Source organism: Crinia signifera, chromosome 11, assembly GCF_055691185.1.
Source record: "Crinia signifera chromosome 11, ASM5569118v1, whole genome shotgun sequence".
In the NCBI taxonomy this organism is placed as follows: Eukaryota; Metazoa; Chordata; class Amphibia; order Anura; family Myobatrachidae; genus Crinia; species Crinia signifera.
This window is the reverse complement of record NC_139227.1, coordinates 69340242-69412330: the sequence shown is the minus strand read 5'-3', so window position 1 is coordinate 69412330 and position 72089 is coordinate 69340242. Positions and strand designations below refer to the sequence as shown.

Genomic DNA, 72089 nt, shown 5'->3' with positions numbered 1-72089 from the left:
ATTTGGCACAACCTGGTTATCCCCACTTTTCCCCAGGCCGGGATATTTGCTGTTCTCTTGTTTCCCTAGTTCCTCGGGGTATGTCCAATGGATACTCCGTATCTAACGCCGTGAATTCCACAATCTTATTCGCTTCCCTCCAAATTTTCACTGCTTGAGTGAGTATCGGAGCTTCCTTTCTATTTACCTGCCCTTTTACCAGTTTTTGGATCATAGTTATCCCTCTTTCTTCCTGGCTCAGCAGATCGTAAATCCCCTCATCTTGCGGTGTGGTTGCTATCCAATCAACTAAAGATGTCAATTGGGTTGCCACATAGTATAATCGGAGGTCTGGGAGACCCATTCCCCCCCCATCCCTTCTCCTCATTAGTGCCGCCAGTTGTATTTTGGGGCGTGAATTACCCCATATAAAGGACGAGAGCAAACTGTTTGTTTTTCTGAAAAAGGATTCTGGTACATACTGAGGTGCGTGCTGCAGGGCGTATAAATATTTGGGAAGCACTACCATTGTGATTAAATTTACCCTGCCCATATTCGTCAAGGGTAGTCTCCGCCATACCTTGATTTTGTTAGTTAAGTATGTTATTAGTGGATCTAAATTTAGTTTCTGGTACTCCTTAGGGTCTCTAGAAATCCAAATCCCTAAATACTTGAAGGTTTGGGCCCATTTTAATGGTGTAACCAAGTTGGGTACCCCCTGATTCTCATATTTTATTGCAAATATGTTGGACTTGTTCCAATTTATTCTAAAGCCTGAATAATCTCCGTACCTTTTTATCTCCTCCATCACTATTGGCACAGCCTGTGTACCGTCGGACGCGAAAATTAGTAAATCATCAGCATATAATGCTGTTACGTCTGTGGTGGATCCTGCTTTTAATCCCCTTATTCCAGGATGTCCCCGCAGGATACAAGCCAGGGGCTCTATGGCCAAAGCAAATAAGGCAGGTGATAACGGGCACCCCTGCCTTGTACCCCTATGGAGACAAAATGGAGATGATGTTTGTCCATTTACCGCCATTCTTGCTGATGGGGACGCGTATAGCATTTTTACCCAATTGATGAACTTAGGGCCCACCCTCATTACTCGCATTACTTCCCATAGGTAATGCCACTCGACCGCGTCAAATGCCTTGACGGCGTCGAGTGACATCACCACTGGGAACAAATCGTCCACATTGGGACACTGTAAATGTCTGTGGAGTTTCCTCAAATTGATTGCGGTTGATTTCCCCGGCATAAAGCCGGTTTGATCTTTATTAACTATTTTGTCAATATGTTTATTTAATCTTGACGCAAGAATTTTTGCAATAATTTTTGCTTCCGTGTTTATCAAGGATATTGGACGATAGGAGTCCAATGAAAGTGGGTCCTTATCCGCCTTGAGCAATACTACTATTTTCGCCTCCAACATGGATTGGGGGAGTCTGTTCTCATTATAGCTAGAGTTAAATGTTTCTAATATGAAGGGAGCGAGTGTATCGACATATCTTTTATATATCTCCCCTGGGATTCCATCGAGTCCCGGGGATTTCCCATTTGGTAAAGATTCAATTGCCTCCTTTATTTCTTGAATACTTAATGGAATATCCAATTCCCTCGTGGCCTCTAACGGGAGTGATGGTATAGTTATTTTGTCCAGGTATTCTCCAATCTCAGCTTGACTATATTTAACCCTTGATTTATATATCCCCTCAAAATAATCCCTAAACACTTCTCCAATTCCTTCCTTATCGGAGACCACGTTCCCCATTTTATCTTTTATTTGCAATATAATATTAGATGGCTTGTCTGCCTGGGCTATATTGGCTAGGAATTTCCCCATTCTATCAGCGGATGCATATCTAACATGCGCTCCGTGTAGCATCATCTTGCAGTTTTCATCCTCAATACATTCAAGCCACTCCTTCTGAGCTTTTAACCAGGCATTTTTCCTTCCTTCATCCTTATTTGTAATATACAACCCTTCACATTCTACGCATTTATTCTCTAGCTGCAATATTTTATTCCTACTAGTTCTTTTCACTTCAGAGACTCCACTTTTCAATGTCCCTCTCATGTAGGCTTTAAAACTGTCCCACACCGCACCTCCGGAAGCCGTATCCCTATTTATCTCCCAATATTCTGTCCAGTATTCCCTAAATTTCTCCTTGTCTTTCAACTTCTCCAACCACCTAGCATCGAATTTCCAAAACCCTTGCTCTCTCCCTTTGTTTTCAGATAACTCAATCGCCACTGGGGAGTGGTCCGATATACCTCTATTTTTATAATCTACTTTTATCACCTCAGGCATCAGTTTCCTAGATACTAACATCAGATCTATTCTCGAAAAGGAGTGATGGGAGGATGAGAAACAGGAATACTGGACAGAGTCTGGATTTTTTTCCCTCCAAGCATCCACCCAATTTAAATCCCTAATAAACTCATCAAATCCTCTATTATTTCTTCCGCTCCCTACTGGTGACTTACTCCATCTATCCATCTTAGTATTTAATACGTTGTTAAAATCTCCTGTACAGATTATCGGTAGGTCCGGCGCTATGGAGATAAATTCCACCGCCATCTTTAAGACCTCATATGTAAATGGAGGTGGAATATAAGTCACCAGCAGGAGTACACGTCTTATACCCAAGGTACAGTCCAGAAATATATACCGTCCCAGTGGATCAATTTTCTTCCCATGAAGAACAAAAGGGAGAGATTTTTTAACTAGGATCGAGATACCCCGAGAGGTATTAGTAAAAGGGGCATGGTATGTCCATCCCACCCAGGGTTTCTTGAGAGATAGGAGCTTGCTCCCAGTAAGGTGGGTTTCCACCAGGCATGTTACATCCGCGTTATAGTGCCTTATTTGTTTTAATACTAATGATCTTTTTATTTTATTGTTTATACCCCTGATATTCCAGGACAGTATTACCACCATATTAACTTGTTAACCATATGGGAATCATACAAAATAATCAACATAAATACTCCTCCATCCCCCAGATTATCAACCACCTCTGGATATATTTGGGCACTAAGACCGCATGCAGCTAGAATTATCAAAAATACTTTTACACATATAGCTGGGCACATAAAAACATTAAACATACCCCCCCCCCTCCCCCCACCCCGTATACCAACCTCCCTCTGGCATACATTACATCCCCCCTTTACCCCCAATCTTTTCCCTGAGGCTATTCTCAAAATGGCACACCCTAGCACGGTGAGCCCCCCAGACATACAATTATATCGATATATTTTATCAGGTTGCACATCCAGTTGCTAATTGGTAGCTGCCCGGAGTCCATTTATCAACCCAAACAGCCGCTTCGTTTGCCGTCTGGAAAAAAAGGGTTTCCCCATTGGCCACCACCCTCAATTTGGATGGAAACATCATCGAATATTTAATTCCCTTTTCCCGAAGATTCTGCTTGACTTCATAGAATTTTGCTCTGTCCTTTTGGACCTGAATTGCAAAGTCGGGAAAAAGGGATATCTTTGAACCATTATGCTCCAGGGGGCCCTTCTCCCTGGCCAGACGGAGTACAGTGTCCCTGTCTTGAAAGTTCAGGAATTTAATAATTAAAGTACGTGGAGCTGAGCCAGGTGGTAATGGTCTGGTTGGAACTCTGTGCGCTCTTTCAATAATAAATGCTTTGGAGAATGGTTCGCTGCCGAATTTATCCAGTATCCATTTCTCAACATAGGCCGCTGTATTCGCCCCTTCCTCACGCTCCGGCAAACCAACCAACCTTACATTGTTCCTACGGATCCGTCCCTCCATATCGGACATTTTATGCTTAATCTCGCGAACCTGCTCTGACAGCAAATTCACTTTAGTGATCAGGACGTTGTTACTGTCCTCCAAATTCGAAACACGTGTCTCTGCTTCTTTTATTTGGCTTTTGACCTCTTTAATGTCCTGCTTCACAGTACTGACATCCATTTGGACGTCATTGATTTTTTCCATAAGGCGTTGCTCGCTACCTTTGATGGCTTCTAATACCTGCTGTAAAGATATCTCAGGGGGCAATGGAAGGTCTTGACCTTTCACAGGTGTACTGTGTGGAGTTGAGGCCGGGGTTTGTGGATTTCCACTGGGCTGGGACCTGGCGTATCTTTCCAGTCGCGCTGCTGCGGCTGTATTCCCTGTTTTCCCCATTTTCCCGTATTATATCGTCAGGGAAGGGATTAGTTTTAACTTTACACCACTGAGAGCCAATTTACCGGCCTACACCTCTTTTCAGTGACGACCCCTATGAGCACACACAATAAGCCAATGATATAGGTATGATCGAATACAATGACAGTATTCCCAACAGTCACTTTGTTTCAGATAGATCCTTAGGAGCAGACAAAAATAACAGTGTTCGTCAGAACGTTACCAGTAACCAGTAACACAGTCTTTCCATCAGTACAAACCCCTAGGACCAAAATTGCATTGAGTTTCTGGATGCCTCTATTACTGATCCACTTTGAGTACAGCAGTTACTGTGTTAAATAGGCTCTTTTGGGTCCAACAATGGTGACCTGACACGAGACCTAATTCCACGGTATCTCTGTTAAAACAGACTCCCACAGTCCAATAACTGTGCCTTCCACCCGTGCCTACCCGACAGGCTGTCAATAAGCACTGCAGTCACTTTATTCACACTGCCCCTGAAGTCAGCACACAATAGATTGTTACAGCGTTTGCAGGTGTTTTTCCCTACAGGCCTTACTTCAACCACAATCTTCAGCTCCTTGTATCTGGCCCTTACAGAGGAGCCTATAACAGGAGAATAGTCTCTGCACTATACTCACAGGCACCACTTACTTGACTTTATCCAGGTGTTGTCCGCACTGCCTACTCACAGTTTGCTGCCGTTGTGCTCACTGGGGGGGGGAGGGGGGGTTGCTATCCCCACTGCCCGGCTCTCACTCCAGGTCCACACAGCCCACCTTCAGTATGCCACCGGATAGACGGTATCAGAGTGTTTTTCACGGTCCTGGCGCGGGTTGACGCGGGTTGCTGCGGCTTTCTTTGTGCTGCTGTTGCATGCAGCTGGGAATATCTCGGGGGGAAGGAGGGGGGAGATGCTATCCCCGCAGCCCGTCTCTCACTTCGCCGCCGCCGCCTGCCTTGCGGAAGAGACGCCAGCCGGCTAACAGCTGACCGGCGCGTCACTGCACGGCGTCGCGCACCTTCCCTCTCCTCGTCAGACTCTCTGCTGCCGGTGCTGACGGAAGGAGTCAGCTTCTCGCACCCGCTCTCCGGCCACCAATGGACTCGTCGCTCAGCCACTCCACACACGGAGCTCGCTTCAGGGTATATTTTATTTCTTTTCTGCCGCTCAGATGCACATGACGGAGGTTTGTCTGGGGAGCTCGCTCACCAACTCCCTTACTCCCGCCCTGCCGTGGCCACGCCTCCCCTAGTTCACTCTTTCTGACAAAATCCTTCTTAGATGGACAAAACCATGTGCACTGCAGGGGGGCAGATGTAAAATGTGCAGAGAGAATTAGATTTGGGTGAGTTATTTTGTTTCTGTGCAGGGTAAATACTGGCTGCTTTATTTTTACACTGCAATATAGATCTCACTTTGAAGTAAAAACCCCACCCAAATCTAATTCTCTCTGCACAAGTAACATCTGCCTCACCTGCAGTGCACATGGTTTTGTCCATCTAAGAAGGATTTTGTCAGAAAGAGTGAACTAGAATAAGGCCCTATGTGTGTGTGTGCACTTGTGTACAATGAGCACAATGGAAACTTTATGGATAATCTCTCCTTCTTGTACTGATCTGCAGATGTCTTCACATAAAACACAGAAGTAGGACACAAACACTGCTGCCTTTTACTTGTATTAGTCATTGCAAATGACTAAGCTAATGCATTTACTTATAAAATCTTCAAACATTAACAGGTGGGGCAAGTCCTCATCCTGAATGCACATTGCCTGTGTGATTTGGTATCATAGTGATAAATGTATGTCCCAGAATAGGAGCCCCCTGGTGAGGATGCGTTTAGTATACTGGCGGTGTTCACAAAAAAGCACCCCGAGATGTATACTGGTGTAGTTTGGTTTATGGCCTTTTGTGTAAGTAAAAGTATGTTACATTGAATACAGCAAAGTACAGGAAGCCAATGGAGGGCCTGACCATTTTGCAGCTGGTGAACGGCAAAGAAGTGTAGCATCGCAGCTGCATTCATGATGGATTATAGTAATGAGAGTCTGTATTGGGGAAGACCATTAACAAGAGTATAGCAATAATCAATGTGGGAGATAATAAGAGCGGCGGTGACATCAGCACCGTTGCCTCTCAGGGCTGTGTCCTCTCAACCTTGCTGTTCTCCCTATACACTAACGATTTTACCTCAGAGGTGCAATCAGTACAAATCATAAAATTTGGCAACACCACTGTCATCAGCCTCATCAAGAGCGGGGATGAGTTGGAAGTGGACCAGCTGGCCCTTGGGTGCAGCTGCAACAACCTGGAGCTCATTCAACTCAAAACTGACAAGATTGTAGTGGATTTCAGGAAGAGGTCAGCTGGTGTATCTCCACTAACAATTGCTGACTGTGGGGTGTCACAAGTGGACTCCTTCAAGTTCCTTGGGACCACAGTTATCCAGGACCTTAAATGGGGGGCCCAACACCAAAGTCATCCTCAGGAAGGCACAGCACAGGTTGTTCTTCTTAAGGCAACTTAGGAAGTTCAATGTTCCACAGCAGCTTCTGCTCCTCTTCTACTCTGTGTACTGTGCTCCTCTTTACTAGTCTGGTATGGATCTGCCAGTGAGAACAATAAACACAGGTTTCAAAAGGTGGTGGGGTCAGCAGAAAAGATAATTGGTTCTGACCTTCTTCCTGTCCTGGACCTGTATTTGCCCAGGGCAAATAAGCAGGCAGTGAAGATAGTAAAGGACCAGCTACATCCTGGCCACAACTTGTTTAACCTGCTGCCATCAAGCAAGCGATATAGGGATATAACACGGCTGGGGTGTACTGCGCTCACCTTGAAAATGTTTTGGAGCGCTGCTCAGCCACAGGGGTATCCCTACCCCCTGTGTGGTGAGTAATACAAGGAACAATGGGTGGGCTTGAGCGCTGCCCCTGTGTATGTCTGTCTACTGCAATAAATGTGAATGTGACAGTTTTATGAATGAAATCTGTTTATTTATAATTGAAAATCACAGTATAAGCTATACGGTAACTCGGTTTGGGGTGTGGGGGCAAAGTCTTGGTGCACAATGAGACAACTGAGAGCCCCTCAGGGGATCGGGGAATCAACGGACCCCTTTCTACCATAAACCAATTAGCTTATGTCTCTCAGGGTCTTTTGATAATGTTTATGCAGCTGTGCTGCTGGTGAGCATCGGGCGTCCCCCGGGGGAAGAGGGGCTTCTCGCGGCCCAGAAACAGGCTACGGGAGAATCCCCCGTCTTCGCCGGATTCTCCACCCTCCCTATAGATCCGCAGAAAGGGTGCTCTGGCAGGTAGCGGCACGGATTAGACCCTGCGTCCTTCACCCCGGTTTTCTCGACTCTTCCCCCACCTCCTGGAACTGTGGGCCGGCCGCGGGCCACCCTGTCCGTTCTCATCGGGAGGAGTTCCATGCCGGGGACTCTCCCTCCCGACGCCCTTGAAAAAGGCATTACATGCCGAAACGCGTTGGTACACGCACACCCCACCACCAAGAAGCATTCTAACAGCTAAGCAACATCATTTACGAACACCATCACCCAGTCTCCTCCGCCAAGGAGTTGAGCTCAAACACCCCGCAGACGCGACTCCGGGCAGCAGAACTGTTCTCGTGAGAACAGAAACCCGGAAGTCGCGGCTCACGGAGTGTCAGTGGAGCCGCAAACAGCACGGCCAGAGGACGCTGCGGCTGCAGCCGTCCACACAGCCAGACACCCACTAACGGAAGGGGACAGCGTACATAGACACAGCCTTCGGGGCCTGAGTCATCCATCGCATTAAGGTCAGCACTGACCTGGGGCGAAAAGGACCCGTTCCAAGAGGCAGAAAAGAGGCACAGATCACGGTAAGAAGCAGTGCAGCGGGACGCCGCACACTGCCTACACCTGATATTGACTATCCTCACAGGTACCACCCAGAGACTTAAGCATTACAGTACCGATGCTCACCAGCAGCACAGCTGCATAAACATTATCAAAAGACCCTGAGAGACATAAGCTAATTGATATAGGGATATACCTGTCAAGTCTACCAGAAGCCATAGGCGAATCTAGGGGGTGGTCCAGGGGTGCACAGGACCACCCATTAGCCCATTTTGTAGCTGAGGGATGGGGCTTTCCAACGAGCCCAGCTCCGTGTCTCTAGCCCCCTGGGAACCGGAGATACGGCCAGGCAAAGCTGGAACGTTTTCCCTATAGGATAACATGGGACCTGCTAATTCCGACCCCCACCCAGTTCAACGGCTGCCAGTTCCCCCTTCGGCATCACTGAAGCTCGAGGTTGATCTCAGTCGAACCCAAATCGCTGGGCCTTCAATCTGATACCAGGCTGGATCCATATGGGATAATTGGTTCCAGGGATATTGAGGTTAAACCGTTTTTTTTCTTAAATGTAATTTCATGACTGTTTATGTTTCATGTGTAAGGGGCATTACGGTGTGCAGCATCATGTGTAAGCGGCATTATGTGTGCAGCATCATGTGTAAGGGACATTGTGTGTGCAGCATCATGTGTAATGGGTACTATGGTGCGCGGCATCATGTGTAATGGGTACTATGGTGCGCGGCATCATGTGTAATGGTACTATGGTGCGCGGCATCATGTGTAATGGGTACTATGGTGTGCGGCATCATGTGTAATGGGTACTATGGTGTGCGGCATCATGTGTAATGGGTACTATGGTGTGCGGCATCATGTGTAATGGGTACTATGGTGTGCGGCATCATGTGTAATGGGTACTATGGTGTGCGGCATCATGTGTAATGGGTACTATGGTGTGCGGCATCATGTGTAATGGGTACTATGGTGTGCAGCATTATGTGTTATGGGTACTATGGTGCGCGGCATCATGTGTAATGGGTACTATGGTGTGCGGCATCATGTGTAATGGGTACTATGGTGTGCGGCATCATGTGTAATGGGTACTATGGTGTGCAGCATCATGTGTAATGGGTACTATGGTGCGCGGCATCATGTGTAATGGGTACTATGGTGTGAGGCATCATGTGTAATGGGTACTATGTTGTGCGGCATCCTGTGTAATGGGTACTATGGTGTGCGGCATCATGTGTAATGGGTACTATGGTGCCATCAAGCAAGAACCCCCTAGCAATGAGCACGTAGGTAAGCAGTACTTATGTGGCAAATATGTAATGGGCATTACAGTTTGTTATATAGTATGTAATGGGCATCATGATGTGTGGCACAATGTGTAATGGGCATTATGGTACGTGGCCTTATGTGTAATTGGCATTACGGCATGTGGCTTTATGTGTAATGGGTATTACGGAGTTTGCTAAAATGTGTAATGGGCATTACTGTGTATGGTCTAAAGTGTAATACCACACCCCTTTTTGTGATGCCACGCCTCCTTCTCACGAGGCCACACCCCTTTGTGCAGTGCGGCTACGCCGCGCAAAGGTCCCCCTACTATTGTGTCTAGATCTGGGACCACCCATTACCATAATTCTAGATTCGCCTATGCCAGAAGCCTCAAAAGTTTCTTACCCCAAGCTGTCCACCTGATGAACAAATGACTGGATGGCCCGAATTAACCTCACTGCAAAACAATTTGCACTGTGTTCCATGTGATATATCTAGTTTCTATGTTATATACGTCCCCTTTCTTGTTACCTACCAGGCTGTTTAATTGTAAACCGGAAACAAATTCCTAGTAAACGCAAGTATACCTGTCCAATAAAGTTGACTATGATTCTGATTAGAGTTTTAACAGTGTCTTGTGTAAGGTATAGTCATATTTTGGATTGATTTTTAGATGCAGAGACAGATTGAAACTGCCCCTTGTTTCCCACATTCAGAGTCAAGGATGAAACATAGGCAGTGAGTTTGTGGGGTAAGATCGATCGTTGTGTTCTCAACAGTGATAGAAATATAAGGTTGGTAACTACTATTGGTTGGTGGGAATATAATTAATTCTGTTTTTTTAAATATTAAGTTTGAGGTGGTCTTTCCCAATGGACCGTCTCTCATTCTCCCATGTGAATGCGGTGTGAACGGGTTAAATGGGTCGAGCGACCCGATTCCCATTCACACTATGGAAAAGGCAGCACTTGGAGCAGTGCCAGCTCTATGCGATGCCTCCAACACCTGCCCCCAATGACACGCCCACTCTCTGTTGCGCCCCCGAATGATGTCAGCGAACCGGCATTATTGCCAGTTCACTGTGGGGATGTGAACATCAAAAAATTAAGGTTCGCGCCGGTACTGACCTGTTTCACAGTCCCGGTGCAAACCTTCATTTTGCGATGTGAAAGCAGCATTAGATGTAACATTGAGGCTATTGACACCACCAATCTATCCTCCTTCTTTGACTTACTTCTCTCTCCTATTCTCTATCAAGCCCTGAACAAGCCACTTTCTTTCCTTTCAAATGGAGCCACTACCACCATATAATGCATCCCATCTGCTCTTAGGCCCTTATTCTGGTTGGTGCGGATATGTCTGCGTGCGTTCGTTCCGCCGATGTTTTGTGTCTGCGCATGTGCAGAGGCATATCTGCGCATGTGCGAAAGGGACATACGTCCAAATTCCGCATGAATTGTTTACACTACGAACAGGGGGAGGAGAGGGGCGTGAATGGCTGTTTGGCCTCATTAACATATGCATACGCCCCACGTTTCATGGGCGTTCCCATGAAAACCCTGGGCGTACGTATGGTAATGCGGCCGTGACGCACGTGTAGGGGGCGGACATATGACATTGCCGGATGTCAGCTGCCCGCCCAGATCCCTGCTTTTGCACGGAGAAATACCCGAGTGGTCTGAGCTCGCAGGAGCTGCCTGACCGCTCGGTCCTGCATTCGATGGTATGCGACCATCGAATGATGGGGGAGGTTCCCAGAGATGGAGGAGGTGTATAAATGAGATATCCACTCGTGCTCCGTGCGGTCAGCAGCTTACCGCATTCGGACGGAGTGAGCGATCCGTACGGAAGGCGGGGTTTAGGACGCACGGTCCTGGCCGCATATTCGGCTCCGGCCGCACAGACCAGAATAAGGCCCTTAGTTCTGTCTCTCCACAGACCACTATTCACCCTCGCAGACCAACACCTCGACCTTGGCACACCAAATATCTGCTCATGTACTGCTGAGCGACAGTGGAGGAAATCAAGCTCTAAAGCAGACTTCCTCCATGTTTAACTTATGCTTTCATCCTTCAGTGCTGTCTTTTCCCTTGCTAATCATTCATTATTCCAGGACCTCACCTCCCTTCCTCTGCTCTTGACTTTGCTATTTATTTCATATACAAAATTGACTCCAATACGTCAGGACATCACATCCCAGCAGACCATCAGCAACCAATCACCTCCTCTCCCTTACCATCCCTCTTACCAACTCTGACATGTAACTGGTGAAGTAGTTATGGTCCTTCCTACCACCCCCCCCCCCCCCATCATATCCCATCTCACTTCCTCTGCTAACTATGGGGGTTATTCTAGTCCATTCTTTCTGACAAAATCCTTCTTAGATGGACAAAACCATGTGCACTGCGGGTGGGGCAGATGTAACTTGTGCAGAGAGAATTTGATTTGGGTGGAGTTTTTCTTCAAAGTGAGATCTATATTGAAGTGTAAAATCATGCAGTCAGTATTTTCCCTGCACAGAAACAAAATAACTCACCCAAATCTAATTCTCTCTGCACATGTTACATCTGCCCCCCTGCAGTGCACATGGTTTTGTCCATCTAAGAAGGATTTTGTCAGAAAGAATGAACTAGAATAAACCCCTATATACTTCTGGCGATTCCCATCTGGGCCACCTCCTCAATCTCTCCCTCTGTCCCCAAGCATCCTGTTGTCTCCACTACCCTTAATCCAAACATACTCTGCAACTACTGATCAAACCATCCTCCCCTTTGCCTCCAAATTCCTTGAGCTTATGGTCTACAACTGCCTAACTGCCTTTCTCTCATACTGGGGCAGATGTATGATGTGTCGATATGGGGGAGAAGGGTATCAGCGCACGTTATGTGCACTGATACCGCTTCTCCCCCATGTATGAAGCGGCCGGGATGCGCCCCTGTCCATATCGGCGCTGCTATCAAAATGATAGCAGGCCGAATGTATGAACGGTCAGCATCGCTGACCGTTCCGCACGAAGCCGGGTTTGGCTTCGCCAGCATCAGGCTGGCGAAGCCCTATCTAAACAGCAGGGACAGCGCTGTCCCTGCTGTTAAGTCTGGGCTGCGCTGGGGATCTCGCGTGAACAGCGAGATCCCGCGCATGCCCAGTGCGGCCGGCCGGGGGACAGGAGATAGCGCATCAGTATTAACTGATGCGCTATCTCCAGAAAGGGACATCGCCGGAGGGGGGAGTTAACGCTCCCCCGCTTCGGCAGACAAGATGTTAATACATCTTGTCTATGTCCCTTCCTGCTTCGCCTCGCTATTGAGGCGAAGCAGGAAGTATCATAGCGGCGCGATAAGCGCTGCTATGATACATCTTCCCCACTATTCCCTACAGGACCCATTCCAGTCTGGTTTCCTTCCTCTCAACTCGACTGAAACTGCCCTCACAAAAGTCTGCAACGATCTCCATGCTGCAAAAACTAAGGGCCTTTACTCTCTTTATGCAATTGCTTCACTCCCATGGTCTGTGTGATACTGCCCTCTCTTGCTGCCCTCCTACTTCTGTAACCATTCCTTTTCTGGCACTTCTCATGAATCCACCTCCCCTCAATTCAACTAACTGTAGATGTCCCCCAAGGGTCTGTTCTTTGCCCTCTGCTTTTCTCGCTCTCTAATCTGTCAACCAACTCTTCTGCTATGGACTGCATTCAACTAGCTACTTACTCTGTATACCACTCTGACTATATCATCCACCCAAGCGACTGGACCACTTTGCTCCCTTATTGCTACAAATATCATCTGCTGCTGCCTGAAACATGTGTAATCTAATTCCATTACTTGGTACTTGTGTAGTTTCACGGCGCCCACGCTTTGGGCTTCGCTCGCCCACGCTGCGGGCTCAGTGGCTCGCTACGCTCGCCACACTATTTAAAATCAACTCCATGCCAACATGGATAGTGGAGGTATGAACTATCCATGTTGGCATGGAGTTAAGTTACTTTTTTAACATAGTTTGTGGCGAGTGTAGAACCCGGAAGTAGCACGGCACCATGCTGGCGTCGTGAAACTACACAAGTACCCATTACTTTTACATTGAATTTAACACTGTTTTAGTACGCCATTTACTGTATTTTAATCTCTTATATTTTTTTCCTGTTTCGCTACTGTATGTTATACCTCTACAAACTATATTTGCCCATTCTCTCTACCTGCTGCCTCATGTCCTGACCATCCCTGCCATGCTCACTTCCTGCCACAGGTCTCCTTGCCTGCACCTCATGTCACCTGTCTGTCTCCCCCTCCTTCTAGATTGTCCTTAGAGCAGGGTCCTCTTCCCTCCCGTTCTCACAGCACTCTTCTTGCATTTCAATTACAGCTCTCTTACTCACCTACAATCTATACCTGCATTTCTTCTCATTCATTTCCCTTTATCACAGCTGTATTGTGTACTAAGAACTGTGCTTTAATTGTGTTATGTCTAGTTCTGTGTACCCTGTACTGTTCTAATGTGTTCTATATGTATGGCGCTGCGTACCACTTGTGGCACCTTATAAATAAAAATACAATAATAATATGTGCTGGTACTCATATGCTCTTTTGATTCCCAATATCATCTTTATGCTGAATTATCTGGAATTGTCTAATAGCCTCCCTCTTTGGGTATACTGCATCAGTTTTTTTAAGGCTTATTCAGTCTTTTATGATTCCAAATACATTTGGAGAGAATACTATTAAGTAGGGACAAGTGTGATTAGTAAGTAAACGAGGGGACATTTGTAAGATATATAAAAGTTTTGGGAAGCTAGCGATCTTCATCAGGTTGCAGTATACTAAACAAATAAATGACACCTTGATAAAGCTGGCATTGAGTCCAGTGAAATGCGTTGGTGACTTTTCCAGAACCAGTATTGTTGGACTCACCTGCTGATTCTTCTGAGCACCCAGTCCCTCAAGTTTGGATGTCTTTGGCTGAATCTCACCTGGCACAATTTGGATACAATTTGCTGAGAGGTTGTAGTCCCTTTTAAGTCATCTAATAGAGACTCCCTCATACAGCTCCCAGGATAATACGCCGTGTGGACTCCATCATAAAATCAGGACTGCCGCCATTGTGGACAGTGCAGGTTATATACCGACCCGTTTTTGTTTTTTATAATTAATCTTTATTCCGTTTTTTCATATCACAAACATTAAAAGACATTACAAACAATTTGTACTTTTGCAGTATGTTTTTCCAATATTATAAATATTATTTCTTCACATACATTCTTATACTTACATCCTGCATTCCCCGTTCAGCTGCATTACATTTTTTACAATTTTATATGTTCTTTATCATTGGAGACCCTTTCACTGTACCACCGTCCAAACCATTACTTGTACATATCAACCATATAAGTACTGACAATCTTCCTAAATTTTATTTTGCTTGTGTTGAGGAGTAGATTTATCCATTAGAGGTAATAATTTTATATCAAGTACGTTTTTTTCTGGGTGACCAATTTAGCTAGGACCTTTTTAAATATTTTTGTGCCAGTATTGTGCATCTTATTATGTATATTTACTTGCATACCCTTGTATCAAATGTGCATATCCCCCCTTCCCACCCTCCCCCCTCCCTCTCTCTTGCCTTGTAAATTCTGTGAATTTTGTTTTTAATTCTATTACGTGTGGATTGTTGTTTTTTTTTACGTGGCTCCCACCCAACAAGGACTTTTATACCTTATGTTTTGAACCTTGCTTTATATACATCTCATCTCTACCTTAGTGTGATACTTCTTTTCCGCCTACTTATATATATGTTGCCCTTAAGACATTTTCCCCCTTACTATAATATTCTGTCCGTTGCCACCCGTCCCAAACTTCTAGAAACCTTTTTGTGCTTTTACGTGTATTACTAACAGATTTTTCGTGTTCAAAGGTGAGGTTCACCTGGTTGATCCATGCTCTAACTTCTGGACTGTTATTTGCCATCCAGGTGCGTGCGATCATGACTTTGGCTATTGAACTCAAATATATTGCCAATTGCCTTTGTCCATGCGTCATCTGGTCATTTTGCCAGACCCTTAGAATATAATCTAGAGGTGTAGCATTATGAATAGGAATTCCACTTTTCTCCATTACTACCTCTATTTCTTGCCAGTACCTCTGAATCTGGTCACATTCCCAGATTAAGTGATAGAATCCGCATCCCATCTTTTTACATTTTGGACAATTTTTGGGGGAGTTTGATGAGAATTTATTATTTTTTTCTGGGGTCATGTATGTTCTATGTAGGATGTTAAACTGGATTTGCTGTATTCTCATGGAATTAGTAGCTACTGTAGGGAATTTAAGAGCTATTTGCCATGATTCTATGTCCAGTCCTGGAATTTCTTTTTCCCGTTTTGCCCTAAGGGCTTCCAGGTCATCCCCCTGCGTACTAGCCAAAAGAAATTGATAGCATTTTGATACAGTTTTCTCCTTTCTTAACCTGCTTATGAATGTTTTTATCGGGGTATCTGCAATACAGAACCCTTGCTGTTTATCAAAGTGGGAAAGTACACTCCTTAACTGTAGGTATCTAAAGAACATTTGGTCGGGGAGTTCATATTCTCCCTGCAGCTGAGTAAATGATTTTACTTGATTATTTTCATATATTTGTCCCAACCTTGATATACCATAATGAATCCATATTCTCACCCCTTGATGTTTTTTGATCTTCTCGAAATGTTCGAGTGAGAACAGATATGTTTCTGGGTCTATAGTTACTGTACCCATGATCTTACTTGCCCACTGCCATATTTTCTTGGCCTGCGTAACAATTGGGGGATAGGATTTGGGTTTGGATTTGAGCAATAGGACCTGTAGTGGCCTGTATCCAGGTGCCACACATTCTACTAATTTCTTCAACTCTGGGGGACATTCTTGTGTGTTTAACCATTCTTTCAATTGCGCCATTTGTGCTGCAAAATAATAGAGCCTAAAATTTGGCAACGCCATTCCCCCCTTTCTCCTTAATCTGGTCATTCTTACCCTGGGTTTCTTGTTTCTCCAGACAAATGATGAAATGATACCATGGATCTTTTTTAAATATCGCTTCTCCGATATAGCTAGGTGCATGTTGCAATGTATATAGAATTTTTGGGAGGATGACCATTTTGACCAGATTTACCCGCCCCAAAACAGTAAGAGGTGGTTTTACCCAGTTTTTACATTTAATTTTAATTTCCTTAATTATAGGGTCCAGATTACTCCCAATATACCTCCCTGGGTCCTCGGTGACATTTATACCCAGGTATTTGAACTGTTGTACCCTGGGCGGATAATGGGAAGGGAGGTTTGGCATATTAGGTTCGGCTTTGGTGATAAGCAAATGTGATTTATTTAGGTTTGTTGTTAACCCGGAGTATTTCCCATAACTCTGTATCGTTTCAAGCACCCCGTCAAGATCTTTACTATATTCTGCGAGTCCGACCAGTAGGTCGTCAGCATATAGGGAGATAATATTCTGGGCCCCTGGGCCCCCTCGAGCTTCTAGGAAGGCTCTTAATTTACAGGCAAGGGGCTCAATTGCCAATACAAATAATTGTGGCGACAATGGGCACCCTTGCCTGGTACCTCGAGAGAGGCTGAATGGTTCTGAAACATATCCATTGATGAGTACCCTTGCGGTAGGCGATTGATAGAGTAAAAACACTCTTTCAATGAACCTAGGTCCAAAGCCAAAGGTGCTTAACACCTGCCGCAAGAAAGGCCACTCTATAGAATCAAACGCCTTATTGGCATCAAATGAGGCGATCCCCACACTCTTATCCATAACCCCAGCCCATTGCATATACGAAAACACTTTACAAAGGTTGATAGTCATAGGTGTGCGCACAAAGAGTGTTAGGGGTGCACAGGCACCCCCTAATGCTGTGCTCGCCCTTATAAACACCTCCCTGCCGCTATCAACCACCAATACCGTTTACCAAAGACTTTTGCTTTTTAGAACTGTATTCTATTAAAAGAAGAGCCCATCATTCAATATGTGTGTTTTTTGCATTGTTAATTGTACTACACCATTGTCATATCACTACGTGTCATCCATATATGTTTTTGACTTTATTTGCATGAACTGTTACAGAGAATAATAAGAAGATTAAAAACGGACTGAAATAGGCCGGAGATTATGTTGTGGCTGAGAGACTTTTATATTGTAGTGAGTGGCAATAGATGATGGTAGACATGCCTTGTGGTGTTAGACGCACCCAATGGGTGTTGTTAGACATGCACAATAGGTGGTGCACCTCCTAATAAAATGTGCTGTGCACGCCTATGTTGATAGTCGTCGACTTCCCCGCAATAAAACCGGTTTGGTCCGAGTGTACTACTTCATGTATTACTTTACTCAATCTGTTTGCTATAATTTTAGCGTATATCTTAGCATCCGCCGGTATCAAGGAAATTGGCCGGAATGAATCCATGCTCAGGGGGTCTTTTCCTGTTTTTGGGATGACGTTAATAACCGCCTCAGTCATCGAGTGGGACAGTCAACCTTCTCCTTCCATCCCCTCGAATGACCGGAGCAGATATTTAGCCATGTTATTCCCAAAGAATCTAAATACTTCTCCTGGTAATCCGTCAATCCCTGGGGCTTTGCCCTGTGGCATTGTCCTTAAGGCCTCTTCCACCTCCTCTAAACTAAAGGGTTCTTCCAAACTTATTTTACTCTCCTCTGCTAGGATTGGCATTTGGGGCTGTTCCAAATAGTTTTTAAGAGCCTCCCCCTCCAAGAGCCTCCCCCTCCAAGGTCAATCTAGATCTATATACCTCCTTAAAGTGGCTCACGAATACTTTAGCAATTTCGGGGCTGGTGGTTACGATCTGACCGCTATCTGTGAGGATTCTAGTTATAATACCTGAGGGTGCATCTGCCTTAGCAACATATGCCAGAAATTTACCTGCTTTATCACAGTTCAGATAGAATTGGTGGGAGCTTTTTAGGATTCGGGAATTAGCCATTATCTAAAGGTGTTCAAGCCATTTTTTTTGGGCTTCCAACCATACCCCTTTAGAGGTCTCGTTTTTATCCGTCATATATCGTTGTTCAGATCCCCTCATTTCTGATTCTAATATGTTCGCTATTTCCCAACATTGTCTCTTTTCCCCCGCTATTTCCTTCATAAGGATGCCTCTAAGAAAGGCTTTAAATGTCTCCCAAACCACTGTGTTTTTGGCCGAGGCCATGTTATGGGTAAAGTAGTCATCTATCTCCTCCCCCATTGCCTCCCCTCTTCTAAACTTCTTTAACCAGCTTGGATGAAAGCGCCAGTAAGTAAAGCCCCTATCAAGATTTAAATCTATCTGCATTGTTACTGGCGAATGATCGGAAATGCCACGTGCTGCATGTTCTATCTTTACAACCTGATTTGTTAATTTATCTGAAGTGAGTATCATATCTATCCTAGAGAAGGAGTTATATGAGGCCGAGTAGCATGTAAACTGCTGGACGTTAGGATGTCTCTCTCTCCAAATATCCCGCCATCCCAACTGTTTAACAAACACAGCAAGACCATTATTATTTGTGACTTTACTTGGTTTCATCTGTAGTCTATCTATTTTGGGACCAATCGTTGCATTATAGTCACCCAAACAGATTACATGTGCCTCTTGCCTTTCTGCCACAAATTCAGCAACCTTCCTGAGTACATCATAAGAAAATGGCGGGGGTATGTATATTGCCATTATACAGAATCTACATCCTGCAATATAGCCGTCCAAAAAAACAAATCTCCCCTGCGGATCTATTTTGTTCGTAATACATTCAAAACCAGTACCTTTTTTTATTAGCACCGACACCCCTCTAGAGGATGGAGAAAACTGGGAGTGATATGCTTTTTCAATCCAGGGTCTCTTTATCGTAGCAGTCTTATCCCCAAATAAATGGGTCTCTTGCAGGCATATAATGTCCGCACCCATCTCTCTGCATTGCTTTAGCACCAGTGCCCTCTTGATTTTTTCGTTTACCCCTCTTACATTCCATGTCAATACATTAATCATTCCCAGTTTTTTCCTTTTATCTCCACCTTGGTGCCCCAGTGATAGGTCTCCAATTTCCCTATACAGTCTGAACAGGATCTGCAGGACTTACATACAACACACATCACATAACATAAAACACAAACATTTACCCCTCCCCCCTCCCCCTCCCTGTATAACCTATCCCGTTAGGATATACTGACCCGTTTTGGGTCAATTTACTCATTCCTACAATGTGGAAAATTTCTGATGCTGTTTTTTAACTTTAACACTTTTTTACTTTATTTATTTCATTATTTGTATTTATTGGTCCATATAATATTTCTTATTAAAATGTATATTTTAAGCATAATTGATTCACCCATTCTTATCATTTTTCCAATTACTAAACAAATAAGAACTGAGCTGCGTTTGGATTTTCCATATGTCCAGAGTAATATTGTACACATACAGGTTGCAGGGGAGTGATGGGCTGGCAATCTATTAGAAGTAGTGGCTCCATTTGAAAGGAAAGGGCTCAGTCTAACCCGAACTCACCTGCCCGTAAGGCTTGAGAGCTTACGATCATAATCTCTACCACACATACACGCGCACACATATTCAATCCAGTGTTTATATTTGCTGGAAGCCAATTCTCCTACGAGAATATTTTTGGGTTATTGAAAAGCCCTAGAAATCTCTTATCAAACTACATTAACAACTTCTGTGTTTAATGAAAACTGCAGCCATGCAAGATCCAGGTTCTATAAATACAGATACACAGAATGGTGCTAATCTTGGTGATATAACAGTCCTCAGATTAGGAGCAGGTGCTTATTCAGCAGGAATGTAAGTCTGCCACCTGTTCAAGACCTGCCTGTCATCCAAATTCACAACTCAGTGATCTTGAAATAATCTGGATATTATATTAGTTTCAGAGTCCCAGTGTATATGGAATAATTATCACATATACAAAGGTGTGTGTATGTGTTTTTAGTACTTTTAAAATAACCTGGTTTACCAGATGTCTTCCTTAAATGAAACAATTTACATAACAGTCTGTGTCTGTGTGTGTGTGGTTATTTTGGCAAAGTTGCAGTGAGTTGGTTTCACCACTTGCTGCCCATTGCTCTTGGGCTGTTATGTCCTCTGGTCAAGTGATAGTTATGTTAAGACACCTAATACAGAGAATGGACACAGTTCATACAGCGGCTGCATCTCTGGACATGTGCAGGGTCCTGCGCATGACGTCCCACTATCAGAGATGTACATAACCAATCTGGTTTATGTACATTTATGAATCAGGCCCATAGTTCCAATAGGTTAAAAATAAGACAACACATGTTCCTAATATTAAACAAGATAACATGAACATTAATAATGGATATTAAAACAGGCATAAATAATCACTCTATGACTGTTGAAGGTAGTTTTTCACTAGTCTCCTTGTGCCTTTTTAAGTATCCTTTATTAACCCCTTACCGACGCAGCCTGTTTTTGCCTTCCTGACAGAGCCCTTTTTTTCAAATCTGACATGTATCACTTAAGTGGGGATAACTTTTTTTTGCTTTTACTTATCCCAGTGATTTTGAGATTGTTTTCTCGTGACACATTGTACTTCAAGTTAGTGGTAAATTTTGGTCGATACAGTCTGTGTTTTTTTGTGAAAAATACCAAAATGTCGTAAAAAAATTGAAAATTTTGCAATTTGCTAAATGTTAAATTTTCTGCTTGTGAGACAAATAATCATACCACTCAAAATAGTTAATAACTAACATAGACCATATGTATACTTTATGTTTCCATCATTATTTCAACCTCCTTTTAATTTTTTTGGACACTAGGAGGCTTAAAATATGAATAGCAAATTCTCAAATTTTCAAGAAAATTTCAAACACTGATTTTTTTAGGGACCAGTTCAGTTCTGATGTGACTTTGAGGGACTTGTATGTGAGACACCCCCATAAATGATGCCATTTCAAAAACTGCACCCCTCACAGTATTCAAAACAGCATTTTGGAAGTTTGTTAACCCTTTAGGTGTTTCACAGGAATTAAAACAAAGTGTAGGTGAAATTTCAAAATTTCATTTTTTTTGCAGATTTTCAATTTTAATACATTTTTCTAAGGAACACAGTAGATTTTACTAGAGAAATGTGACTAAAAATTGATTCCCCCAATTCTTTTGTTTTCATAAATATCCTATATGTGGCCCTAGTGTGCATGTTGACCAAACCACAGGCTTCATAATAGAAGGAGCACCTACTTGATTTTGGAGCCTCCTTTTTATGAGATTATTTTTTAGGCACCATGTAGGTTTCTAGGCACCATAAGATGCTAAAAGTTAGGAACCCCCCCACAAGTGACCCCATTTTGCAAACTACACCCCTCAGGGAATTCATCTAGGGGTATAGTGTACATTTCAAACCCCCAGGGGTTTCACCAATTTTGGTACAACTGGGCTGTGAAAATGAAAAATTACATTTTTTACACAAAAATGCAGTTCTGGCTCAAAATTTGTCATTTTCACAAGGAATGAAGGAGACAAAGCACCCCAAAATCTGTGCCCCAATTTCTCCCGAGTACGGCAATGCCTCATATGTGACCAAAAAATACCATTTGGGTGCATGGCAGGACTCAGAAGGGAAGGAGTGATATTTGGATTTTGCAGCACACATTCTGGTGGAATGAATGGTGGGTGCTATGTCGCATTAGCAAGACCCCCGAAGCACCAATACAGTGGAACCCCCCCACAAGTGACCCCATTTTGCAAAATAAACCCCTCAGGGAATTCATCTAGGGGTATAGTGTACATTTCAAACCCCCAGGGGTTTCACCAATTTTGGTACAACTGGGCTGTGAAAATGAAAAATTACATTTTTTTACACAAAAATGCAGTTCTGGTTCAAAATGTTTCATTTTCACAAGGAATGAAGGAGACAAAGCACCCCAAAATCTGTGCCCCAATTTCTCCCGAGTACGGCAATGCCTCATATGTGACCAAAAAATACCATTTGGGTGCATGGCAGGACTCAGAAGGGAAGGAGTGATATTTGGATTTTGCAGCACAGATTCTGGTGGAATGAATGGTGGGTGCTATGTCGCATTAGCAAGACCCCCGAAGCACCAATACAGTGGTACCCCCCCACAAGTGACCCCATTTTGCAAACTACACCCCTCAGGGAATTCATCTAGGGGTATAGTGTACATTTCAAACCCCCAGGGGTTTCACCAATTTTGGTACAACTGGGCTGTGAAAATAAAAAATTACATTTTTTTACACAAAAATGCAGTTCTGGCTCAAAATTTTTAATTTTCACAAGGAATGAAGGAGACAAAGCACCCCAAAATCTGTGCCCCAATTTCTCCCGAGTACGGCAATGCCTCATATGTGACCAAAAAATGGCAGGACTCAGAAGGGAAGGAGTGATATTTGGATTTTGCAGCACAGATTCTGGTGGAATGAATGGTGGGTGCTATGTCGCATTAGCAAGACCCCCGAAGCACCAATACAGTGGAACCCCCCCACAAGTGACCCCATTTTGCAAACTACACCCCTCAGGGAATTCATCTAGGGGTATAGTGTACATTTCAAACCCCCAGGGGTTTCACCAATTTTGGTACAACTGGGCTGTGAAAATGAAAAATTACATTTTTTTACACAAAAATGCAGTTCTGGCTCAAAATTTTTCATTTTCACAAGGAATGAAGGAGACAAAGCACCCCAAAATCTGTGTCCCAATTTCTCCCGAGTACGGCAATGCCTCATATGTGACCAAAAAATACCATTTGGGTGCATGGCAGGACTCAGAAGGGAAGGAGTGATATTTGAATTTTGCAGCACACATTCTGGTGGAATGAATGGTGGGTGCTATGTCGCATTAGCAAGACCCCCGAAGCACGGTGAAATGATGAACCTAATAATCCATAGATGTGTGGTATATTTTAAAGCACTCCTTCATACATAGGCCGGGTTTGTCGGGGCAAGTTTCACAGTGGAAAATAGTTTGCTTTCGTATTCCCTTTTTATAGCAAACTTTGCACCTTTTTTGTGTCCTGCCCTTTTTTCCAGTGGAGGGGATTTCGTTAGGAAAATGCTGCCCTGATACAATACGGGGGCCAGTACTAGAAGTACTGGGGCCCTCTGCCTGCTGGTTCCCAAATATTAGGCCCTTTATGACTTCCTCTTGAAAGTGCATAAATGTCCCCGTCTGGCTGGTAGAACGGAATAGTACGTAAGCGTTATACAGTGCCATCTGGATGATATACACGGCCAGCTTCTTATACCATATTTTTGTTTTCCGCAGGGCACTGTACGGCTTCAGTACCTGATCTGAAAGATCCACTCCGCCCATGTACTTATTGTAATCTAGGATACAAATAGGTTTTGAGGTGTGGGTACTGGTACCTCGTACAGGGACGGAGGTGGTACTGTCTCCGTGAATTGTTGTCAGTATAAGGACATCCCTCTTGTCCTTATATTTGACCAACAACATGTTTTCGGTGCATATTCCCCTGTTTCACCCTTTCTCAGTAATTGGGCAACGTGCGTTTTTGGGAGGCCTCTTTGGTTCTTGCGCACAGTACCGCAAGCTGCTGTACCTCTTGAACCAAGGGCCTTAAACAGGGGGATGCTGGTGTAAAAGTTATCCACATAGAGGTGATAACCTTTATCCAGGAAGGGGTGCACTAAATCCCAGACAATCTTTCCACTAACACCTACGAGGGAGGGGGGCATTCTGGCGGTTCAATTCTTGTGTCCTTCCCTTCATATACCCTAAACCTGTGGGTGTGCCCTGAGGTACTTTCGCACAGCTTATACATTTTTATGCCATACCTTGCCCTCTTATTGGGAAGGTACTGGCGGAATTTAACCCTTCCTTTAAAATGTATAAGTGACTCGTCTACACAAATGAATTTTTGGGGGATGTACATCTCAGCAAATTTGGCGCTGAAATGATCAATGACCGGCCTGACTTTGAATAGCCGGTCAAAGGTGGGATCATCTCTGGGTGGGCACTGTGCATTATCGTTGTAATGCAAAAATTTAAGGATCGTCTCAAAACGAGTCCGGGTCATGGCCATACGATGAAGTGGGGTGCTGTACAGAACATCTGTACTCCAATATTGCCTAATTTCTGGCTTTTTAACTATGCCCATATGTAACACCAGACCCCAAAACGTCATCATCTCTACTGCATCTACAGGGGTCCACCTAGCAAATGATGACGTGGGGTTTTGGGCAATAAATTGCTGGGCATATAAATTACTTTGGTCCACCATTAAATTTATAAAATCATCAGAGAAAAAGACTTTGAAAAAGTCAATTTCTTTGAGGCCTGTACTATCAAATAGGATTCCTTGGTTGGCCAAAAACTCAGGAACCTGGGGCTCAAAATTGTCTGGTGGTGGGGTCCATACGAGATCAATCATTGGGGGGGGGGTCTCAGCTGCTCTACGGGGGCGTCTTTGAGGGGGTCCCTCATCACTAGAGGAGGAAGAGGAGCTTAAGACAAATGCCAATTCATCGCTTACTTCACTGGCTGTGTCAGTGTCAGAGGCAAGAAAGGCATATGCCTCCTCCGATGAAAACAGTCTTTGCGATGATTGGGACATTTTTATTATTTTTAAGTGTAGTGTTTCAACACGTGTATAGTGTAGGGGGGGGTACAAACTTTATTTCAACACGGGGGGTATGTAGTGTGTATGTAGTGCTTTAACAGGTGTAAGGAAAAAAAAAAGCTCCTGCGCCAAAAATTGAGCACAGATGTTGGTCAGTAACGTCCGTCACTGATCAGCGCTCAGCGGGCACAGGACACCCACAAAAGCACCGTGGGTGTAAAAACAATTAAAAAAAAAACCCCACAGCACTCTCCAAAAAAAAAAAATGAAAAATAACTGCTGAGTCAAAGGCAACAGAAATTTGATAAAAAAAAAAATGAGTTCAACCCTGTGCCAAAAATGCTGATCAGTGATGTACGTCACTGATCAGCGCTCAGCGGCCACAGGACACCCACAAAAGCACCGTGGGTGTAAAAACAATTTAAAAAAAAAAAACCACAGCACTCTCCAAAAAAAAAAAACTGGTGATCAGTGATGCAACACTGATTAGCAGTGAGGGGCAGCAGGCACACAACTGTGGGTGCAACCTGACAGGGTATATATATAAAAAAAATAACCCTGCACCCCAAAAAAGGTGCTGATCAGTTAGTTTATACTGATCAGCACAAAAGGGGGGCAGCAGATACAAAATTATAGCACACAATATATATATCTCTGACACAATGACGCTGCAGCAGCAGCACAAGCAGACAGGAAGCAAGAGCAACCAGGAAGCACCAATAGCTGGCAGCACGGATGCCACCAACGCTGATCAGGTCAGTATAGGGCACAGATGGGCACGGAGACCGCTCTGCACGCTGTTCCTGACCGGAATGGCGGCTGCAGGGCTGTCTCCGTTACCTCATTTGAGGTGTATTGGCGGTGATTGGTCCGTCGGTCCGACGGACCAATCACAGCCTTTGGGGGCAGGTGGGGTGACCACCAGTGACACCCTTACACCCGGTGGTGATTGGTGCTGTACTTAACAGCACCAATCACCACCGATCCCTGTGTTACCGAGCGACGTTATTCGCCGGTACACAGAAAACGCTGTAATTGGCTGTTCACATTGAACAGCCAATCACAGCGATCGCCGATGGGCGGGGGCATCGCTGCCCCCCCTGGGCAATGAGGGAAGATGTCTGCTGTCAGGGACAGCAGACATCGTCCCTCTGTCACCGCGTCTATAGACGCGGTGACAGTTAAATGGCATGACGTACATTTATGCCATGTGTCGGGAAGTACATCCCGACCATGACGTAAATGTACGTCAAATGTCGGGAAGGGGTTAATGTTCATGTATCTTGTTTACTATTACAAACATGTGTTGTCTTATTATTAACATAATCTTTATGCCCTTTTGACATGATCAAAAATGTTGGTATTAGTCAGAGGGGGTACTGATTCTTGACTGATGTCATTGAGTCAATATAGCAGACACATCCAGTGGCATAACTACCTATTTTGCGCCCCCCCCCCCCGCTAAATTTTTGGCGCCCCCACTCCCCCTCCCTCGGCTTCCCCCCCCATGCCTGTACCTGCCTGCCCGCATCTGCGGTCACGGTCCCGTCTCTCCCGGCGCGCCGGCTCCTGCTATAATGAAAAGTGACTTAGAAAATGGCTGCCCCCATACTGCAGACAGAAAACGGTCTGCAGTATGGGGGCAGCCATTTTCTAAGTGTCCGTTTTTATTATAGCAGCAGGAGCCAACGCTGGGAGAGACGGGACCGTGACGGCACGGCAGCAGGTACCGGCAGAGACAGCACAGCAGCGGGTAACTATAGCCCCGCAGACCCTTGGCGCCCAAACTTTCTCTGCGCCTCCCCGCCACCGCGGGGGCTGCGGAGCTATAGTTACGCCACTGGACACATCTTCTGTGAGCTCCTGCAGCCTGACTTCTAATACCCCTTTTACATAGTAAAGCCGGGTCGTCCTGGGGATTTTGTATACAGGTTTATCCCAAGTGCAACACAGCTGAGACCCCTTTCAAACTGCAAAAGAAAAGAAAAATAATTCCTACAAGGGGCACTCTTGGCTGACTGACTTTTGCTTATTCAGCATCCTTGTCATTAAATTGTTTAATATAGTGTCCCAAGAAAATTGTTAAAACTTAACCTTTATTTGGTATAATATTAAGAACTGCGAAATATTAAAATTATTTTTGTGAAAAAGGTCATTAAAGTGAAAATAAAATTAAAATAGAGCTGTCCGTTTTTAATGTGTATGTTATTGTGGTCCAATGACTGGTAACCTGTGTGATTGCACTGCCTGAGGATTGTGTATGTGTGATTAATATATCACCTCACTGATGTACTGTGGCACTTGCATATCTATGAGACTTCTCTGGAGAATGATACTGTGTTATTATGTTGCAGTTCCCATCTGCACCGGTCTCATTTAAATGCATCAAAAAGAGCCTAGTTAATCCACAATATCCTGTTAAATGGGTATTGTCCACAAATTTGTGGTAGAATTAAATAGATGAGGTGATTGGGAGAAGTTACTCCCTGGGATGGAAAGGGTTATCAAATTATTTCTATCTTGTCCTGTCGAATGGTTGCTTAATGTACTTGGTGCATGATGGAGTCCAATTATGGTTTTATGCTATAAATAACACAGTATCATTCTCCAGAGAAGTCTCATAGATATGCAAGTGCCACAGTACATCAGTGAGGTGATATATTAATCACACATACACAATCCTCAGGCAGTGCAATCACACAGGTTATCAGTCATTGGACCACAATAACATACACATTAAAAACGGACAGCTCTATTTTAATTTTATTTTCACTTTAATGCACTTTTTCACAAAAATTATTTTAATATTTCGCAGTTCTTAATATTATACCAAATAAAGGTTAAGTTTTAACAATTTTCTTGGGACACTATATTAAACAATTTAATGACATGGATGCTGAATAAGCCAAAATCAGTCAGCCATGAGTGCCCCTTGTAGGAATTATTTTTCTTTTCTTTTGCAGTCTTTAAATGAGACATGAGAACTGCAACATAACACAGTATCATTCTCCAGAGCCACAGTACATCAGTGAGGTGATATGTTAAACACACATACACAATCCTATTTTCACTTTAATGCACTTTCACAAAAATGATTTGAATATTTCACAGTTCCTAATATCATACCAAATAAATGTTAAGTTTTAACAATTTTCTTGGGACACTATATTAAACAATATTAATGACATGGATGCTGAATAAGCAAAAATCAGTCAGCCATGAGTGCCCCTTGTAGGAATTCCTTTTCTTTTGTTGTGCAATCATACTGATTCCTGGGCAGCATCTCCCTATATACCTTAAACCTAAATGAATGGTAACACAAACAATTAGGGATCTCTGACAGTTACATGAAGACTGTGCGGACTAAATTCTTCTGTACCCTTTTCAGACTAACAGCCTGACCTGGGCAAGAGTCAGTGCTTTCAGAGAAGGTAATAATTATTTCCAGATTGTAACTGTGGAGGACTATAAATCTTGTTTTAGAATTTAAAGAGGCAAGAGTGGTTAGTAAAAGAATCAAGGCAATAAGTATCTCCGGTTCTTGTTTAGTTTCACGGCGGCAGCATGGCCGCCTGCTACTTCCGGGTTCGATGCTCGGAAAACTATCTAAAATAAAGTCCATGCCAGCGTGAATTGGTTCATACCCTCACTATCCACGTTGGCATTGAGTTGATTTTATATAGAGTAGCGAGCCACCGCACCCGTAGCGTGGGCGAGCGAAGCGAGTCCCGCAAGGGGACACAGGCGCTGCTGAGACTGAGACGCTGCCGCTAAAACGCTGAAACTAAACCGTATCTCCTACTTTAGTCAAAGAGGGGGGTATCGAGGATGCAAAGTGAGATAGGCTAAACTTCTCCTTAAGATCTTGAAGAGAAAGCAGAATGCCCCCTGTATCAAAACAGTTTATCGCATATCTGGATAACTAATCAAAAATCATTAAACTGAGATGTCCTAGCACAAACAGTTTATACTAATTACTTGAATAGTTATAAAAATACATTCTGTGTAATAAAAAGTTATATGTGTATGGTAGAAATGATCACTTAATAATTTTTTTTACATATTTAATTTAAATATAATCTTCCATGCGCCTGCACAGCATTCCATATTTGCATTATTTTTCGGATTTTTATTAAGTATCTTGTCCCCTTGTGCAGTGATGCTGCACCACTGCACTGTCATGTGGCATATACACAGCATAAATGTGCAGTTCAGCAGCAGCTAGTATTACCAACTGTGACACAGGAGAAGCAGGCAGCGATACCTGCAGAAGCTGCTCCAGAGTCCCAGCTGCACTGTGTACAGGATCTTGGAGCCAGTGTGCCTCAGTGGTGGCCCCAGGGCAGGCAGCCCCCCCCCCCCCCCAATCTGCATTTTTGTGATAATATGGCTTCGTAAATATACTTTTATAGATGTTACCTTGTAGCCATAGGCGCTTCTATTATGGGTGCAATGTGTGCAGTGTAGATGGGTTCATGATTCCGGGGATGGGGCACACCAGACCCATGTTTTAATAGTTACCTCTCTGGAGCCCCATGCCAGCCACTACATTCATACAGTGCGTATTTTAGTCTCTGGAACATGGTGGGCGCCATGTTTCCAGAGGCTTGCCCAAGTGCAATAGCCTCCATCACAATGCCAGTCTGTGGCAGTGCCAAGAGGAGGGGGCCTACGGAGAGTCTTCACACAGGCCCCCTCCTCTGTTAAAGAGCCACATGTGCCATCTCTCGTGCATGTATGGGGAAACACAAATATGAATGCAGATGTCAGTTTATTGATATTAAATAAGAGTCTTGAATAAAGTTTACTTTATTGTAAACTAGACCTGCAAATCCTTTCACTTTCTAGTCATACCTAAACAATGTCATGGACTATACAGAGAAAGTAGTGTCCAGCTTGGTTGCTGTACAGCTCTTGCAGACCTTGCACCCTTGGCCTCTCAATGAAGTTGATAAATCCAAGCCGAACATTTAAACGGTATAAAAGGGGGACATATTTCTGTGACTCTTCATAAAGTGCATTATCTTGTGTAGCACTGGGCACCATCCATCAGCAACTTCTAAGAAGATAAAGTCCAGTTTAGCATAATTCAAAGTTTCTTTTTCTTCTTCTTTTTAACTGTATTTTCAGTTGTTCCATCCACTACACTGGCCTCTTTTGTTCCTCGTTTCTTGGCGATGGTTTTGTCAGTCACGGTTTCCATGGTGGTCCAGACCTCATCTTCCTCTTCATCTTTCACATCTGCCGCTGGGAGTACAATCTCTTCTTCCTGTAGTTTTCAGAGTAAAACGCTGTCACCAACTTTATCATCATCACCCTTTACACCATATAGTACAGTATCTGCAGTGTCCCTTTGTGTGGACGGTTTAATGCATGGGTCTTCAACCTGTGGCCCTCCAGATGTTGTGAAACTACATGTTCCAACATGCATTGCCACATTTTTTTCCTATTAGAGCATGCCAAAACTGTCAGGGCATGCTGGGACATGTAGTTCCACAACATCTGGAGGGCCACAGGTTGAAGACCTGTGGTTTAATGGATTATTAGTCATTGAAGTTTAAACGATCCCAGTAAAAAGCGCACAATAGATCTTCGCGAATCTGAGCACTATGCCAAAAATGGATATAATTGAATATCTACTGCAGCCTCCCCATTGCTATTAATGGCCACAGTTCCTCTTTCTGACACTTTCCCATTACTCCATCATGAGTCTAATGTGTTCTCAAACGTTCTGCACAGCTTCAGTCAGTGGGCAGAACCTTTGGCAAGGTCAGCCAGCTGGAATAAGCCGATGATTGCAATAGCACAGTCTAACACACGCACTAAACCTTCTTAAAAAAAAATGAAATATGCCATACTGCAGAAGTACAAAAAAGTGCCCCATGGAAAGATAAGTGTGTGCATAGTACTACCCGTCTCATTCCACAGACCTGTAGTAACGCCAACTTCCAATGGTTCCACCATAGGGACTACCAAGCACACATGCCTCCCCTGTATGTATCATATTCACCCACACATTACTCACCTACCCCCACAGGCAAGGAAACACAGTGGCAGACTGGCAGAGACTCAGATTGCTGCTCATTTATTCTGACTGACCTCAATGACAACTTGGAAATGGTCACTGCAGCTGCCAGACCCCAACAGGGAGACCAGACAGATGTGGGACAGAACAGATACATGGCAATGACAGTGCTGGGACAGATGTCTCAGTTGTATTTTTGTTCCACTGTCCTGTTTCCTTAGGGGGGGGGCACACATGATGCAGACCTTGGGCTTCAGCATTCTTAATGGTCCCTTAAATAAGGAGAATGTCCATTTGCCCTCTAATCCTAGACATGAAATGTAAAACAGCTTAGCTTACCTCCCACTTGTCACGAGATGTCAACAAGAGACAGTTTAGCCGGGACTTTAAATACACCTATAGAAACAAATAAGAAACCGTGAGAAAAGGTCCCAGAGTATTAATGTTCCCACTGTATGTGTGAAAATGGTAAGCGCTTCAATTCTGCAGCTCATGCGAAATTAAATCAATGTAGCAGAATTTAAATCATTATTTATGAAGGAAGTGGAACAACATGCTAGTAATCAGAGCCTTCCTTTATAGGACATAGATAAACACAAATACACATCACAAAAAGGGCTTAACGGTCTGTCTGACTCTGATTTACAACTGCAAACATACAATTTCATTTAGATCGAGGTGTGGAATGTCCACCAACAGTGCGCTCAGCAGCCAAACAAATCTATGTATACAGGGTGTTTCCCTTAGCCCTTAAAATGTAACAGTGTTTAAAAGAATTTATACATATCTCAGTATCAGGCGCTGAAAGGTTCAACAATAGATATCCATTCCCCTTCGTTTGGATATGGTGCATATGAAAAATAAATGGGTGAATATAGTGAAGTACAGTTATGTACATACAAACTTTAATTCACACCAGTTAACAGACAAATGATGCTTGGCAGGTCACAATCAGATCCTCCCAGCACATCCACAATGACAATACAGTGTTAAAAAGAATCCATGTAGAGCCTTTCTATCTGGCTCGGAAGGAGTAACAATTACCGAATGGTTAGAACTGAGTGCCAGTTCAAAATAGGCTCAAGCGAATAAGTCCCGGGGCAAACTCACGAGTCTCAGCTTCTCACCACTTCGGCGTGTCTCCTCCGGGTCAGGCAGGAGGTACTCAGGTAGTTTGCCCCGGGACTTATTCGCTTGAGCCTATTTTGAACTGGCACTCATTTCTAACCATTCGGTAATTGTTACCCCTTCCGAGCCAGACAGAAAGGCTCTACATGGATTCTTTTTAACACTGTATTGTCATTGTGGATGTGCTGGGAGGATCTGATTGTGACCTGCCAAGCATCATTTGTCTGTTAACTGGTGTGAATTAAAGTTTGTATGTACATAACTGTACTTCACTATATTCACCCATTTATTTTTCATATGCACCATATCCAAACGAAGGGGAATGGATATCTATTGTTGAACCTTTCAGCGCCTGATACTGAGATATGTATAAATACAATTTCATTTATCTTTAAGTGAGCCACTTGTGTATTATATTATTATAATGCACATAAAGGGATTTATTCTGGTTGGCTCGCTATGCAGCAGTAGTTTACTCTGCCTGCCGCCTTGGCAATATCCCTGCCGCAGTGCCAATGGATGTTTTGCATAAACATCAATTCGCAGGGTAGCGTGCGGCCCCAAAATCATTTATTACAAAATAAATTTTTATTGATTTGAGGTACAGCAAATACAGTCTAATTCAGTTACAAGGTTGTCAAGTAGAGAATAATATATTTGCAAAGTAATGTACACAAAAACTGGTGCAAAAACAATGGTATGTAACAAGAGAAAAGAAAGAGTGATAGGAGAAAGAAAGGATAGGGGAAGGGAAGCGGTGCTCCGGTACGTTCGTGAGTATGACATTAAAAAAAAAGATAAAACATCTAGTCATGTATATGTGAAAATACGACATGTGAAAACTGTCGAACATTATCAACAGAGGAAAGGGTCAGCAGAAAAGTAAGCAAGAGGAGGGGCAGAGGAGTTCCAAGTCTAAGAGGATTGGGACGCCATAACTTCTTTATAGGTCCTGGTATCTCTGAAGAGCAGCCAACGGGACCAAGTATACCTAAACTGGGCGTGTCTGTCATCGACATAGGATAGGATGTCCTCCATGTCCATGTAAAAGTCTATTTTTTGGAACCAGTCCTTTATTGTTGGAGGAGAGGAGGAGCGCCATCTCACCGGGATAACCCACTTAGCGGCGTTGTTCAGGTGGCATAGCAGGGAGTTTTTATATCTCGAGAGGGGGGTTGGGGAGAGGTGGAACAACCAAAATAGTTTGTCGGTGGGGATCTGATCGCCAAGAATAGTCTTAGATAATCTAAAGATCTCTGACCAAAAAGACAGGATGAGAGGGCACTGCCACCATATGGGCAGTGGATTCCCAACGCCAGCAGATGTTGGGAACTGCACCCATTTTGGAGAGGGTGTCTGGGCATCTATACCATCGGGACATTAATTTGTATTGTGTCTCGCGTACTCCAACATTAGTGGAACATGCGTTTGCGGCCCTGAAATCATTTGATGGTCGCCAACCATTGAATCATTTCTACAGTGCTCGCAAATCCTGTGACATCAGCCTCCCGCTCCCAGCGTTCTCGTGAGTACACCCCGGAAACACAGGGTGTTCGCATGCGAATCGTTTGGCGGTTTAAATGTAGAGATGAATAACTGATGTTCAGTCTGAATAACTCCTATGCACCAGCCCATGTGTATGCGAGCACCTCCACAGCTGGAGACATAGGGTTTATTTATCAAAATTGAGGATTTTCAAGGAATTGGACAGTGGTTTAATAAAACAAATGTATTAAAAGCATCAGAATACATTTTTCCCATTAATAAATTTGCCATTTAAAAGGTAAATAATGCATACACTCTACAAGTGTCAGGACTACGCCGGAGGGATGCGGCAACATTTTTCCTATAGAAAATCTATCAATAGCTACTCCGGTAATGTTAATGGTTTCATGAACCTCTATGTCTCTTTCCGCCACAGCAGTCTCTACTTTATGTGTTTTGTTCAGATTTCCATGTCAATAAAACTTTATCTACCCTGCCTTACAGGACATCAAATAAGGATCATTGTTGTCACTTAATGCCTCCAAATAGAAGCACAAACAACTGGTTCTGCTGGCATTTTCATACATGATCTTAACTTATCAACTCTATGGCCCTTATTCTGGTCGGTGCGGATATATCCGCGTGCGTTCGGCCCGCCGATGTTTTGTGTCTGCGCATGTGCAGAGGCGTCTCTGCGCATGTGCGAGCGGGGCGTACGGCCAAATCCCGCATGATATGTGAACACTCGGAACAGGGGGTGGAGAGGGGCGTAAAGGGCTATTTGGGCTCATTACCATATGCATACGCCCCGCGTTTCATGGGCGTTCCCATGCAAACGCTGGGCGTACGTATGGTAATGCGGCCGTGACGCACGTGTAGGGGGCGGACATATGACATCGCCGGATGTCAGCTGCCCGCCCAGATCCCTGCTTTTGCACGGAAAAATGTCCGTGTGGTCTGAGGTTGCGGGAGCTGGTGGAGCACTCGGTCTGCGACCATCGAATGATGGGGGAGGTTCCCTTAGATGGAGGAGGCGTATTCCGTGAAAAATACACGTGCGGTCTGTTCGGCCAGCTTCTTACCGTGTACGGACGGAGTTGGCGATCCATATGGAAGGCGGGGTTTCGCACGCACGGTCCTGGCCGCATAATCGGATCCGGCCGCACCGATCAGAATAAGGGCCTATGTGCTTATAGGTTATCAATATTTCCCCAAATGGAAATGTAAAATGTCCCCGAATGGTAACTGCTACCAGTGCCACTAGTCACAGCATAACAGGTTCTAGCTAGGGATGGCCATCGATGAGTCAAAATAATCAATGATTTATGGCCAATGTCGAATACTTTGCCATCGATGGGGGAGAACCAGATGGTTTTCCTCCATCAATGGCACACCAAAACCGATGTTTTGCTTTTGTTTCTTTTTCAAAGTGCCGGGGCATGGAGTATACCTCCACCCCTGACACCCGTGAAGCCCCGCCCACGTGTTTTGATTGTCCCACAGGCCAATCAGTCACACATAATGGATGGCCATCGATATGTAAAACTATTGATGGTCATCCATTGCATAGTTTTACATTGATGGTAAAGGCAACGATGGCCATCCCTAGTTCTAGCTGGCTGTCCCAGGCAACTTAGAGAGATTATATACCGAATACAGAGTAAAGGAAAAACATAATAAATATATTATCAGGAAAGTAGACAATTGGACTATGTATTCCAAAGCACATACCTTGTGCAGCAGTTCCTTGTCATTTAAGTTATGGAGCCTCATGAACCTGTCCAGGCCACAGGAGGCTACAACAGGCATCGACTGGTGACACTGGATGGAGCGGACAGAGCCGGCACTGCCTTTTAGGGAACACCGGAGACTACCTAATATGGAGAATAAATACAATTAGCCTAGTGCTGATGACAGAGTGAGGTAGGGAGTCCTATCCATTACAACAAATCTTTACCTTTCCTCAAATCGATCACACCCATGTTGCCATGAGAATTCCCAACCACTACAGACCTGTAAGGGAATGCTTCAGTCAATAACAATACACACATTTGCATACAACATATAGTATACATCAGAACTAAACTTCTGTTTTAGAGCAAATTAGTCCAAACAACTAAAAGCCATTGAGCGGGAGCCGGCCGCTGGCGTGGATGGCGGTAGAAACGCCATCCACAGCAAGGACCAGGCCGGCTCCATCTTTATATGCATGTGCTATGCTGCAGCGTGTACAATGCTAAAACACTGCAAAATCCATCTACATAACAGACTTCTGTGTAACTCTGTACCCTTCACTCTAACAGAAGTGTAACTACACAAGATCCGACCAAAAAGTTATTTGTAAATGACATGACTATATAAAAGGGAAACTATTTTGAAAAGAATATAAATGAAAAAAAATATTTATATATATTCTTAAAGGGGAAAGCAAATGGGACACAATGAGCTATTTGGTTATATAAACCTTATAAACAAATGGAAAATGAACAGCATATTTAAAAAGGTATAGAAATCACTGTACAAGAACACTTCCAAAGTCAGGCAGAAAAATGTGTATTAGATATAGAAAACAAGAGCTACAGCACCTGCCATCCGGAGTGATGCTCAAAGCAGTTATTGGATCCTCGCCGAATATTACCTCCAAAACCGGCCGTCTCTGTGGGGAGCTCGGGTCATAGACTCTAACCTGTGGGGGGACCAGCCGCAATGTAAATACTAATGTACATGAACAGTTTATGTTGTACATGTAAAGTGCATTCTATTCCCACTGCACAACATTTACTTACAAGATGTATGGGTTATTGGGACGACCACAGGAAGATCGACATGCAATGTGTCGACCACTGAAGGTGGACACATGAAAAGGTCGACATAAGCATTAGGTTGAAATGGGGAAGGTCGACAGTCAAAAAAAATGTCTTTCATGGGTTTTTGTCCCAAATGTCGACATGGACACCGTATCGGTGCATGGCTCCCTAGGCTCGCCATGCCGCTACTCTGTTCTCTAGCCATGGCCTGGTGGACGATAGGGAATTAAATACCGCCTGTCAGCTCAAACAAAAAAAATGATGTGGAAAACCCATGTCAACCTTTTAACTGTCGAACTAATGACACCTTTCGACCTACAGCCACTGTCGACCTTTTCACGTGTCAACCTTCATTGGTCGACCGAATACAAGCATAAATAAACATTTGGAGTCTGCAGGGATTTGGAGTTTGTGGGGGATTAGAGAGTTCACGTAATTCAATTTGTAAATAAGCTTTCCCAGATCTCCACTTTTATAGAATAACCTTTCATAAAGATCAGGTAAGTCCACAGCTTGCATGGCAATTTAAGGAACCACTACCAAGGATTTATTTTCATTTAATGCCTCCAAGTCAGCTTCACCAGGGATTTCCAAGCACTGATGAACATATGGAGAATTAAGAGAACACTTCGCACTCACTTGATAGTAACTTGTGCAGGTAACCACCTTGTCTGACTCTGGGAGGAAATCCAGGTCACGAATCCACACAGGTACACGAAGATCAAGCCAATCATTCTTTAACTGAAATGAGACATTTGCATACAATGTAATGACATTTCAGTCTTTATATAAAGACTGAAATGTCAGTTTTTCATTCTATATAGAATTAAACCCTTCTAAATAGATTTTAAAGTTCTTCTACTATTTCTTAGCAATGCTCCAAGACTAGTGCAAAATAATATTAACTCCTTTACACTAAGATTTTGAAGTTATCGGCTTTTTTGCAATTTTGGATCAACTTACAAATCTGTAATGATTAAGTCAAAAAGGCAATAAAAGGTTGAGTTATCCCTTATCCAAAATTCTTATGGTCCCGAGCACTTTGGATAATGGATTATGTATTTCGGAATATTTTTATATTTGAAGGAGGTATCTTGCATTTATGTTGTGCAAGAACATCAAACCCATGCACACAAATATATATTATTATATATTATTTGTACATGAAACAAAGTTTGTTTACAATCTCAGGCACTGAATTTGAATCGCTGGCCACACATCAGACCAACTTTCCTCCAACCATCCAACTAGTTGGTTGGCGGGACTGAAAATCTGGTACTGTATGGGGGCAAATGCCAATAAGCAATTTGCGTACAAACTCAGGAGAATAGACAAAAACATTCAGTGAAATTGTTTATATCGAATAGGTCCAACTACAGTACATTGTCTGAGTGACAGTTATTGTCCATTTTCCGATTTGGGAAACAAATGACTTAATTACACTTGCTCCTATCCAGTACCAGGTTTTTATTCCAACCAACCAACTAGTTGGAGGAAAGTTGGTCTGATATGTGGCCAACATAAGCAATCATTTTCTTGCACATATTTAGTGCAAGAAAATTCCATTTCCCAGTAGTGGCAGTTACAGATGTGCCCAGTAGGTTTTTAGCAAAATAAATAAAAAAGATAAATACATTTAGGAGACTATGGTTTTCAGCCTAATTTGGATAATGTATACTTAACCTGTAGTACTATCAACTAACATGAGATAACAGACATAAGGGGCAGATGTATTAAGCCTTAAAAAGATAAATGCAAGGGTAATAAAGAGTGCTAAACATCCAATCAGCTCCTGACTGTCATTTTTTAAACACAGCCTATAAAATGACAGGTACAGTTGGAGATAATTGGCTGGACGTTTATGACACTCCCATTTATCTCTTTTTAATACATCTGCCCCATTATTAGGAGTTATGGCCAGCACTTCTTGCTCAGTGTGTAAACAATGGCCCTTAAAAAATTTACCTTCTTTAAAAAAAAAGTACTTGTTTCCTAGCAAGGCGCCCATCGCATCGTATACCATTACACTAAATAAGGTATACAATGGTATGCGATGCAATATTGTACAATAAAATATTGCATCATATGCCATACGATGCAATCGTATACGATTTTTGATTGTACAAGCACCCTGATGGGCCCCCCATAGTCAACGCCCCCCCCAGGATTAATGCCAACCCGAAGCATGTCGAGCGCAGCGAGCCCGCAATGGGTGGCGGTACGCATCCTCCGACCTTTTCATACCCCCACTATCCACGTCGGAGTTGATCTTAGATAGTGTGGCAAGCCTCGCGAGGGGACGAGGAATACGAACCCGAAGCATGGCGAGAGAAGTCAGTTATGCGAGGGGACGCGGAATACATGTAAAGTAATCGGTGTCCCCTAATCCGTGTCACACTATCTAAAATCAACTCCACACCGACGTGGATAGTGGGGGTATGAAAAGGTCGGAGGATGCGTACCGCTGTGCTTGCCACGCTTCGGGTTGGCGTTGATAGTGGGGGTGGCGTTGCCAATGGGGGTGCATTTAATATTAAAAGCACCCATCAGGCTGCTTGTACAATTAAAAATCGCATCACATGCCACTATATTGCATGCAATGCGATTGTATAAGATGTAATACAATGAAAATCGGGGGGCGCCGTGCTAGGAAACAAGTACCAAAAAAAATGCAACAATGATGGTGTATTATATTTTGTATTTTTTTTCAAAATTATACTAGGACATATTGTAAATTACATTGTTTTAGAACCAAAATTTCAATTGTGAGACAGGCTTAGCTAAATTTCTAATAACACAGTACATAAGAAAATATGGTACACAAAAAAAAAAAAAAAAAAAAAAAAGGGGGGGGGGTGTGTTTCACAATAAATATTACAAATTGAAACGAAAAAGTTGGAAAAACACAAAGAGGCCACCCACATAAAGGGCAGTATTCAATGTGAATAATGGCGATGTGCAGCGAATCCGGTTTAGGATTCACTGCACATTCGCCGTGTTACGGAGGGCTGGAGCATTCGCTGCCAGCCCTCCCTGTCGTCCTATTCAACGCCGCAGGGGCTCGCTGCCCCTGACGGTGAATTTTTACCCTTGCGGCAGGCAGGGAGATGGAAGCCTCCCTGCTTGCGTCGGACACTGTGGGGCAGAAGCAGGGAACTGGGGTAGGGAGCTGCTGCACTGCTCCCGCTCGGCATATGTAATGAGCGGGAGGAGTGAATATATGAATATCTAATGAGCGGCTCTCGGCTCCCTGCTGGCTGTTATGTGTAAAAAAAATTAATTAAAAATGAAATATATAATAATTTGCAGTAAGTACATAAAAAAAAAAAATTGCATGCCCCTTCAGAAAAAAAATACAGATTTTTTACACCAAAAAAAAATCAAAAAACCTTTCTTTTAAAAGATCACAGTTCAGCTCACCATAAAAAGATGGCGATTGCTACATTTTGACACACGGCGAAAATCACTTAGAAAGCAATTCACCATCTGATCATTGAATACACTCACGGCGAATCACACTAAAAAACCCATTGAATTATGGCGACTATCAGACAGCAAATTGTCCATCATTCACTGTTCGCCGTCGGCGAATCGTGCATGGTGAATAGGGCGAATCAGTTTTTCAGTAAAAAGATTCACCTTAGAGCACGAAACTAGCACACATTCACCGTAGAACATGGCGACTCATCCTCATTGAATACTGCCCAAAGCATGACACGTCATATTTCCAGAAGACGCCTTATGTCACATATTAGGCAACTTACATTCTTGGCTCGGAAAATTGGTTCTTCTGGATTTTGCAGATCCCATATTTTTAAGTCATTTTCTTTGCCTCCAGTCCCAACCTTGTGACGGTGAGCATTACACTGACGCATCTTCTCAACACCAGGGCCAACTTGCAGCTCCAACTGGTATAAATACATTGTAAAAGAAATTGCGAGTTACACCAATGTAAACAACACTTGCAGATCTTCTATGGTACACCTCCAATATGTACATGATAAAGAGACTGCCCATAGTAGGACAGAGTAAGGGAAGGAAGGGATCTGTCCACATTGAAAATAACCCAAACCCATAATAAATGTATTTAATAATAATGATGTAGCAGGGAATATTTCTTATATTGGATAATGCATTACACCCACTCCAGAATATTTTGACAGAACGGTGTAGCTCTTTCAGTGATCGGTTGCTTCACCCTAGATCAGGCATGTCCAAACAATGGAGCTCCAGCTTTTGTAAAACTACAAGTCCCATCATGCATTGCCACATATTTGCTTTTATGGAATGATAAAACTATGTCAAGGAATGATGGGATTTGTAGTTTCACAACAGCTGGAGGGCCATCGTTTGGACATGCCTGCCCTAGATGCTCAACAGAGAGATACCTCAGGTCTTTTCTTCCAGCTGGGATTAGATACAGGGCTGGGCAACACCGGCCCTCCAGATGTTAGTGAACGACACATCCCAGGATGCTTTGCATTAGTTTCAGCATGGCCACATAGCAAAACTAATGCAAAGCATCCTGGAGTGTGTAGTTCACTAACATCTGGAGGGCCGGTGTTGCCCAGCCCTGGATTAGAATGTACAACGGTCATGGTCTGTAGTAGTCCTTCATGTTCTTAGATTCTAGATTTATATTGTTTGGACTTCTTATCCTGTGTATTCTTCTATTTAACTCTTATCTGTACTTTGAACCTTGCTGTAACAATTGCAAAAGTCTCCATTGTGAGACGAATAAAGGAATTCTATATCTATTCCTAGACATTTATGATTTGAGGTTTTACACTTCCACACAATCACATGATAAAAAAAAAGCTTCCCATAGGAGACTTGTCAGTTTATACTGTAGTTTAATATTACCATAAATATTCATGTGTAAAAATGTAATAAGAAAGTACGGCACATTGCCCAGGATTTGGAGGAGTTCCAGTAAAGCCTGAATGGGGCAATATCCATCAACAGCATCATGTGTGGTATAAGCATCACTATCTATTCTCTGTGGTAATGAGACATTTGCATATAAAGGTAAAGACCTCTGTATGTGTAGCCAGTTACAAGCTGTTCATTGGTTCCCCATAGCAACATCCCATCTGAAATAGAAATCCCATTTTACTAAATTTTCAACCATAGTATATAGCAGTATAGATGTGAAGGACTTGCTGTAGGCATTCAGATTTGGAACCACATTATCTAGGATACATGGATCAGTCATAAACGTAGGACTTACTTTATATAAATCTTAATACACTATGCTTTCACTTTCTCAAGTCTAAAGGTGCCCACACACTAAAAAGATCTGCGATCGTAAGATGTGCGCATAAATTAGCCTTGAAATCTTTTGTCCGTCCTGGACAAAAGATTTCAGGCAAGCGCACATCTTTACCAAAGATTTTTCTTAAGATCTCATGTGCGTTCCTATGGATCTTTTGTTAAATCTTCTGATCTTTCGTGCAGCACGTAAGATCAGAAGATTCAGCTAAAGATCCACGGGAGCGCGCATCGGACCGATATCGGCCAATTTTCGACCGGTTATCAGTAAAAACCAATATATTGGCCGATTTATCAGAAATCGGCCAATCGGCACAAAAATCGTTCTAGTGTGTGCACCTTAAGGGGCAATCAATTATTTCTGCACCATTCAGGCAAGCAAGCAGCGGGGGAGGATGGAGACACATTTGAAATGTGCAAAAACTCAGTGGTTTGGGCACCCTAACCAGGATTAGCCATTGTGAAGGATAAACCCAGTACTAATGGGTATAAACACACTGCTTGTGCGCCCAAGGGGGAAAGGGGACAACATAATTGCTTCGATGGGCACCTATTAACATTTGGGCACCCAGGAAAAAATTGAATTTCCTCATTAAAGGAATTTAGGGATGGGACCACAGAACTTTAAATGGTCTGTAGACTTTCTCTACTACCTTCATATATACTCACATTATCACATGCTCCTTCCTTCCACACCTTCAGTAATCCTGACTCCACACAGGTAAGAAGTGCACTGCAATGAAAAAGGAATGACTATTAGCGATGTAATCTGTTATACATCACTTTGCATTTTCTAAATCCTGGCCAGTGATCAGAAATTGCTGCTGAGCGCTTGGACAGGAGGCTTGCATGTGTTTACTACACAAGAGAGGACTATCATATTGCGCAGGATAAAGTTTATTAAAGCAATTAAGACCCACAATTGTGAGATCTGTCCAAGAAGTCACTGTTATGCCAAATCTAAATGTAATATGCTCAGTGCATCTAGATCAGGCATGTCCAAAGTCAGGCCCAGGGGCCAATTGCGGCCCGTGCTGTCATTTCAAGCGGCCAGCAGCCTCCAGCTAGAAGCGGACAGAGCATCAGATGTGGGAAGCACAGGACACTAAAGGAGGGGCCCCGGCGAGCGCGCCTTTACCTTGCCATCTGCTGCAGTGAGGAGGTGCCAGCCGCCACAGTCAGATGTGTTTGGCATCCTACCCCTGCTGCTGCAATCGTATATCACCCTACTCCACAATCACAGTGACAGCAGTGTTTGGGGAGGGGGGCAGCAAGGGGGAAGCTTGCTCCCGTAATATGCAGAGCGGAGGAGGGCGGCAGTAGGAGCCCAAGCATCTCCTATCCTTGCAGTGCCTGCTTTGCCTCTCCTTCCTCTGGCTCACACAAGGGGCTGGGAAACATACAGAGAAGGGAGGGGGCAGAGTGGGGGACATAAAGTGAATGGGGGCAGAGTGAGGTACATAGTGAATGGGGTTCATACAGTGAATGGGAGTCATACAGTGAAGGAGGGTCAGGCTTGTGGACATACAATGAATGGAGGCACTGATGGACATTAAGAGAAGGGGGCAGGCTGGGGAACATACAGTGAATGGGGGACATACCGTGAAGGAGGGGCAGGCTGGGGGATATACAGTGAATGGGGGCAGAGTGAGGGACCATTCTGATGTGATTAATGATTTAAAGAATGTCAGTCTGAATGATCGGCCTCCACACATTTACACTTCACCAAATCTGGCCCTCGACGCAAAAAGTTTGGACACCCCTGATCTAGATGCTTTAGGTAACAGAGAGAAATCGGACTGTTTGCCATAGCTGGACTGTAAAGGGGAGGATGGTCCTGAGGCTGGTTTCACACTGTCCGGCTCCTGCCGGACGGGAAATTACCGCACGGCTTAAAAGCCGTGCCGCCCCTACAGTGTGTAATGGACAGCTATGTGTCCATTCACACAGGACGGCCACGGCACGGTTACCGGGTAGCAGCCGGATCTTTCCACTGCAGTGTCCGGCTGCCGTGCCGTGGCCGTCCCGTCCTCACAGGTCAGTGTGTGCTGAGGGCGATGGGGGCCTTTCACACACACCGGTCATTTGGTGTCCGGTTTTAGCGCTCCACCGCCCCCAAACTGACGTCACTTCAGTTTTTACCCTCAAATTTACATAGCAATGGCTCATGGAGCCGGTGCATGTGAAAGAGACAACTGTCAGGCAAAAAGCCGGACAAAATGTGTCCGGCTTTTTGCCGTCCGGACAAAACCGGAGTGTGTGAAACCAGCCTAACACCCAGGGGTCTCTTCACTGCTCCAAACAATGTCCACTGCCTGACTACTGGAGTAAGAGGTAATCTCTGTGCTGCCTCTCATTTCCTGCCACATCTGGTGGGCACCAGGACACAAAGACATGACTTAAAACCTGAACCTTCTACTCATGCACTAAATCTCTTCACATTACATTATTATTATAACCAGAATAACCGGTGTGCAGCAAGGACAGCAGCTAGACAGGCTGGGAGTGAATTAATAAGGTTCTGGTAGGCTGGCAAAGGAAAAAATACATTGTTTCTATCCAGTACAGTGAATGGCACAAGTAACCAGTCTTCAATACTACATTAATACTTTCTGAGGAAGCCGCTGATGGGAAAGTGTCAGCCAATGAATTACATCCTGTTTGTTGCCATGGGTCAGGTTAAGTCTGCATCAGGTACATGATGTCATACACTGCGATGCTGCCAGTAAGGGGCATAGTGGCAGAAGGTCCCCCTGCAAGCTTTAATCCATAACCAACCTATCCCATTTTTATTCCCAGCAGTTAAGTTAGTAAGCATTAAAATGTGCAGCATTCTGCGAGAGACAGCTCAATTTCCAATGACAATATACAGTTACTTACTTGTCCAGGACACCAAGACCTCGGAAAACCCCATCGCCTCCTCTGCATTCATGGACTTCAGTAAATTTAGATTTTTCGGTATTGAATACTTTGACGGTCCCATCTTGGCACCCTATTAGCACCTATATAAGAAATACATATTACATCACAACATCAGCTTAATGCTTAGAGATTTGCAGATATTACTGGATATGTTTTGTCTCCATGTAGACAAGTTCGTGGTACACAACCCATAGAATCAAATCGTGCTCTCACCTCAGACTCCTGTGCGTCTCCAAAGCACATTGCGGTCACCTCCTGCCCATGGCTCAGAGAGGAGACTTCTGTGTAGTTTGTGGCCTGTTTCTTCACTAAATTTATGCCTGAAAAGGGTTAACAATAAGAAACACCTCATTATTACACAACTACCTATAGCTGTACATAGTATACTACATTCTGAACTTTAATCAAAGAGTAAATCTAAGAAATATAAATATATTTCTATATGTGTATAACTGGTTGTCAACCAAACTGCTAACACACATACACTACAAAACACACAGAGACAGTTCTCTGGACGCACACATTATAGATCATTACATTCATTTTACTGTGTAACCATAAATGTGGTTGTTTACTACACACTTCCTCTATAATGGGGAAAAGAAACCTATATGACCCCTAACCTTTCAGAATCCCGGTCTCGGTACCGACCCACACGTGATTCCATGCAGGCGCCGCCATATTTACTAACCAGGTGTAGGAAAGTGGCAAAAACTTCCGTTCTGTTACTTCCTGCCGTAGGGGTTATTGGGAAATGTAGTTCCGACTAGATCGTAGGCCGACATATAGTTATGCTTTTAAACAACAGATATTGCCATCTAATGGCAGAAAGATGAACTGCAGGTAATTGTGACAAGATCTGCTCAATGGCTTTAGGCCACATTAGCCTCTGCTGGTACTGTGGTAGTTACCCATTGCATCCCAGTATTTGACTGAACAATCTATTCGAATCTTATTAAAGATATTAGTTTAGATTATTTGTGAATAGCAACCATAATAATTTGTGTTATTTAAGTTATCACATAAGAGCGCTGTGTATATAATATATTCTATTATTCAAAAGGGAATGAACTTCTGGACTAGGTAAAAACCAGAACATCACAGCATACCTGCCAACTGTCCCAATTACAGCAGGACAGTCCTACTAATTAGAGACTTTCCCGCTGTCCCTTCCATGGGTGGCAGACAGTGTCCCACAGGCTGGAGGTGGGGGCAGTTGGGGGGAGCTGGAGTAGGGTTACCACCCGTCCGAGATTACCGTCCGGTAATTAAGCCGGGTGTCCGGAGTCCGGACGGGTGGCATTCCCGTACTATACATTGTCCGGGAAAAGAGCAGGGAAGGAGAGTCCCTGGCCTGACAAAGATAGAAGAGCAGGCTAATTTAAATCTCGTGCCAGCTCGCACAGGCAATCGGGAGCAGCAGCTCCTGATTGGCTGGAGGATCCGCACGAGATTCAAATAGTGCAGACCTGCTCTGACAGAGATACAGCCGCCGTGGCAGGCTGCGCTTCCTTCAGTGCTCTGCCCATATGCTTGCTCATAATGTTATTTGGTATAACGTGTAATGGGCATTACGGTGTTTGGTATAATGTGTAATGGGCAGTATGGTGTTTGGTATAACGTGTAATGGGCATTACAGTGTTAGGTATAATGTGTAATGGGCATTATGGCGTGTGGCATAATGTGTAATACGTGTGTGACGTGTAATAGGCATTTTACAAATATTTGCCAAGCCCTGGCATAACGTGTAATGGGCATGTGTGGCATTACGTGTAGTGGGCATCAGTGTGTGTGGCTTAACATAACTTTTGTAATATCCCTACAAGCAGTATAGCCTTGGCATCTAATGCAACCCTGACAGTTGCCCAACCATTGTGATGTTTGCGTGTTAACCGGTTGCATGTCTGCTCTCAGTAGGAGGTCCTTCAGATTGCGACCCCTGCTGGTGCTTAGTGAAGGCGCTCCTTTTGTCACATTCCCAAAAAGCAGGATCAGAGGCAATTATGGAAGAATTCTTCTTGAGTGCTCTTTGTATGGTTTTGAGGTTGGTGATGGTGTCACATTGTACATTCAGAATGAATTAATCTTGTTTTGCCTTTCTATCACCTTTAGGACAATCCTGGAATATCCTTCTCGCCCTAGTAAGGTTTGTCCGCAATATGTTACGACTGTCTCCTCTAGTGTTGAACCTTTCTTGGCAGTCTATCAGTTGTAGTTCTGCTACTGCTGGATCAGAGTTATTATGTAATACCCTGACCAGTTGGGATATCGGTAAGCTGATTTTCAAAATATTGGGGTGGTGGCTTGTTGACCATAAAAGGGTATTGTGGTCTTCTTGGCTTATTATGTAGTGTGTAGGCCAATCTAGACTCCTTCAAAAACACTGTGATGTCAAGAAAGTTCACTGTGTGGGGTCAGCTGAAGCGGTAAAACGTATAGGTGAATCTAGTCCATTGAGAGTCTCCACCATATGGTTAAATGACACTACCCTCCATATGATGAAGATGTCATTAATGAATCTTTTGAAGTATACAATATTTTTGCTAAATGTACCACTAAATGCTCTCACTTTCTATACAGGACCACCGGGAAAATGATAGACACTTAACTCTATACGGCATGATTGCAGGTGAGAATTATCATTTGCATTTTTTTTTTCATTTAATCATCATGATCAATTTACCAGCGGAAGTATAACCTGGTTTGAAGATATTGCCTAAAGGTTATAACAAATACAGCAACTTAAGTGTTCATGCATTATCTTCACTGTCGCTTCCTATTAATGAGGCAAAATAATTGCGATGATGGGGGAAATTTAATAGGAGGAGAGATTCAGAAAGTGAGAGATTTGGTAAGAAATCTCCAGTTGTTTTAAAGCGGAAATCATTTAAACTGCAAAATAAACTGTGTTTGCAGTGTAAATGATTGCCTCTTTAAAAAAATATGGAGATTTCTCACCTAGGGGCCCATTTATCAAGTAATATTTGCGGTTAAATCAGATGTTTTCGGGGGTTAACCGCAAATATTAAGTAGCACTGAGATGTATTAAGGGGGACCGCAGCAGGAATCTCCGATCCCTGCTGCGATCCCCCCTGCAGCGCCGCCGGCCACATCCACCATAGGTTTCTATGGGGGATACGAAGCTGCCCGATGTATCAACATCGGACAGCCCGGCATCGCACCCCTGGGCTATCGCCATTCTAATGTGGCGATAGCCCATTGTAGCCTATGGTTACATATCGCACTGCCCGAGCGGCAGTGCGGTCACAGGGGTCACGGGGGTCAGCGCATAACCGCCCATGCGCAGACCCCCCGGCTTCCGGGTCAGGGCTTTGCAGGGATGGGCTCCTTTCGGAGCCCTGTCCCTGCGCACAACTGATAATAAATTGGGGCAAAATGATTGCCTTTTACAAGGCGATCCTGCGCGGTAATATTCCACCCAGATCGCATTGTAAATGTGATCAATGATAAATGGGGCCCCAAATCCCTCACTTTCTGAATCTCTCATCCTATTAAATTTCACCCATTAATTCTACTGCTGCTGCTACAAAAGAATCAAGCATTCTATATTTTATTATAATTATTAATATTATTAGATAAAGCTGGGGCCCCCAGTTTTTTTCTAATATATTTGTTTTTTTAATGTATTGTGTTAAATATATAATTTTATGTGTTTATAAATATTGATAATAATACTTTTTCAGTTCTGTGTCTTTATTGAAAAGGTGGACCTTTGAAATAATATGTAATAAATGAATCCAATTATATATATGCAAAAGTCAGAGCTGTGACTACTTCCCCACTGTTTTTCTATCCACCCACTACAAGCTGGTTGCTTGTTGTCACGTACAGCTCCTTTGCATCTTATAAATTTAAAACCTATAGCGCAAGAGGATTGGTGTGACTTTTGACATCACCTCCCCTTTTTCTAAGTGTACCAAGGACAAATTGTTGTTCATACCAGCTCATAAATATATTAGCATATGCTGTGGCCAAATTTCACCTCATTGCAGTTCCCGCGATTTGTGTACACCATTGCCGCTGGTACATTAAAGTGATTCATTTCAAGAATCAGCTGCACTAATGAAATGAGAAAATGTATCAGAGGGCCATCATAAGGACTCTGCTGGAGTCAATGCCATGGAAAGAGCTATAATGCAGAGTGTGGTATCAGCGTGTAGAGCGAGCATACACCTATCGTGGCAAGTATAGTCAGGAGGAATAATCCCTAACAAATTAATGTTATGTAAAAAAACTTACCTGCAAGTTTGAGTGCTACGTACAAAGGGTTGTAGAAAAAAAGTAAATGGGGGGGAATTTACTAAGATGTGTATTCTACTTCACATGTGATGTTGCTATAGGCAATCTATCAGAATCTACTTCTTATTTATTTAGAACCCTCTAGAACAGTGTTTTTCAACCACTGTGCCATGGTACACAAGTGTGCCTTGAGCTGTTCTCAAGTGTGCCCCCAGATCTAGAGATGCCCAAACTAGTTTACAGCCACCACCAGTTAATCTTTTCATTTAAAGGGCCAATGTATTTTATTTGTGTTACCTGTGGGGACCAGTGTGATTGTTTTTTATATGGGGGGGGGGGGGGCAATAGGTTTCTTTTTTTCCTGTGGGGGCCAATGTGTTTTGCCCTGTGGGATCTCATGGTGTGCCTTGGCAATTTTAAAATCTTATTTAGTGTGCCGCAAGGTAAAAAGGTTGGAAATCACTTCTCTAGAAGATAGTAGACAAGATCTGATTGGTTGCCCATAGCCACATCACATGTGAAGTAGAATACACATCTTAGTAAATTTCCCCCAATATATCTACTGTAGCTATGGGTTGTAAAATAGACCCCCATAGTCAATATGATTGGTGGGTTAATTTGTGTCTTATGCACTTTGGGCAAGGAGTAAACCACCGCACAGATGGGATGGTTATAACCGTGAGGATGTTTCTTCATCGATCCACCTCTGCATCAAAGCCAGAGAGATCTGTTCATCCGCTTTTACTTTTAACCTGTTCCATTGAATTGTAATCAATTCTCATGGGATCCGTTCAATGGGCCACCAGCATGATGGTCGGCAAGCATTAGGTCGACATGACTTAAGGTTGGCATGCAGGAAGGTCAACATGACTTTAGGTCGACATGGGTTAGGTCAACAGGGTCATTAGGTCGACAGGGTCATTAAGACGACATGTTTTTTTTTACTTTTTTTTTAGCCAAAATGTGCCGACAGGCGGTATTTCATGCCCCCCCGCCATGCACTAGGGCATGGTGGGAGAATAAAATAGTGTGCCGAGCGTAACGAGGCACCGCGCCCGAAGCATGGCGAGCGTAGTGAGTCATGCGATGGGATGTGGTGCTAGGTTTCGGTGTCCATTTCGACACGACATGTGTCAACAGGTGGTATTCATGCCCTATCATCCACTAGGGTGTGGTGGGAGAATAAAATAGTGTGCCGAGCCTAACGAGGTACCGCGCCCGAAGCATGACGAGCACAGTGAGCCATGCGAGGGGACGCAGTGCTACGTTTTTATGTTGACTGTGTTGACATTCCGGGTAAAATTAAAAACAAAACAAAAAACATTTAGACTTTTTCAATGTCGACCTAATGACCCTGTCAACCTTACCCATGTCGACCTAAAGTCATGTTGACCTTCCTGCATGTCTACCTTAACTCATGTCCACCTAATGCTTGTCGACCATAGTGCTGGTGACCTAATAATCCATACCCATCCTCATGTATGTATTGAGATCTGTAGCTGTCTTTTAATCTCAGTATCATAATCACTGAAGTTTTGAATTACGACAACTCTTCCCTTGTCTGCATTACGTATTACCACAGTGGTATCCATCTGTAGCGTCCTCAATGCAGTTCTTTCATCCCTGGTTAAATTGACAAATACAGAGGTATTCATTGCTCCCTCCACACACTCCTGATTAACAATCCTGAGAAATAGTTTCAAACTTGCATTAGTCAATTGTAGTTCAAATTTACCGTATATACTTGAATATAAGTCGACCCTAATATAAGCCGAGGCACCTAATTTTACAACAAATAACTGGGAAAACTTATTGACTCAAGTGGGACCCTCACTCGAGTATAAGCCAAGGGGGGCTTTTTCAGCATAAAAAATGTTCTGAAAAAGTAGGCTTATACTCGAGTATATATGGTACTTGAGTTCTTAAATGGACAACTGGAGCTGGAAATGTTCAAGGGCCTGTTATGAGAAGAAGAGGAGGTGAGGCCAATGTCATGTAGAACCCATAGGGGGGTTAGGACACCAAGTGTCCCAAGAAGGCGTCTAGGGAGAGTAGGTTTGCTGTAGCTGCAGTTTCAATTTGTTTTGGGTGTCAAGCCCAAAATAAATATAATGTAGAAAGAAAGTATGTTATCCAGGAGGATCAAGCTAGAAACACCCAACTCCTGATTTACATACTTGGTTCCATTACTGTGCCCGGACCAGCATCCGCAACTATCCCAGCAACCACAAACTATCGGGACATAATCTTCTCCCCTGCACCAGGTAGTACCCCTCACCTATAGGCGGTCCCTGGATACAGAGATCCACATCTACCTAGTCCCTGCAACAACATTTGGTTCTTTATATTTGGGATACATCAGAAAGGAAGCAATATAGGAATGGACACTGGACACCACATCCCGGGACTCTGTTGCATGTGTATAGAATAGATAGACCGCAGTTTCACACCCCCCCCCCCCTTCTTTCTACATGTAGAACCCATACACTATTATTATGTTAAATGTACTGTGTTCCAGACAGTAATATGTTCTCTGTATTGTATGTTGATCTCAGGGATGCTTGGTTATTTCCACATCCAACTGCATTCTGGCCCTCAGTCTACCTCCTGACTACACCTACTGACATTTCAGCCACATTTACTACATGAGGCCATCTTTTGCATGACCATTTTCATTTAACAAATTAGGAACATACCTTTGTAATTACTCCATTAAATAGACAAATCCTTAATGTGACTTAGGGGTCATTCACACCTGCTCATTAGGCTGCGTATATTCGCTGGATAGCTGCCCGAATCCCCGCGGTAGGATGCGAGCGGATGTATCTCATTTGACGGTTACTCAGAGCAGTATGCCTATAGTTACTGTTCTGATGGACACTTTCTGATGAATTTGGGGCGGGCACTGACATCATGTGAAGTCATCTGCCCGCCCAAAGCAGGCAGGGCAGACCTGCATTCCGATGTGCGCACCCAGCGTTTCTATGGGGGCACACACCGTTTTTTGTGGGCACGCCCATAAAATGCTGGGTGCACACCCCAGAGTGCCCCGGCGAATGAAAACATTTTCCAAAGGTGCTTGCTGCAGGAGTTTGCACATGTGCATAATCACGCATGCGCAGACCCCCACCATCGGGGACTGGGACGAATTTGGACGGAATCTGCCGCTAAATTAGGTTTAATGTTACTGGTTCGACAAAAGCAAAAACAGTATTCACTCAATTTATTTTTTCACTAAATATGTGAAGATTCTCCGCCTTGACATATGAAAAATCTTTAAAGTATATTAAACTATTTGAAAGTAATTGTTCACATTTTAGACGATGTTTAGACAGCACATTTCCTAACCATGCTGCAGCACGCCGCTGTGATGAAATTATTGTAGCATATTGTGCCAACAGCATTCATGAAGGTAATTTATAGTGTTTATAATACTGAATATAATTATACCTGTGCTCCGGCATGCGAGATGGCCAGAGCATTTATCTGTTTCAATTACCTTCACACGTGCATAAGTGGACAGATCTGTATTCCAAACAATAGATCTTTATAAATACATTTACTTCAATCTATCGGCCTGATTCAGCGATGGATGCTATTATCATCGCTGCTGGAGAAAATGTTGCAGCCTTAGAAAAGCGACATCACATCTTATGGTGTCTAGTGTGGTTTTTTCGAGCACCTGATGTCGCATGCCATCTGCGATGCCACATTGGATGCAGGAAGAGCACTGGCGGCGGTGGAGCGGGGACGGATCGCTGGTGGCGGTGCAGCACAGCACTGTGAAGGAGCGCTGATGGTGGCGGGGCTCAGTGGCTGTGGCAGAATTTTTAAAACACTGGTCTGCCCTCTGATGCGGGGATGAGCGGGGACCACATTCAGGTGGCTACTGATTGGCTGAGAGAGGGCTGCTCAGTGTTTTAAATTCTGCCGCTGTGCCCCACTACCGCCTGTGCTCCTTCACAACCCTGTGCTCCACGGCTTTAGTTCCCGCTCCACTGCCACCAGCACTCCGGTCCCCGCTCCACGACCACCTGCACTCTGGTCCCCGCTCATCGAACCCACAACAATTGCATTTGAGTGTGCAATTCAATAAATATTATGTACAGCTCATAATATTTTTGGATGCGACATGCAACTGGCGTACCCATTATTCGTGCATAAAATTCTTTGATTTATAGAACAGATGCGGTCAAAATCTAAAGATTGTTTGGAATATCGCCCTAGTGTATGGGCTACATAAGCCTCAGCTTACTTAGAATGACTGGTGAACCTGCTCAGCCTTGAACAGGAAGCCATGCTTACAAAGTGGATGTGAAACGCCATTTTGAAAAATGCTGCTCTGTGCGGTCCCCCAAATGCATATCTCTTTTTTGTGTCTCGCTGTCCCATCCGCAGACAGAGGTGTCCTATAGTGTGGGGGGCAGTTGGTAGTCCCCTGTCATTTGCTGCTGTGCTTGGCAGGTGCACTACATCTATTTACACAGACAGATGGGCAGAGGGCATGGTCACAGCTCTCAGAGAGCTGGCCATGCCCCCACAATGATACTAAAGAAGTTTGATTTGTGATTCTGAGATTCACACTGACCGATCTTTAAATGTTGGGAGGTATGTGAATTGCTGCAGCAAGTCATTCATGCTGCCGGAAGAGCTTGCAGGACACATTCTGCACAGACCCCAGGTGATTGGATCATTTCTGTTGCATACAAGCTGTACTAAAGATCAGTGGGCTAACTATAATAACAGTGCACTTTGGATGAAATTTAATGGGAAGAGAGATTCAGAAAGTGAGAGATTTGGTGAGAAATCTACAGTTTTTTTTAAAGAGGCAATCATTTACACTGCAAAACCAGTTTGATTTTGCAGTGTAAATGATTTCCGCTTAAAAAAACCTGGAGATTTCTTACCAAATCTCTCACTTTCTGAATCTCTCACCCTATTAAATTTCACCCATCATCCCACACCCTAATGATGTCAATGTACAAACCCTGGTAGAAGGTGTCACTCTCCAGACTTAATAAATAAAGGTCAGCTTGGTGGCAGCGCTGTGGAGTGGCAATTGCCATTTTTAAGCTGTGGAGCTGCTAATTTTAGCAAGTTTAGCTGCAGCCAAACAATGAAAAGAACAACCTACCAGAGCTATCTCAACCCATTCACAATTGGGGTCACACTATCATCTCTGTGGCTCCGACTCTATGGAACTCACTTCCCCGCACAGTTCTCTGTGGCTCCGACTCTATGGAACTCACTTCCCCGCACAGTTCTCTGTGGCTCCGACTCTATGGAACTCACTTCCCCGCACAGTTCTCTGTGGCTCTGACTCTAGGGAACCAACTTCCCCGCACAGTTCTCTGTGGCTCTGACTCTATGGAACTCACTTCCCTGCACAGTTCTCTGTGGCTCTGACTCTAGGGAACCAACTTCCCCGCACAGTTCTCTGTGGCTCCGACTCTAAGGAACTCACTTCCCCGCACAGTTCTCTGTGGCTCTGACTCTAGGGAACCAACTTCCCCGCACAGTTCTCTGTGGCTCTGACTCTATGGAACTCACTTCCCTGCACAGTTCTCTGTGGCTCTGACTCTATGGAACTCACTTCCCCGCACAGTTCTCTGTGGCTCTGACTCTATGGAACTCACTTACCCGCACAGTTCTCTGTGGCTCTGACTCTAGGGAACCAACTTTCCCGCACAGTTCTCTGTGGCTCCGACTCTATGGAACTCACATCCCCGCACAGTTCTCTGTGGCTCCGACTCTATGGAACTCACTTCCCCGCACAGTTCTCTGTGGCTCTGACTCTAGGGAACCAACTTCCCCGCACAGTTCTCTGTGGCTCTGACTCTATGGAACTCACTTCCCCGCACAGTTCTCTGTGGCTCTGACTCTATGGAACTCACTTCCCTGCACAGTTCTCTGTGGCTCTGACTCTATGGAACTCACTTCCCCGCACAGTTCTCTGTGGCTCTGACTCTATGGAACTCACTTACCCGCACAGTTCTCTGTGGCTCTGACTCTAGGGAACCAACTTTCCCGCACAGTTCTCTGTGGCTCCGACTCTATGGAACTCACTTTCCCACACAGTTCTCTGTGGCTTCCGACTCTATGGAACTCACTTCCTCACACAGTTCTCTGTGGCTCCGACTCTGTGGAACTCACTTCCCCCCACAGTTCTCTGTGGCTCAGACTCTATGGAACTCACTTCCTCAAACAGTTCTCTGTGGCTCCAACACTATGGAACTCACTTCCCCACACAGTTCTCTGTGGCTCCACTCCAGAATTTCCTGTTCACCCAAGCATTTCTCTAACTTCCCTTGTTAAGTTTGTTTTGTATTTTGTGCTGTAAAATGCTAATGCAAGCACAATGAGTCATATTTGAAAAAAAGTGCTATATAGATAACATTATTATTAATATTATTATTATTATTATTATTAATAATATTTGACTTATATTTGAAATGGTCAACTGATGTTTCCAACCTCCCTCCCTTTCCCAGTTTATTTAAGACAATGCAAAAAGCTCTTTCCCAGTTTATTTAAGACAATGGGTCAGATGCAAAAAGCTTCAAAAAGTAATAAGATGGAGAGTGATTAACTATCAGCCAATTAGCTCCTAACTGCCATGTGGCACAGTTTGGGTTTGAAAAACGCAAGATAGGAGCTGATTGGCAGGTTGTTAATCACCCTCCATTTTATCACTTTTGGAAGCTTAATGCATCTGACCCACTGTCTTTAATGTGGAAACAGCTTCATTACAAGAAACTTACCTTCAATTTATCAATGGAGTCTATATCTCCCCAAAGTAACTCTCTGATTTTATTTCTGAAGACACTGGCCAAGTGCAAGATGTCTAACGCGTCCCTCTTTCATATCCTTTGGGATTGTAAGAAAATCCAAAATTTTTAGAACAAGTAATAAATTATATAAATGCTTGGTTTCTTTGAAGTTATGTAAACTTCCAATTTTGACTCACTGGATACGTTCGCAAACTCCCACAATCTCTGAATTGGAGATTGCAGTTTTTTTTCCAGGAAACGCCTTGATTTGTGATAATTCTTTTGGCAATGTAAAAATCAGGAAACATTTCTGCATCTCGCCCATTTCTCCATTGGCACAGGGATTAGAACAGTGGCAGAACTACTAGAGACAATGCAAATGGTTGCCTCCAGGTACCTCCTTTATTGCCTAGACTCCAGCTTCTGCCCTGTCCACAGATGTAACATCACAAAATCTGTAACACCAGAAGATCCATCTGTATAAAGAACCATGATCTATAAAGTGGAAAGGACAACTGTCCCCCCCCCCACACACACACACACACACACGCACGGTCAATTTGACCCTGTAATTGCTTTAAAACAGGTGTTATGCATGCGCAGAGCTCCTTTTAGTCCCCTCATCAGTGGACGGGACACATTGGGCCTTATTCTGGTTATTGCGGTCTGTTCCGACTTCTTTCGGAAATGACTGAACGCCACGCACTGATAACGCTTAGATTTGTTTGATAACGATTAGATATGATTGATAACCCAAACTTGTATATATTTACTTTATTATCTTTAAATATAACGGCAACGATGAAATGATTGCACACCAACACAACCTTGTTATAAAATGTATGACAATGCTTTACTTAAAGAATAACTTCATTACAGGTATTTGCAAATGCAGACTAACACAAGAAACATAAAATTGATTTGCTAATACTTAAACAGTAATTCTAAATTAAATCAAAATGGAACCCTTTCAAGGACAGTGATCAGCCATGATTAAACCTCCTTCATAGTTACCTCCAGCCCCCGTGCTTGCTTATTCTTCCTCAACTGCCTCCCTCCTCCTTCTCTAACTCTGATATTTAAACCTTAATCACATTAAATAATTAATTACTCATAAGCATTGAGTCTTATTGGCAAGCTCTGCTTTTAATCATGATGTCATAATTAACCAAACACCCAACTTCCTTGTCACTAGGCAAAGATTCAGTGGCCTTGGGGGTCTATGCATGTGTGGCCCTGTTCCCATATAATTGATGTTTGTGGAGTGGTGTCTGTCCTTGCTCCATTATACTGTCAACATCACATTCTTAAGCTTCTAAAACCAAAAACAATTCTCTATGAGAAATCACTTTTACAGCACTGTACTGAATGATCAGCCATTTTATAATGTTATTATGCAAGTCATGATTGGACAAAATGGCTGCTGCTTCTAACAAACACCTGCTGCGTAGCACAAAGGGTAGGCCTCGTACGCCGTGGCTAGGGTGGCCAATCCCGGGATCGGGATCGGCGGGATCCCGGGATTTGGCCTCCAAAATGCCGGGATTTCAATCCCGGGATTGGAGATTCCAATCCCGGGATTTCGGGATTAGACTGCACATGTGCAGTCTAATGCCGGGCAGCATCTGAGCACCCGCTCAGACGCTGCCCGGCTTCTCCCATACCCGGCGTGCGGCCTGCGCAGCGTGATGAGGTCAGCTGTCACGCTGCGCAGGCCACACAGCGGAGCCGCCCACACACCCAGCAACCCGGCTTATCAGCACACGCCCGCCCACCCGCCAAGCTACGCGACCACCCGAACAGCTACCCAGCCGCCCAGCTGAAGCTGCCCACCCGCCCAGCTGAAGCTGCCTAGCTGATGCTGCCCACCCGAAGCTGCCCACCCGCCCAGCTGAAGCTGCCCACCCGAAGCAGCCCACCCACCTGCCCAGCTGAAGCTGCCCACCCGAAGCTGTACACCCGCCCACCCAGCTGAAGCTGCCCACCCGCCCAGCGGACATACTTGCAGCCCACCCAGCTCCCAGCAATATCTGCACGCTCGCCCACCCACCCAGCACCCGCAAATGTAAGTTCTGTGAATGTGCAGGGTGGCCGGGGCGTTTTTTTTTTTCAAATTAGGGAAGCCAATCCCGGGATCCCGGGAATCCCGGGATTGAGCATTTTTCAATCCCGAATCCCGGGATTGAAAAAATGCCCCGGGATTGGCTTTCCTAGCCGTGGCTAGTACCTTGTGCAACAAGCTAACGCCACCTGCAGCAATAAATAACAAAATTTGAGAAAACAGAGTATAACAAAAGCATAGAATTATTGATGCGTTATTTCTGTTTTAACAGCACGGTGGACATTCTAAGAACACACGCCCACAGCTCGTCCGCATCCCTTCGGACGGACTGGCTAAGAAGAGGGAGTGTCTTCGGACTACATCCAAACGTACGTGTGCGGTGGGAACACAAAGATTCTGCACGGTCTTACAGTGTCCGACCGGACGGGAAGCTGGCCGTACGCACCGAGTTGGTGTATTTCCGCAAACCTCACTAATCTATTCGGAACTCATGCTTCTGTAACATGACACACTTTTCCAATTAGCCAACCTCATAACACAGAGATTCATTTTAAATGTAATCAATTAGTTCCTAACATTTTCTAAGTGTTCTCACTAGATTGCTTAGAAAATGCCCCTGCATTGCTCCGTGTGTAGGCCCAAAGGGATAGCTCCGTGTGTAGGCCCATAGGGATAGCTCCGTATGTAGGGGCCACAGCGATAGCTCCGTGTGTAGGGGCCACAGCGATAGCTCCGTGTGTAGGGGCCATAGCGATAGTTCCGTGTGTAGGGGCCATAGCGATAGCTCCGTGTGTAGGGGCCACAGTGAAAGCTCCGTGTGTAGGGGCCACAGCGATAGCTCCGTGTGTAGGGGCCATAGCGATAGCTCCGTGTGTAGGGCATAGGTGCCGATTCTGTGGGTGCTTGAGGGTCCGAGCACCCACGGAAATGGATGAGCACCCACCCGCTCAGCAGCGGCCCACCTGCCCGTGTCCTACTGCACTCCCCCTCCCTCATTGCTGGCACAGGTACTGTGTGGTCATTTATGTATTTGGCACTGTGGGGGCATTTATGTATTTGGCACTGTGGGGGGAATTTTTGGACCTGCACTGTGTGGGCATTTATGTATTTGGCACTGTGGGGGCATTTATGTATTTGGCACTGTGGGGGCATTTATGTATTTGGCACTGTGGGGGGAATTTTTGGACCTGCACTGTGTGGGCATTTATGTACCTGCACTGTGTGAGCATTTATGTATTTAGCACTGTGGGGGCATTTATGTATTTGGCACTGTTGCCATAATTTGAATATTGGAGACAACTGTGCTGCGTAATATAAATCAGCATTTTTTGTGGCCACGCCCCTTTCCCATGAAGCCACTCCCCTATATTTTTGGCTTGAGCACCCACCAGCAAAAACATAAATCGGCACCTATGCTGTAGGGGCCATAGCGATAGCTCCGTGTGTAGGGGCCATAGCGATAGCTCCATGTATAGGGCCCATAGCGATAGCTCCGTGTGTAGGGGCCACAGCCATAGCTCCGTGTGTAGGGGCCACAGCGATAGCACCATGTGTAGGGGCCACAGCGATAGCTCCGTGTGTAGGGGCCATAGCGATAGCTCCGTGTATAGGGCCCATAGCGATAGCTCCGTGTGTAGGGGCCATAGCGATAACTCCGTGTGTAGGGGCCACAGCGATAGCTCCGTGTGAAGGGGCCATAGCGATAGCTCCGTGTGTAGGGGCCACAGTGAAAGCTCCGTGTGTAGGGGCCACAGCGATAGCTCCGTGTGTAGGGGCCACAGCGATAGCTCCGTGTGTAGGGCATAGGTGCCGATTCTGTGGGTGCTTGAGGGCCCGAGCACCCACGGAAATGGATGAGCACCCACCCGCTCAGCAGCGGCCCACCTGCCCGTGTCCCACTGCACAGTGGCGGAGATACCGTAAGGCAGCCCCCGGCGCTGCTTGGGGGAGCAGGGGCTGCGTGGGCGCCGGCTGCCAGACAAGTGAGTGTGTCACGGCACTCTCAGAGCCGGAGGCAGGCATCCTGTGGAAGCTCTCTCCTCTGCTGCGGCTGCCTGCAGCAGCCAATACGTTGTGTACTACTTTGCCTCTGACTGTCTGTGTGAGGGTGCTCAGTGACCCGCCCCATGACTGGTCACTGAGCATCCCCACACAGACAGCCACAGAGCTCCCTCTTCCTTCGTGCCCACTATTCCCCCTGCACCTGGGAATCCTCCTGACTGCACCAAAGAGCAGCGTCTCTCAGTCAGCGCTGGCTGAGCTCCCTGCTCTCCTTAGCCAGTGCCCGCTCCCTCAAGCTTCAGTCCATCCTCTCACCCTCCTGGCCGGCTTCCAGAAGTCCCGTGATTCGCGGACATTTTGGGGGCATAGCCTAATGCCGTGAAGTGCCCGCCCACATAAGAAGTCCCTGGCTGACCTGTGCTCCCACCGAGGCTGCTGTCTGGTATAATGAGGTATTATAGGTATAGGTATTATAGTATTATAGGCCCACACTCTGCTGCCCCCTCCCCCTCTCTCTGACACTGAAGCCTCCCCCTCTTTCTCTAGTGCCGTCTCCTCCCCCTGTTTCTCTGGCGCTGTCTCCTCCCCCTCTTTTTTTGGCGCCATCTCCTCCCCCTCTTCCTCTGGCGCCATCTCCTCCCCCTCTTTCTCTGGTGCCGTCTCCTCACCCTCTTTCTCTGGCGCTGTCTCCTCCCCCTCTTTCTTTGGCGCCATCTCCTCCCCCTCTTTCTCTGGCGCCATCTCCTCCCCCTCTTTCTCTGGTGCCGTCTCCTCCCCCTCTTTCTCTGGCGCCGTCTCCTCCCCCTCTTTCTTTGGTGCCATCTCCTCCCCCTCTTTTTCTGGCGCCATATCCTCCCCCTCTTTCTCTGGCGTTGTCTCTTTCCCCCTCTCTCTGAGGCCGTATCCTTCCCCTTTTCTGACTGTCTCATAGAAACATACCCGTCTCCTTCCCCTCTCTCTGATGCCGTCTCCCTTCCCCTCTCTCTGATGCCATCTCCTTCCCCCTCTCTCTGGAGCTGTCTCCTTCCCCCTCTCTCTGACGCTGTCTCCTCCCCCCTCTCTCTGACGCTGTCTCCTCCCCCTCTCTCTGATGCTGTCTCCTCCCCCCTCTCTCTGACGCTGTCTCCTCCCCCCTCTCTCTCTAACACTGTCTCCTTCCCCTCTCTCTGGAGCTGTCTCCTTCCCCCTCTCTCTGACGCTGTCTCCTCCCACCTCTCTCTGACGCTGTCTCCTCCCCCTCTCTCTGACGCTGTCTCCTTCCCCCTCTCTCTGACGCTTTCTCCTCCCCCTCTCTCTCTGATGCTGTCTCCTCCCCCTTTTTTGTTTAACATATAAAACCAATCACTGAAAACATTTTATAAACAATTATTTTATAAAAAATTACTCAGACCTAAAGACTCGTTAAGACCTCATGGCCGCAAGGTGCCAGTTTTAGACATAACATGGCCACGCTTAAATATAAAATCATAGACCATGTGCCCCCATCACTTAGAGGGGGAAACAGAGCAAAAAAGATGCTAAATTTAGAGTCCCGTTGGATATATCGTTTAGACACCTTGCGGCCGCGAGGTCTTAACGAGTCTTTAGGGCTGAGTAATATTTTATAAAATAATTGTTTATAAAATGTTCTCAGTGACTGGCTTTATATGTTAAACAAATCATAACTCTGAACCGTTCTCCACATATGATCATACTGTGTTCCTCAAGGTGCTTTCCATGATTATTAAGATATAGAAGTAATGTCAGCGTTAAGTGTAATATGTTTGTCTTTTTTTAAAACATTTTTTTAACCTATATTATAATCACTGTAAATGGGGCATGTACGCTCCTCTTCTTTAAAGCACTGTACACACGTTTTTTGCAATTTTTAATTCACATGTTACAGTATGTGTGCACTCTTGTTAGATGCTGCTGTGCCGATTCTGTGGGTGCTTGAGGGCCCGAGCACCCACGGAAATGGATGAGCACCCACCCGCTCAGCAGCGGCCCACCTGCCCGTGTCCCACTGCACAGTGGCGGAGATACCGTAAGGCAGCCCCCGCCGCTACTTGGGGGAGCAGGGGCTGCGTGGGCGCCGGCTGCCAGACAAGTGAGTGTGTCACGGCACTCTCAGAGCCGGAGGCAGGCATCCTGTGGAAGCTCTCTCCTCTGCTGCGGCTGCCTGCAGCAGCCAATACGTTGTGTACTACTTTGCCTCTGACTGTCTGTGTGAGGGTGCTCAGTGACCCGCCCCATGACTGGTCACTGAGCATCCCCACACAGACAGCCACAGAGCTCCCTCTTCCTTCGTGCCCACTATTCCCCCTGCACCTGGGAATCCTCCTGACTGCACCAAAGAGCAGCGTCTCTCAGTCAGCGCTGGCTGAGCTCCCTGCTCTCCTTAGCCAGTGCCCGCTCCCTCAAGCTTCAGTCCATCCTCTCACCCTCCTGGCCGGCTTCCAGAAGTCCCGTGATTCGCGGACATTTTGGGGGCATAGCCTAATGCCGTGAAGTGCCCGCCCACATAAGAAGTCCCTGGCTGACCTGTTCTCCCACCGAGGCTGCTGTCTGGTATAATGAGGTATTATAGGTATAGGTATTATAGTATTATAGGCCCACACTCTGCTGCCCCCTCCCCCTCTCTCTGACACTGAAGCCTCCCCCTCTTTCTCTAGTGCCGTCTCCTCCCCCTCTTTCTCTGGCGCTGTCTCCTCCCCCTCTTTTTTTGACGCCATCTCCTCCCCCTCTTTCTCTGGCGCCATCTCCTCCCCCTCTTTCTCTGGTGCCGTCTCCTCACCCTCTTTCTCTGGCGCTGTCTCCTCCCCCTCTTTCTTTGGCGCCATCTCCTCCCCCTCTTTCTCTGGCGCCATCTCCTCCCCCTCTTTCTCTGGTGCCGTCTCCTCCCCCTCTTTCTCTGGCGCCGTCTCCTCCCCCTCTTTCTTTGGTGCCATCTCCTCCCCCTCTTTTTCTGGCGCCATATCCTCCCCCTCTTTCTCTGGCGTTGTCTCTTTCCCCCTCTCTCTGAGGCCGTATCCTTCCCCTTTTCTGACTGTCTCATAGAAACATACCCGTCTCCTTCCCCTCTCTCTGATGCCGTCTCCCTTCCCCTCTCTCTGATGCCATCTCCTTCCCCCTCTCTCTGGAGCTGTCTCCTTCCCCCTCTCTCTGACGCTGTCTCCTCCCCCCTCTCTCTGACGCTGTCTCCTCCCCCTCTCTCTGATGCTGTCTCCTCCCCCCTCTCTCTGACGCTGTCTCCTCCCCCCTCTCTCTCTAACACTGTCTCCTTCCCCTCTCTCTGGAGCTGTCTCCTTCCCCCTCTCTCTGACGCTGTCTCCTCCCACCTCTCTCTGACGCTGTCTCCTCCCCCTCTCTCTGACGCTGTCTCCTTCCCCCTCTCTCTGACGCTGTCTCCTCCCCCTCTCTCTCTCTGATGCTGTCTCCTCCCCCTTTTTTGTTTAACATATAAAACCAATCACTGAAAACATTTTATAAACAATTATTTTATAAAAAATTACTCAGACCTAAAGACTCGTTAAGACCTCATGGCCGCAAGGTGCCAGTTTTAGACATAACATGGCCATGCTTAAATATAAAATCATAGACCATGTGCCCCCATCACTTAGAGGGGGAAACAGAGCAAAAAAGATGCTAAATTTAGAGTCCCGTTGGATATATCGTTTAGACACCTTGCGGCCGCGAGGTCTTAACGAGTCTTTAGGGCTGAGTAATATTTTATAAAATAATTGTTTATAAAATGTTCTCAGTGACTGGCTTTATATGTTAAACAAATAATAACTCTGAACCGTTCTCCACATATGATCATACTGTGTTCCTCAAGGTGCTTTCCATGATTATTAAGATATAGAAGTAATGTCAGCGTTAAGTGTAATATGTTTGTCTTTTTTTAAAACATTTTTTTAACCTATATTATAATCACTGTAAATGGGGCATGTACGCTCCTCTTCTTTAAAGCACTGTACACACGTTTTTTGCAATTTTTAATTCACATGTTACAGTATGTGTGCACTCTTGTTAGATGCTGCTGTGCCGATTCTGTGGGTGCTTGAGGGCCCGAGCACCCACGGAAATGGATGAGCACCCACCCGCTCAGCAGCGGCCCACCTGCCCGTGTCCCACTGCACAGTGGCGGAGATACCGTAAGGCAGCCCCCGGCGCTGCTTGGGGGAGCAGGGGCTGCGTGGGCGCCGGCTGCCAGACAAGTGAGTGTGTCACGGCACTCTCAGAGCCGGAGGCAGGCATCCTGTGGAAGCTCTCTCCTCTGCTGCGGCTGCCTGCAGCAGCCAATACGTTGTGTACTACTTTGCCTCTGACTGTCTGTGTGAGGGTGCTCAGTGACCCGCCCCATGACTGGTCACTGAGCATCCCCACACAGACAGCCACAGAGCTCCCTCTTCCTTCGTGCCCACTATTCCCCCTGCACCTGGGAATCCTCCTGACTGCACCAAAGAGCAGCGTCTCTCAGTCAGCGCTGGCTGAGCTCCCTGCTCTCCTTAGCCAGTGCCCGCTCCCTCAAGCTTCAGTCCATCCTCTCACCCTCCTGGCCGGCTTCCAGAAGTCCCGTGATTCGCGGACATTTTGGGGGCATAGCCTAATGCCGTAAAGTGCCCGCCCACATAAGAAGTCCCTGGCTGACCTGTGCTCCCACCGAGGCTGCTGTCTGGTATAATGAGGTATTATAGGTATAGGTATTATAGTATTATAGGCCCACACTCTGCTGCCCCCTCCCCCTCTCTCTGACACTGAAGCCTCCCCCTCTTTCTCTAGTGCCGTCTCCTCCCCCTCTTTCTCTGGCGCTGTCTCCTCCCCCTCTTTTTTTGACGCCATCTCCTCCCCCTCTTTCTCTGGCGCCATCTCCTCCCCCTCTTTCTCTGGTGCCGTCTCCTCACCCTCTTTCTCTGGCGCTGTCTCCTCCCCCTCTTTCTTTGGCGCCATCTCCTCCCCCTCTTTCTCTGGCGCCATCTCCTCCCCCTCTTTCTCTGGTGCCGTCTCCTCCCCCTCTTTCTCTGGCGCCGTCTCCTCCCCCTCTTTCTTTGGTGCCATCTCCTCCCCCTCTTTTTCTGGCGCCATATCCTCCCCCTCTTTCTCTGGCGTTGTCTCTTTCCCCCTCTCTCTGAGGCCGTATCCTTCCCCTTTTCTGACTGTCTCATAGAAACATACCCGTCTCCTTCCCCTCTCTCTGATGCCGTCTCCCTTCCCCTCTCTCTGATGCCATCTCCTTCCCCCTCTCTCTGGAGCTGTCTCCTTCCCCCTCTCTCTGACGCTGTCTCCTCCCCCCTCTCTCTGACGCTGTCTCCTCCCCCTCTCTCTGATGCTGTCTCCTCCCCCCTCTCTCTGACGCTGTCTCCTCCCCCCTCTCTCTCTAACACTGTCTCCTTCCCCTCTCTCTGGAGCTGTCTCCTTCCCCCTCTCTCTGACGCTGTCTCCTCCCACCTCTCTCTGACGCTGTCTCCTCCCCCTCTCTCTGACGCTGTCTCCTTCCCCCTCTCTCTGACGCTGTCTCCTCCCCCTCTCTCTCTGATGCTGTCTCCTCCCCCTTTTTTGTTTAACATATAAAACCAATCACTGAAAACATTTTATAAACAATTATTTTATAAAAAATTACTCAGACCTAAAGACTCGTTAAGACCTCATGGCCGCAAGGTGCCAGTTTTAGACATAACATGGCCACGCTTAAATATAAAATCATAGACCATGTGCCCCCATCACTTAGAGGGGGAAACAGAGCAAAAAAGATGCTAAATTTAGAGTCCCGTTGGATATATCGTTTAGACACCTTGCGGCCGCGAGGTCTTAACGAGTCTTTAGGGCTGAGTAATATTTTATAAAATAATTGTTTATAAAATGTTCTCAGTGACTGGCTTTATATGTTAAACAAATCATAACTCTGAACCGTTCTCCACATATGATCATACTGTGTTCCTCAAGGTGCTTTCCATGATTATTAAGATATAGAAGTAATGTCAGCGTTAAGTGTAATATGTTTGTCTTTTTTTAAAACATTTTTTTAACCTATATTATAATCACTGTAAATGGGGCATGTACGCTCCTCTTCTTTAAAGCACTGTACACACGTTTTTTGCAATTTTTAATTCACATGTTACAGTATGTGTGCACTCTTGTTAGATGCTGCTGAGGAGACCCCGGGAGAAGTGTCTCTGTCTCCCTGACAACGCAGCCACCTCCTGCACGATACAGCCACTGGGATATGATGTCATCGGCGCTGGACGGAGACGGAGGCGGGCAGCGTCGACGGGCGGACGGATGGATGGACGGCTTCCCTGGCGTCAATTGGTGTGGCATAATGTGTAATTGCTATTAAGGTGTGTGGTATAATGTGCAATGGGTATTACGTTGTGTATGTGGCATAACTATCTTATGGACATTACAGTATGTGGCATAATGTGTAAGGGTCATTATGGTGTGTGGTATAATCAGTGGCAAACGCAGGATTTTCAGAAGGGGGTTTCCAGAGGGGCGGAGCTAAGCACGGAGAAGGTCACTTAGGTGACCCTGTATATGCCGGGTCAGTTAAAGTATTATAGATAGACCAAATGTATATTAATAATAATAAAATATATACATATACACACACACACACACACACACACATATATATATATATATATATATATATATATATATATATATATATATATATATATATACAGGGGCGTCAACAGCAGTGTAGACCCCTGGGCATAGCAATGTATTAGGGCACCTACTGATCCTCCAGCGGTAGGGGTGGGGGAAGCTTTGATGTCCCGCGGGTGGTAGGGGGTATTAAATCAACCGCTCAGCATGTAGGGCCTGGATCAGTAATTTCCACTAATTACCCCTTTACTGCACAGATGGTGGGAGATGGGGTGGGAGAAGGGGGCATTGGGCTGAATGAAGGGGTCCTGATACATAACTTCCAGGGTGGTAGAGGATGTTTAATATGCAGAGGAGGGGTGTATAGTGGAGTGGGCTCATTATTCATAATTTTCTGGTGGGAGGACAGCTTGCTTGACTGCGGATATCTCCAGTTCCCGGAAATAGATTTCTTAGATTTTAATGGAATTAAAAACTAGAGAATCCCACCTACCAAATGGTGTTGGGGACGAGGGGATCAGAGTTCAGGAGGCAGAGCAATCTGCCAACGAGCATATAAAACTACATACCAGGTGTGTGGAGCTGGAGCAGTAACCAGCTGCTGGAAGGCTGATATCTCTGATTCTGGGAACAGTAGAGACAAGCTACTAGTGTCTTTCGAAGGGGGAGAGTCCCAGCTTTTGGAAAATACTCTCAGAAAAACTCTATGTCAGATAGAACCTGAAGTATCTGACTGGGAACAGCAATTAACAGGCTTGGATGGGGACCACTGCTTTGAAGTCAGATATCTCCGGTTCCCAAGGTCCGATTTTAAAAATTCTTGTACTCTTGGAAAGAGGGGACCCTCAGCTTTCAGACAATGACCCTTAGATTCCTGGGGGGGTTTCTGGGTACTCGGAAACCCCCCCTGCGTGCGCTACTGATAATGTATTTATTTATTTATAGTTTCTTATATAGCGCAGCATATTCCGTTGCGCTTCACATTTGGAAACAACAGTGATTAAACAAACTGGGTAGATACAAACCGATATGGAGATAGGATGGCTCTGCTCGCAAGCATACAGTGTGTGGCATATTGTCTAATAAGTATTGGTTCTTCATAAATTCTTTGTGTTTTTCTTTCATTTGGGGGGAGGAAGGGCATATTTTTACTGTTCGCACAGGGAACCTAATTGCCAAGAAACAGTCCTGTGTTTCTTTTAACAAAAATTTGGCAGGGGGAGCAAAATTTCTAGTTACGCCACTGCCACTGCACTCCCCCTCCCTCGTTGCTGGCACAGGGCATTTATGTATTTGGCACTGTTGCCATCATTTGAATATTGGAGACAACTGTGCTGCGTAATATAAATCAGTATTATTTTGTGGCCACGCCCCTTTCCCATGAAGCCACTCCCCTATATTCTTGGCTTGAGCACCCACCAGCAAAAACATAAATCAGCACCTATGCTGTAGGGGCCATAGCGATTGCTCCGTGTGTAGGGGCCATAGCGATAGCTCTGTGTGTAGGGGCCATAGCGATAGCTCCATGTGTAGGGGCCACATCGATAGTTCCGTGTGTAGGGGCCACAGCGATAGCTCCATGTGTAGGGGCCATAGCGATAGCTCCGTGTGTAGGGGCCATAGCGATAGCTCCGTGTGTAGGGGCCATAGCGATAGCTCCGTGTGTAGGGGCCATAGCGATAGCTCCGTGTGTAGGGGCCACAGCGATAGTTCCGTGTGTAGGGGCCACAGCGATAGCTCCGTGTGTAGGGGCCACAGCGATAGCTCCGTGTGTAGGGGCCATAGCGATTGCTCCGTGTGTAGGGGCCATAGCGATAGCTCTGTGTGTAGGGGCCATAGCGATAGCTCCATGTGTAGGGGCCACATCGATAGTTCCGTGTGTAGGGGCCACAGCAATAGCTCCGTGTGTAGGGGCCATAGCGATAGCTCCGTGTGTAGGGGCCATAGCGATAGCTCCGTGTGCAGGGGACATAGCGATAGCTCCGTGTGTAGGGCCCATAGCGATAGCTCTGTGTGTAGGGGCCATAGCGATAGCTCCGTGTGTAGGGGCCATAGCGATAGCTCCGTGTGTAGGGGCCATAGCGATAGCTCCGTGTGTAGGGGACATAGCGATAGCTCCGTGTGTAGGGGCCATAGCGATAGCTCCGTGTGTAGGGGCCATAGCGATAGCTCCGTGTGTAGGGGCCATAGCGATAGCTCCGTGTGTAGGGGCCATAGCGATAGCTCCGTGTGTAGGGGCCATAGCGATAGCTCCGTGTGTAGGGGCCATAGCGATAGCTCCGTGTGTAGGGGACATAGCGATAGCTCCGTGTGTAGGGGCCATAGCGATAGCTCCGTGTGTAGGGGCCATAGCGATAGCTCCGTGCGTAGGGCCCATAGCAATAGCATGCTGGATAAATCTTCTTAATCGCCAGTCAGGGCCAGTATTCTCACCGGAATAGTGCAGTGCTGTGTGCTGAGCGATATACATCTCAGATCGCACAGCAGTCTCGCCCCGTGCATAGGGCTTAATATTATAGCATAAAAGGTTTGCACCTCTCATTAATTATGTTGAATTGTCTTCCCCGCCCCAGTAAACATGCCGGAAGCACGGCGAGCGCAGCGAGCAGACTCGGTACACTATATGGTCATGGTGTCCATGTCCACAGAAAAAATCATGGCGACCTTATTTATGTTGACCATGTCCATGTCGACCTTAAGCTTGTGTCAACCTTCTGTCAATGTCGACCTAGTGACTGTTGACCTATACAATGTCTATCATCTATACCGTAACCATAGCATTGACATTCTGTCAATGTCGACCTAGCGACTGTCGACCTATACATTGTCTATCATCTATACCCGTGATGGCTATCCTTGACACTTCAGATGTTGTTGAACTACACATCCCAGCATGCCCTGCATCAGTTTTAGCATGGCCAAATAGAAAAACAGCAGAGCATATTGGGATGTGTAGTTCAACAACATCTGGAGTGTCAAGGTTAGCCGTCAAGGATCTATACCGGAACCATAGCAGAAGAGTACAATAGTAGTAAACATTTAACAAAATCTCCATATGGGACCCATTTATTATTGGACCGCATATGCAATGGGATGTGGGCGGCATTTACCATCCAGGATTACATTGCAATATGTGATCCTTTCAGTTGAATGTATCAAGATGCAGGTCCCTGTGCTCTGCTCCGCTGGGTGCCGGGGGTCTGTCACTGAACCCCTCGCCAACTTCGCTGACCGCACTGCCCTGCCGCCAGAGGTGCGGTATGTAGCCCATAGGCCACAATGGGCTACCGCCATCTTAGAATGGTAGCCCCAGGACCCACTGCAGTGCTGCCTGATGTTGATACATTGGGCAGCTTTGCCTCCCCGATGGAGGATAGGACCATGAGGGAGACAGGAGAGATCGCAGAAGGGATTAGAGATTCCTGCTGCGGTCCCTCATACATACATTCTGGTGCTACTTAATATTTGTGGCTAACTGGGAATTATCCGCAACTATTATATGATAAATGCGCCCCTTAGACACAAAAGTGACCATGTTTTATTCGTCAAAAAGACACATAGAAAATATGTATTACAGCCAGAATGTGTCCATATTAACTAATTCTCCATTGGTAATGACAATATGCAATAATACGGTAAGAAGAAAAAAAAAGTACTTGTTTACTAGCACGGCGCCCATCGCATACCTTAATTAGTGGTATGCGATGGGACCCGATTTTCGGGTCCTAAGAGCCGCACTGTACAATTTTAATATCGCATGCCATTACAATGGCATGCGATGCGATGCAATGCGATTTATAATTGTACAGGCACCCTGATGGGTGATTACTATGTTAAATGCACCCCCATTGTTAACGTCACCCCCACTATTAATGCAAACCCGAAGCGTGGCGAGAGCAACGAGCCTGCGATGGGCGGCGGTACGCGTCCTCCGACCTTTTCATACTACCACTATCCACGTCGACATGGAGTTGATTTTATAAAGTGTGGCGAGCGCAGCGAGCCACCGAGCCTGAAGCATGGCGAGCGGACGCAGAATACATGTGAAGTTATCCGCTGCGCTCCCCATGCTTCGCTGCGCTCGCCACACTATATAAAATAAACTCTACGCCGACGTGGATAGTGGTAGTATGAAAAGGTCGGAGGACGTATACCGCCACGCTTCGGGTTGGCGTCCAAAGTGGCAGTGGCAGTAACAATGGGGGTGCATATAACATAGTAATCACTCATCAGGGTGCATGTACAATTAAATCATCATTTTGATCACATCGATTGCATCGCATCGCATGCGATGCGATCGATACGATTAAAATCGTGGGCGCCGTGCTAGGAAACAAGTACCAAAAAAAACCATAGATATATGAATTGCACTATAGAAATACTTGTGGCATTCTGTTTGCTCATATGAACACAGCACTGCACAGTAAAGCAGGGTACACTAGATGAGATTTTGAACAATTTGATGGTTTGAACTGAATTGTCTAGTATGTACGCACTATTGCGCGCTCCTGTGCGACATTTATCACATCTTCAGATGCCTGTAGTGCAGGCAGATCTGATGACATAGTTTGTGGCACCATGCAGTGTAATGAAGAATGAAAGATATTGTTCTGTTGTTCATTACATCAGCTAGTGTGTGCTGTCAATCCTGCACAGATTGGTGTATGGGCTGCTTAAGATGGACAGCAGCATGATGCTTGGATGTCAGTAAGGAAGTTGTTATTAAAGGTCCATACACTCTGGGTGATTTTGACCAGCGTGTATGGACAGCAATGATGTAAAAATGGCTGGTCTGGAAATCACTCAGTGCATACACACAGAGTGATTTCCCCCTGGACAGCTATTTTCACAGGGGTGGACTACTTTCCATATGAGGACACTATGGAAAGCCATCCTAAGCAGCGGTGGCCAGCGATGATGCAGGACCGCATCATCAGTGCTCACCGCTGGCCCGTACACAATGGCGGCTCTTGAATTGCAAGCAGCTGAATAGACAAAACTAAGCTGCTTTCAGCTCAAAATCACCCAGTGTGTACATGCCTTAAGCTATGACAGGAATGTGTTATTGCAATATACTGTATAATGAGTCTTTCTACACAATGGCTCTGGGACAGTATGCAAATGCCACTACAGGAGGTATCTCTAATGTCACATCTCTCTTGGCACTCCACATGACACACCTACCATGTTGTTAGATGGCCCTTATCTATTCCCCCAAATAGCTGCTGCCTGTCTATCATGCTGCAGCTTCCCCCCACACTGTGTCCAGGCATGCAGAATTATTGTGGCACAGACCTACTGCGACTCTAGCTAAGACTGAGGGCCAGATGTATCAAGCTTCAAAAGTGATAAAGTGGAGAGTAATAAACACCTAGCCAATCAATAAATGGTCATTCCAGTTTAACTTAATACAATTTCGGGACTTGTTACCACTTGGTAACCCTCACACCCTCCTTCCCTTCTTGTATATTTCCCTTTGTGTGTTAACTCCTTTGTACCCCTGGTTTATGTACTTATGTTTTTCTAATAATATATGCGTGACTTTTATTATTTGATTATCCTCGGATTGTATACAGATTTTCCCAATATATCCAATCCGGTTCCTTAGAGGAAGGTTATATACCTTTTTCGTGTATAGCTTACAGAAGAAATGACATAACCCAATTTGTTCCTGTTTTCTGCTATTTGATCCTTTTATTGTACATGCAGTGTTACTTATTGGCTGTACCCTGCCTAAATGATTTTTTTTTCTAATAAATGCATAAAAAACAAACAAACAACAACCAGCCAATCAGCTCCTACCTGTCATGTTACAGGCTGGGTTTGAAAAATGACAGGTAGGATCCGATTGGCTGGTTGTTTTTCACTCTCCATTTTATCTCTTTTTTAAGCTTAATACATCCTGCCCCGAA

The 72089-nt window shown here is 45.2% G+C and overlaps 1 protein-coding gene across 2 annotated transcripts; it reads right to left on the bottom strand.

Moving 5' to 3' along the window:
* Positions 1-29648: 29648 nt before the first annotated feature.
* WDR74 (WD repeat domain 74) lies at positions 29649-45254 on the bottom strand. Of its 2 annotated transcripts, none has more exons than XM_083164173.1 (11): positions 45185-45254; positions 44707-44813; positions 44452-44573; positions 42241-42304; positions 40065-40208; positions 36940-37041; positions 36079-36179; positions 35451-35506; positions 35225-35367; positions 31220-31276; positions 29649-30124 (listed from the first exon to the last, which is right to left on the bottom strand). In XM_083164173.1, exons 2-11 carry the CDS (start codon positions 44734-44736, stop codon positions 29945-29947), a joined length of 999 nt encoding a protein of 332 aa, XP_083020299.1. In that variant the 5' UTR covers positions 44737-44813; positions 45185-45254; the 3' UTR covers positions 29649-29944. The 2 variants fall into 2 exon arrangements, with proteins under 2 accessions (XP_083020299.1, XP_083020298.1); XM_083164172.1 differs by having other exon boundaries at positions 45117-45253.
* Positions 45255-72089: the final 26835 nt, after the last annotated feature.

Coding starts and splice junctions, on each gene's coding strand:
- WDR74 (XM_083164172.1), bottom strand. CDS start 45,174: ATGGCGGCGCCTGCATGGAATCACGTGTGGGTCGGTACCGAGACCGGG. Junction 31,277..35,224: donor ACAAGGAACTGCTGCACAAG/GTATGTGCTTTG, acceptor TTGTTTCTATAG/GTGTATTTAAAGTCCCGGCT. Junction 30,125..31,219: donor CATCTCGTGACAAGTGGGAG/GTAAGCTAAGCT, acceptor TGAAAACTACAG/GAAGAAGAGATTGTACTCCC.